The following is a 72,089-nucleotide window of genomic DNA, read 5'->3' as shown; positions in this document are numbered from 1 at the left end:
ACTCGCCAAAGTTACTGAGAGCATTCAAAGCAGACCATATGTATACTGGTGGAATGGTGTTGTCATCAAGAATCACCTGGGGTCAGGAGAAAGGAAAGAATTTTTAGGGGCTGGCTTGGACACCTATTTCCACGGAAAGCAGGTAATTAGGACAATGGTGTGTTTGTGTGTGTGTCTGTGTGTGTGTGTGTGTGTGTGTGTATGTGTGTGTGTGTGTGTGTGTGTGTTTATGTGGGTGGGTGGTCAATGTTTTAAAGGAATTCATTTTTATCTTCATTTGTAATGCCGCATTATCACTGTTTGTGAACATCTTTTGTAAACATGAAAGTCACATGAAATGGTCACTCCATTAATTACATCGTCGTTTAAATCATCGTTTGCTTGCGGCAACAGTTCAGACACATTTGATGCTTTGAAATCGTCTATTTTGTTATTATTTAAACATGCAATGCCTTACTTAGAATTTAGACTTGTACCATATTTAAAGTCACATACATGTTTAATGTCCATTACTTTAAAATTCGCGGTGAAATTTTCCGCCCTCCACTGTGATTGTCAAATTTAACTCTTACAAATTCTCTTGGGCCCGATGCATTTCACCTAGAGCTGCATCCACAACGTCTAATCTTGCATTCTTTTTGTGCGTATATTTTGCTCAGTAAAATGCATATCTTTGTAGAAGCCTTGTTTTTAAATGTATATATGGACTGTTTTACATATTAGACTTGGATCAAAAGAATTTCAAACATGTTAATTATTTAAAAAGGCTTGTTTTTACTATGCACACGATTTTATTTTTTGCAATAGATAAATCCCTTGTATTGTACACAATTTATAAAGGACTTTTGTATATTGAGTTGATTTTTATATCCCATATAAAATTAAATGAAATCAAGCCAAGTATTGGTAGTAGAAGAAATAACCCAGAATATTGAATTTTATGGAAATAATAAGCTCTACTTTTGATTGGTCCATACAGTACCAACGGGTAAAATAATTGGAGAAAATGCATGTATTCTGATTGGCTAACAGTTATAAACGTTTCAATCCTTTCTTGAGAATCAGATGAAAATGTACTAGACCCAATTGTGAAACTTAACATAACCCACTCTCTTTCTCGCTGAAAATCATAATTGTTTTTTTTATCGCGACTGTTTTTTTTATTGAAATTTTTCAATAGAAAATGAACCCGATCTAAAATGGCGGGCCATCTTTCAATATATCGTATGAACGAAAATAATCTCCAAATACGTCTCTGAAATAATCCTAAAAAGTTGCATATAACTCTAAAATAAACGAGTTTTCCGAATGAATTCCAAGTCTTCGAATGTGCTGATATGCTAACAGTCTTGATGTAGCATTGTCCAGAACTCCTTTGAATAAATTCACAATAATCCCAGAATGATATTTTAGTCCAGAGTCAATAAGCACTCTGTAATTCCAGTGAATAATCCAAATAAATGGTTTCCTCTTAGATTATATCTTAACACAATATTAAACACATCTGCAGACTAATAACAAAACAAGAACGCAGAAAATAAGAATGATCACCTCTCGGCCTTATATACACCCTTACGGCTCAACATAGCAATATTTTCCTACTCGATCCATGTCGCTATACTTCCTACGCGACTTATGGTATAATAATCCACGTCCTCAGAGAACGCACCTGTCTCAATAATCCAGTTGGAAATCACCCCCAAACGTATTCACAAATTCACTATTACGATTAATATCAAAACCTGTAAACATGCTATCTACAGACATACACCAAAAGTAAATGACACAACAGAGATATCCACAGCAACAGTGACAACGTCCTCGTCATATATTTCATTAGGTACCTGTTATAGTTTTCTCTTCTGATTCACCTTTTCATAGCTGCACTTTAAACTGAAGATAAAATATACTTCTCTACGACTATATACATGAAATGTAGTTCGCACGCATGCAATTCAGTACCTATATATTGCAGTTTAATATATATTGCAGTTTAATTTATATTTTCTATTGGAGCAAGACTATAATAAATCAATGAAACAATATGTACAAGTAAAGGTAACCAAACCAAAAACAGAACATCTTGTAGAATATGATTGAGGATATTTAGGTACTATGTGAATGCTTGCAAGATCAAGTCCATAATAACTGCATTCGAAACAAAGGATATTGAAGTTCGGCTTATACAAAATCACAGAGGGTTTATTTACAATGTTCTTGGGACAATAAAGCTGACCAATGACGTTGCTCTCCAGAGATAAATTTTGCAAACCCAAATGTTTATATATTTCCATAATAATATATAATAATAACCCATCCATATAAATAAACGTAACCTTTCCTTGGCTTAGTTCCATCAATTTAAATAAAATAAACAGCAATCTCGCAATATATAAAATTGTACCTACATGTGCTGTGCTGTAACTACATGTTTAACTGATATAAACCGATAGCAATTATTAATCCTTGAAAGTATTGTTCAAAATAGTATCATATATACGATTTCGTTCTTTCAGGTAAATATTTGTTCTACCTAGTATTGTTTGCATTTAAAGGGTATAATTAATATAGGTACCCACATAGTGCATATTCTGCTTAGATCTAAAATAATTCGACTCCCACACCTCGAATTTAAATAATAGCAATTGCCTACATTCGGGACATGTGGTTTCAATAAAATAATCAAATCAACATAGCGGAATTCACATACATTAGCTTGCTAAGTTTGCATTTTGCACACTAGTTATCCTAGAACAGACGAATTCAAACAAATCATGCTGGTACCAAGCCAACATGATATTCTACTAAATGCATATGAATATTTGTGGTCGAGATGACACAAGCACATGCTGTTTATGGTTTCCAGAATCTTGGGCATGTTTATAAATTTTGTCTTGAGTGGACATCAACAAATGAGAGCCCTGAAGTATATGTGTCCAAAAGAGAATAATATACTTAAGCTGTTGTGTTATTAAGCAAATTGGTATTGTGGATCAGTAATAACTTTGAAAATAATAAGCAAACAGAAAATTTACATCACAAATAAATATAGACTGACGATATTACTGCAAATATACTGAGTGAACGATATTATGGTTTTAAACTAAGCACACACAAAAATAACAGACGGAAGCACAACCAACAAGTTATGTGAAACTTAGCAAATAATTTAATTAAGTTGTAAAATTAAAATTTAAGAGGAACTTACAGATTTGTGTATTAAATTCAAAATGATCAAAAATATTCTATCACAAGTCCAAAATAATAGTGTTTCGAATTGAATACTCTGATGTGCCAGTAACCTTGAATGGGCTGAGTGACAACAGGCTTGATGATGGACACAAATTAAGCACACAATTTAAAGTGCATAACACGTTGCAACAAAAGTTCTAATATTTAATGCAACTGTAAGACCAAGTCACAGTAAAGTGTATCGAAAATAATTCTGAGTCTGGAAAGCTATTTCGTATAAAAATCATCATACAAAAGCTTATTGTTAAATGCCAAAAATGCAGTACATAAACATTCTTCATGTAAGTAAACATATTTGCAAGGTATGTTTAAATGAACAAATGCAAAAGGAGACAACCACATCCATGAACTTACAATCAAAACACAAAAACCACTATTAAAATAATTCCATATATAGCAGAGAATATAGTGGTACACACATTGGACAATGTTCCTTTAGAAGTTGCATCGGTACATTAGAACACTTATAAAAGTATTTTAGGTGTCCTTGTCAAATTGAACGTTCGATTGTCTCTCATTGAACACATACCGAAATAAAGATAATCCAAATGAGTTACTTAAGACTTACCAAATTCTAACACTTTGACAATAAAGAATAAACATGGGCAACTTGCAGAAACACTAACTAACACTAACATAGATACAAGTGAAAGAATTTACAAGCAAACATATCGTATAAACAGAGAAAGCCTTCCAACTCATATGTTATTCCTTATCAAGAATAAGTATTATACTTCTTTTGGGAGACTTATCTAATTCTCTTTCCTCAATGAATTGGTCAAATCAGATTCAATAACGAGTAAAGCAAACTTAAGAAATCAACCAATCGAAACCCTTACATGTACTACCTAATTAGGATAAAATTTGTTTTACTAGAAATCTGAGAGAGAGAAGGCGGTATTTGAGGTAAACATGTAACCTTAAGCAAAATGTAAAGCATTACACACGATCATATCATTTTCTACACATTCTCATCTTGACATGATATTGTTATAATCATCTACTCTTTTATTGATCATTGTTGCTATTTCTTTAACAACGAAGCACAATTTGATTTACTAAACTTATTATTTCCCAGTCTCTGTATGTACTGGCATGAAGGTTTTATTCTGTGGGCTGAAACAACCAGTGCCATATATATATATATATATATATATATATATATATATATATATATATATATATATATATATATATATATATATATAAAATAGCCAAATATTCATCTTCAATATAAAACTGAGTGAGAGAGTCAGAAGGACTTACAGATAGATCACGATAAATGTGCTAGGTATTTTCAAAGTAACATGCAAATTATCTTACAACCTTGTGTTGCCCTAATTTATAACCTTTGTTAACTGTAATTTATTTCTTTACACTTCAGATGTCTCGTTCAGTATGAATTCTTTCTGTTTAAAATAAAAATAATTTCCAAGCTTTACCGAAAAGGTTATTGAACTTCGTCGTAGTGCAAACTATCAGAAAAATTACTTCATTATTGTGAGATCTTGCAAAGGGTAATTTGTTAAGACTTAGAATCCAGAAGGGTTTACAAATGACATTTTCTGCAGACTGATTTAAGTTTTTGTGTGCATTGCATATGCCATCAAGATCTCATTGCAAGACAGGGGTGAGTGCTAAATGCATGCATGTATAATCATACATGTATACGAACATAATAGGTAAGTCTTCAACACTGATATCAGCAAGACATGACGAATAAGGTCATTTAAGCCACGACATTCAACCCTAAGTCATTTCACAATCTTTCCGACATAGATTATGGTACCTGTCTAAGTTAGGAAGGCATGGTTGCCAGACCCGCCAAGAGCATGATAATGACTCTGCAGATTAATTTATTATTATTTATAACACTTCCCGTTGAGGCATTTATTTTGCAACAGCATAGGACAGAATCAGATGCCATTCAAGTTCTGATTGTTCGCAATGGTGAATGGTTTGGAGCTTGGCAGCGCCCCGAATTTTGTCCCAAAGGGTCGTTTGCAAATGGCTACAGCATGAAGGTAGGACATGCCATTTCCAATATATCCTGTGAACATTGTACGCGACCAACGGAGTATACGTTTCCTTCATATTTTTGCATAAATTTAGAAAACATTTATCCTAATGTACGTCGCGAACTTTCATTAAATAATTAAATAAAATACTTTCTTTCAGCTTAGAGACAGATAACTCAAAGATGGGACGTCATTTTAACTTTGTGCCATAACTTTTCATGTGATTTTCAAGTATTTGTCGGTATTCTAGTACTGACAAACGGTAGATGTAACTACTAACTATGTTAAAGTAAGTGTATGTAAAATGTATTTACTGTTCAGTTTAACTAAGCTCAAAGGTAAACGGTTCCAGTACTTGAATATACTGAAAAATTGAACGTTTGCAGTTTTTGAAGCATTAACTATGCTGTTAGAATCAATGACAATAAACGTTCATTTTTTCTATTGTTTCATTTAGCCATAAATTATATAAACACGTTTGTGATATCGCAAATTTCATCCGCTACGCGTCCATTCAACTGTATTTCTTGACACGCGATTACAGTAATCACCTAAATTCTCACATGCAAATCCTGTAATTGCATAAAGAATTATGATACATTGGCCTGCTTTGAAGTTTAGAAAACATAGTAGATTGACGAAAATACGTTTGAACATGAACGAGGAAAAGGTATTTATCTCTGTACCGGTCTGACATTGACTACTTCTTAGAAAACTTAAACTGCAGTAAGAAAAACCTCTCATGCCCAGCCTTTATCCAATGAGACAATGATTTATTTCTCCGTTTTCTGTGTCATTTCGGCTGATCAGCTATCATTCATAATACGGATTTAGGGTACGTCTGCATAAAAATGGCTGAAATACCTTCCTACATTAATATAGTCAGAGCCCTGACACGGAGCAATGAAAGAATTTTGACCATAAATCGTGATATATTTTGTGTTGACTTGGCGGAGCTAGTTACGTTTTTTTTTTTAAAGAATTTATTAAAATAATTCTCTATCGGATAAGAGTTTTAACAAATCTTGAAGTCTAATGCCTGAGCTTTACGTTTTGCTCTATCACAGATCGAATCAGACCAAAGCAGAGGTGACGATACAGCTCTAAATTCAATAAAACTGAGGTGTATATTTGAGGATGGTTCTTTTGCGGGTGAAGTGGCATCTGGGCAGGGTTCTTGGGGAAATTGGCATCCACTTCACCTTTGTCCATTCATAGACGGAGAACTAAATTTGTTGACTTCCTTTGCTCTGAAAGTGGAACCTGATCAGGTGAGTTGAAACTTTAGTTTTTCGATACGTATTTTGCTTCTGTCTTGTTCTGTTGATTTGTATTAGCCCCGACCCCGATAACAGCATCTTAGGTAAAAGAAGATACATATAAAAACAATTATGAAAACAAAGTGTCAATCTGTATGTATGAAATTTTTCAGACGCAAAATAGAAGAAACTTAAAAGAATAAATCCTTTTCTTTTACTTGCGGGTGTTGCTGGTAGACTTTTACTCGTGGATTGTTGTGGGGTTGTTTGGTGGGAGAGGTTTAACACTTCCAGGATCAAGACCAGGTCGAGATCGTAAAGATAAAGGTCTTTTGCCCTGAACAGGGATTAAAACGTGATAATTCCTTAATAGTAATATCCAATCTGAAAAAGAAATTGGGTACATAAATGAGATACACTTTGATAGCTTTAGTAAGAATACACTCTCTCTTAAAAAGAAATTGGGTACATAAATGAGATACACTTTGATAGCTTTAGTAAGAATACACTCTCTCTTAAAAAGAAATTGGGTACATAAATGAGATACACTTTGATAGCTTTAGTAATGATACACTCTCTCTTAAAAATAAATTGGGTACATAAATGAGATACACTTTGATAGCTTTAGTAAGGATATACTCTCTCTTAAAAAGAAATTGAGTATATAAATGAGATACACTTTGATAGCTTTAGTAAGGATACACTCTCTCTTAAAATAAAATTGGATAAAAGCAATATTACTGATATGGAAGCCATTTTTTATGGAGATTGGTTTACCTACATCTGATATTGTCAGAAATTATATGAATGGCAGCAGAAACTAAAATAATTATTACTCATCATAGATTAAACATGCTAATAGTTTTTTTTATATGTGGAAATTATTGAGTATGTACAATATAATATACATATACCAAGGGAAGCACCAGTTAAATACAATTTTAGATGATAACTAATATCCAAGCATTTTAAATGAATGAATAATACAAAACATGCAAATTTAATTAATATAATTATATAGCAAATTGAATTATATTGTCTATAATGAAAAAATCAACAGATACATAAAGTGATATTATCAGACATACAAAAAAAAATAATAAAAGACTTATAAACGGCATATGCTCCATATATGGAAGAATGCAAGGAAAATTTATATGTCAAAAACAATATATTATAATTATATAAATGCAATCACATGGTCTAAAATGCAAAACTAAAACTGTTACCAATAATTTAGATTTAGATGAAACAAAGTCTCAGAGTATTACGATGCATGTGGAACTATAAAAAACAAAATATTATACATGCAAGTCTTTTATCTGTATTGCAAAAACAACGATCAACTGTGCGTGGTGGTTACTGTTATACTGTTATGATGTCACTAGGAATCCTTAACAAATGGACCACGGCTTAATAATTTCAATACTATATGGGACAAACATGATTATATCTATTATAATAGGACACCGAAATCACAATGTGAGGTGATATTCCTACTGGTAAAACAATATTCGAAAAGCAACAGAAATGAATTAAAGACAAAGGGGTAAGACCATTAATCTACGATCAGCAAAGTGATCACACACAAGTATTTAAAACTTCAAAAGGGCAATTTCGTGTCGATGTCACTGCAAATTAAAATTTCGTATATTCACTCAAGTACAACTGACACAATTGCTCTTGATGACAATGCTATTTTTATTAACGAGGATCGGTATCAGTTATACAATAAAACTGACTATGAATTTTCCTACAGGTTAATAAAGCCAACAACTATGTTTTGTTACAACCGATCAATCAGTGAAATAGAAAAAGAGTTGAATATTAGTCCAGTAGGGGACTACTTTGATCGGCATAATAATAAACCAATTTTTATGGAAGGATTAGCAGCAAAGCGTACACTGCAGACGTTATGAACATCGAATTATACCAAGTTTTGAACTACATTGATGTGTGGATAAAATATGATAATTAGAAGAGACAAAAAACGATTATGATCAATATAACATTAATGATACAGATGAACACACAAAACCAATAATATTTCCGTATAATATAACTAATGGTATGGGTATACAATATACAGAACTTGGTAGCATAAACAAAATATTATGTTATAGAACGCCATCAAATTGAATTATGTATACGTGCATTCAGGCCTGCTCATACACACTGGCATTCACGCACATACACATATATACGTATATAGGTACATAAAACATACGTGTACTTACATATACACATACAGATATACTTGCACACAAACACACACACACACACACACACACACATATATATACACATACATATATACTTGCACACACACACACACACATATATATGTATGTATATATATATATATATATATATATATATATATATATATATATATATATATATATATATATACTTGCTGCTCCAAACTGTGCATATACCACTGACTGACTTGAATGACATTGTGTTAGTTGAAAACAGAACGTTATACTCGAATTGGTATAGTACGAGTCAGTGAATTTGTTAACAAAGCTAAGATCCGATCAAAGTCAATGATGCAAGTTAAACACGATTGGACGCGCGTGCAGATTCGGCTATGAGTAAGAAGTTCACAAAGTTTGCAAAGTGTAGCAATTGTTGAAAATATTTCCCCCGTGTGCTCAAATTACAAATTGGTGATTACAGTCTTAAATTAATTACTGTGAATGAGGAAGATACTGGGGAATCTACTCCGACTTCACATGAAATGGATCACCTCTTTCTTCTTTCCGGAATGAGATATTCCAATCCCTTGTTCAGTAAGAATAAAATCTATTTTTTCTTCTTAGGTTCTCTCAGTTTTTTTATTTGGTTATATATTGTCTTGTTTAAATCTTCAGTAATGAAGGTTACGTTTTCACTGTTTTTCAGTTTCTTTTTCTTCGATAGAATACAAGCTCGTGTACGATATGACACAAACGTCACAGTTATTTCTGTTCTCGGCGACTTCCTATCATTTGTGCCATAATGGGAGAGCTTTCTATTTGGCACATAAACTCCAAGTTTTTCTCTGAAAAACATAGTGACCACAGTATCTGTGTTAAACTCCGTTGGGCCAGCAGAGGGGACTGGAGTATTAATGATACGGAACTTATTCCGCCTCGTATTTTCGTATTTACTTTTCAAGATCGTCTAATGCATAACTACTGGTCTCGAGATCTTTAAACTGCTTCGATACCGTCTGTATTAATATGTTAGTCTCTTGGTATTATTAATGAAAAGCATTAACACTGTGCAATAAAACGTAACAATATACGACTTTATCATAATTGATGAAATATTATCATACAATTTTTACTATTTCTGTTACAAATGTTCATGGATATAAAGGAAAGCAACATACTTTTGTATAAAGGTGATATTGATTAAAGGTAAACAGCTAATCTACGATATCGATAATAGTAATAATATTAATGGATGTCAACTGGTTTTTTTTGGTGGCCAGATATGTGATTAGGAAACCGTACTAAAAGAAAATATAGGGAAAAAAAGCGATGATGATAAATGATACTAGTCAATCTTAAAAATGTTAATTTTGACATAAATAAAATGTTATCGAAACGTCTAAACTATCATTTTAAAATCACTGATTTATAGGTGATGACATTATACAAGGTTAAAAGCGTATTATTAAAATGACTGGTTTCTTCGAATCTCTAGAGATCGTTTGCACACAAAAACAATATTATAAAAATTCAGAGACAAGACTGTACGTACATTAACATAACCTGATTTTACAAAAGTATTTAACCTGCTGAAGACGACAAAATATAGAATAATAATAAAATCGCTATAGAAGAAAACCTTATTCTGAAGTATGATCTGCCACCGTAATGCCAGTATTTAAATATTGGCATATCTTCTACAGCTGAACTTCCGTGACCTCGTATGCAAAATTTCCGCGCCTATTCGGTTACTTTCGGGATGTGACGTCATAGTAGCGACTCCAGCATCCCAACTGGGAATTGTCAGAGTAAAGACAATGCCGTTTTACGTTGCTTACGGGTGTAATAGCACAATAAGAAAAGCCCGTGGACAACATTTTTTTTCTTTTTTAAAAGATAAAGGCATAAAGAAAGCATGGAAGCATTGTTACAAGCGAGTCGATTTCAAAGCAACACGCAACACTCTACTCGTTACATTTCTCAAAAGAATGTTACGAGAGGGATCCTGAAAACATGCCAGCTCTAGCATACGCAAATGCTAGGCCTAGACTAAAAGTTGGCATTGTTTCAGACATACCGTTGGCTATTTTAAATCCTGGGAAAGGTGTTACTCGCGTGTGATACGAAAATAGGTAGAAGGCCGAGTAAGTGACCACAAAATGCAACAATCAATTCACAAATCTTTTATCTACACCAGCAGTGCCAAAATATCTGAGAGCCCGATACCCGGGGCCCCTCTGATTTTAGTTCGGGCCCATCCTGTATTCAAAGTGAGGTGCCCGTCGGGCTTGTAGAAACAAAATTTGTTTGCCTGGTGAAACTTTGATCGCGCTGATGAAATGAGTAATGTATTTTCAAGATGTTGACATACATGCCTTAACACGGCACATTCTAAATCAAATCACCACTGTCCTGGGTGAAATTGAGATCTAGTTTTCTCCAAAAGCTGGTCCAATGAGAAAGTTGCAGTTGAAATTTCGATATCGTATGTCGAGAAAATCCAATATCACGTGTTGGATCAAATTGCATGTCCTTAAAAAGTTCCATTTTCAAGACCGAGATTTAGATTTCATATGTTGAATTATAGAGTGGTGGTTTAAAGTTTTATTTCTTATGTCGACATTTTACAGTGTATGTTTTGAATTTGACAGCGGTTGATGAAATTTCAATGTCATATGTCAAGAATCTATATTTCACACGTTGTATGTAACTGTTTGTGATGAAAGTTCCATTTCATATGGCAAGAAATCAGATTTCATCTGCTGAATTTCACAGCAACGATAAGCCTCCTTGTTTAAAAATAACGCCGTCCGTTCACGAGAGCGACGTCTAGCGAAGAAATTCATAGTAATTCTCGACATGTAAATGGTAACTTTCAAGCTGTAAATGCATGAAATGTAATGGCGTCTCATAATTGAATGCACGAATTATGTTTCTTAATACTTTATATTATTTTGAATTGTAAGTGGACATTGTGTAATGTTAGTTTTAACACTGACACATCATTTCACCATAATAAAAAACAATTCTGACACGCACAATAAAATGTTCAATCACCGCTGGGTAATTCAACAGAGACAATATGAAAACTCAACATACAAAACGTAACTTTCAGCACAATCAAAATGATTCGACATGTTAAACTGAAACTCTCGACATATGACATTAAAATTTCAACAACTGCCTTCCATTCTGATTGGACCATGTTTGTCCACTACGGTGCCACGTACGATGCCCTGTTTTGTTGTAACTTGCGATGCCTAGGATTTCATTTTAACAGTTAAAATCTGCAGTACTGTTTAGTGGTATAAAAAATCTGAAATTACGTGAATAATATTTAATCTTAACATTACATTTACTTAAGAATAAAACTGTCGTGTGATATTAATTATTTCGTCACTTCAGTATTCATAGGTGATAAAATAGAATATGACACCTGTGGATTGCATTCCTTATATCCATTTACGTATGTTTTTTTCTTCTTCTGAGAAATGAAGATTGACAGACATAATGTAATACTCGGGAGTTCTCTGCGAAAAATCGGGAGATATCACGATTAGGTGTGGAAATCCCCACCCCCTCCCCAACCAAAAAAAAAAAAAAAAAAAAAAAAATCGAGAGGTTTTTCTCCCGGCTTGAAAGCTGACAGGCATGAACTGTCCGGGCTTATGGAATTTCAGTCAGGGCTAGTGAATTTATTTAGGTCACCACTTCAGGGCCCGTGCCTGTGCCTAAAAAATGTCTTTCAGCACTGACCAGTAGTACATAAACTATTTATACCAGACATGTATATACTTTCAGATTTGTCAGTACGCCTGCATGTAAAATACACTGTGATTGAATCCTAAGAAGGAAGCTTCTTAATTTGTAATGTATCTGTGGGGAGGCGGGGGTTGTTGTTGTTGTTGTTGTTGTCGTGAAAGACTAGTGCATAAGTTACGACCGATGAAAACCGTTCTCAATGCCTTTTACACCTCTCCGGCAATGGATATTGTTTCAGACACAGGTCGGTCCCCGTGCTAGTCTCTTCGCCCAGAATTCAGTATTATCTCTCAGTGTTTCAGTGTTGGATGTATTTTTTCAAGATGTTAGTCCTTAGCTGGTGTGTGTGTGTGTGTGTGTGTGTGTGTGGGTGTGTGAGGTAGGTAATGAATATGTCATTTACATATAATACGATTGAACTTCATTCTTCTTAAAGGAATTTATTGCATTGTGGTAAATTTTTAATTTCTACATTGGGCACCATCACTTAACCTGTCTGTCTCGCTCGCGATGTTTCTGTTGTATTCGAGGACTGGCTAGTACTGCGTAACAGGACCACGTGATTTGTCGTCTCATCAAAACTCGGAAAAACTCGGCAATTTACGGAATCGTGGTATCTTCCGCGCAATATTATCACTATCCGCCTGCGATATTTAATTAATAAACATTACAATCTAATTAAAATTTGTAAAGAATTACGTACATAAAAGGAAAAGTTGTTTTGTTTCTGGTCTTCTTTAAGAGTTATTTAGCCTCTAATATACCTATGGTTAGAACCGATATGGCCGCTAATTCAATAAAATTTAAATAAACAATATATCAGTTATCAATACAAATGAACAGTTACGAGATGAAAGAGGCAAATGGCCAGATGACGATGTGAATGCTTCTAAAACACCAATGAGAAGCATGGAGCAAATGGGTGTTATAACAGAACATCTCTAGGGTCAGGTATAAAGCCGATAACAGTTTGTGTAAGAATTAGAAAAGATAATTATGCCGAAAAATGAAACTGCAATTTATATATGTCATATAGCAACTAAGGTAAATGTGCATGGGGTGTTTTATGATCGAAGCGTTTCGGCCGAAGTCTGCATTAATAGTTGCAAAGCTTGTTGTTTTGTGCCTGGAGTCGTGGCAGTGACATGGATAACTAAGAAAATGCTAATTGTCTTACTGATGGCATGTGACCAGCTGCTAGATTCAGATCGTACAGAAGAATAACGGTGGCACGTAAGGCTGCCGTTGTTTTGTATAATGTGCTGTTGATGAGGCTGCGGCGTTTATTCTGGAGTAGTAATATATTGCAGAAGTTATAACAACCATCAGCATAGCTGTTTGCGGGCATCCCATATCTTCAATCAAAGGAATTGTACCTGCTGAGGGAAGTTGCTCTATTAACATGTTGCGGTTGCGCCAGGCCTTCAGCGACTGGCGAGGTAGCGAAGGCTGGGCGTATTTTCATTGGGCACTGTCGCGCTGAGTACATGTGTTGTCATAGCTCCTCTTGCATCCCCAATGCGTATATTAAGCTGTACGAAAACTGTTCAAATAAAAATACAAAGCCACACAAAGCAGAAAGTGAAACCGGGCACTCTACATCTTATGGTGTTGGCCCTCTGAGAATGGACCTAATGTCTGATTGTATTTATTAGTATGTACACATGGTTTCTGACCCGACAGTTAACACGAAGTTTCGGCTTTCCCGCGCGATATTCATTTTTCTGCCACCTTGTTTATAACACTGAGCGCATTTTTGTGTTTGACTGAATCTGGTTGTTGCATGCTGTGCATTTGTGGTTCCCGATGAAAATACCTTGAACTTGTCCTCTGATAATCCACTATCTTTCAGAGATTTGACACGTAAATGATGGTATTTAACTTCGCATCTGCAAGAACCAGATATCGTTATGCTTTAAGAATTTTTAATCAACGGTTCAGACCACATCACATACTTTGAGTTCCGTAGCGATGGGAATGCGATGATAGCGGCCAATAAAACAAGCCTGGCCACTCCAATGCAACACACACGGCTTGGTGTCGACTCCGCCAGTAAATTTCGCAGATTGATTTGAAGTGAAAGACGTGTGGATCTCTAACCTCGAATGTTTGGAATTGCGGGAGTGAGTCATTATAATACCTCTCTTAGGAGCGTCATATGAAACTTTAATTGGTTGGGCTTGGGGGTTGCAGACATGCACTTCGAACCTGTCTCTTTGGCGCATAGGCAAGACGGAGATGTGAATCGGTCATTTTGTTTCATCTCTAAGCACCCGGTAATAATACTGTCTGCAACACGTCCTCAAACACGCTCACCAAGAGTAAAATGCATCACGTCTTCTGTCTTCAGCTTTTGCGATTTGCTGTGTGTTTGGCCTACCACTGTGACGAGGTAGAGAGTTCTATCTTTCTCGATGATCCGACGGTTGTGTACACGGGTTATTGTCCAGAATGTATCACAAGTGAAATTACCACCAGCTGACCGTGGCGTTGGCTTGGGGTTATCTGGGTGGACCCTTCGTTCAATGTCTATTCGTTTTCCACTCAAAACGGAACCAATACATCTTTTCAGAAGGATCTCGAGTCGAATGATTTCAGTTTGTATATGTCTGACTGCTCACCAATGGCTTAGTGTTATCTTTGGCTAGAACAAATTGTAGACGGCCAAGATGGTTAGGTGACTGAATGCCCGGACACTTATGCATTTACGTTGAGACCCTCCTGTCGGATGTAGTCTCGAGTGGAAAACTTAGATGCGAAACTAATTGTAAGGTTTGTATGCGATGTGTCAACTTCTGCATGTATACTGCTGCCAGTGTGTGTCCGCAGGAATAAATTGACGCCGATCGAATTTGTCGCCCACGTCTCATAGCTGCATTTTATATGGATGCCGATGAAGTGAAATCTAACATCTGAGGGGGTAATAGTGTCTTGGTTGATGTAGAGGTAAACCCACCAACATTTTGAAAGTTTTGCGGTACACCCCATCAATACTACCCGTAAGGAATACGATATAAGTGGTCTGAACCATCAAATATATCCATTGACATGTCGGATACAAAACTGAAGCCTGTCAGAATAACAGCGCGTAATCCCGGATAACGCAACAAGATCCAATAACACCACAGCATGAAGGTAGCCACAAATTTGCCCATCAGTCTTTTTTGAACCTGGAGCGTGGAGTATGCCTGAAGGTTGCGAGCCCCTGAACTCTGCGTAGGTTCGTAATTAGATCAGGAAGCGGAGCAAGGTCGATGTTGGGATGGAGTCACTCCAAACGCATCCCAGTGCTTTCTGAAGTATTGAGATCGATGATGCCGGCTTCATGTCCTCAACGCCATTGTAGTTACCCGCCAGAAGAGTTGTTTAACGGCTGAGCCATGCACTGAAAGTTAAAGTTGGAGAGAGTCCGAAGCGATTAGAAAAGCTTCGCCCGTTTCTTTTCTTGTCTTCTCACGTTCCGCAAGGTCAGTGCATCCATTTGGAGTGTCAACTATCCCTTCCGAGCAAGATCACTGGCCCTGCCTACCGCGCTGAGCGTTGAGGTTTTTGTGGCTGCTGCATTAGCTGCAATAGCAAGTGCGAGTAAATGCAGAATGCCGTAGTCATTGTGCGTAGTTTTTCAGGGCCGAGGACAAAAGGTCATTGTCAATGCAACGCTTTGACTTGCGAGCGACTTTGAAGAGCTTTCCTTAAGTAATTGGGAGCATGTCTTCGTCGCCACCTTCTATCACTTCGATGGCGTTAACAAGCGTCATATTATACATGAAATCGTATTAAGAGAGCAATGTTACAGTGGTCAATGCCCTGTATTATCAGAAAAGCAATTTGTTATTCAAATCTTTTTCCATACACAAACATCTGTATAGATTACATACAAGTGTTTTAGGCATTACCCGTCTAGGGTAGTGACGTTTTCAACTTATCATTAGTAATGCCTTGTACAATCATGAAGACATCATATCTTCTACAGAATACATTGACGTCTTTAAACCTCATTCTACCCAAATTGTTTACCATTATATAGTTAATACTTCTTTTACATTCGTCTCAAAAGAGATGAAAAAACTACCCACAATAATCATGTTGTTTTAACGTCATTTTGAAATTGCCTCGTATAAAGTTTGTTTGGGTTTAATGTTGCTTGAAGTATATGTGATGTAAAGATGTGTTCGATTGGGCCATTTATCTTCGTGGTTGTGTTATTTTGATATCGCTATTATTTAATATATTGCAAAGCAGAGATTGATTAATGCACAATTACCCGCATAAAGTGTGTGTGTGTGATTTGGATTTTTAACGTAGCTTTAACAAGTTCTGAGTCATATAGCTACGATGTCTTCAGTGTGGCAGTTTATAGTGATGTCAGGCATTGGTACCTCATGCAGCAGACATGTAGCATGATGTCCCACCCAGTAACATTATCCTGACACCAGGCCAACCAGTCCTAACACAAACCTCTTAATGTTGAGCACCAAGCAAGGCAGCTGTTAGTACCATCTTTGTAAGTCTTTGGTATGACTCGGCCGGGGATCGAACCCACAACCTCCCGCATCCTAGGCCACCGGATTGGTCACCTGCAAAAACGCGGAAGAGACTTACACATTAACACCTATCACAAGTGCAATGCATATACATGGAGTGTTAATTTTCATACCCTTTTTAAGGTTGGTAGAAATTATAAAGATTCATCTCGGTTTTTCTCATTTTTTTATTATTATTATATTATCTTGTTTTGGGGGTGAGTTGATGCATTTGGATGAGTGGAAACCTATAGAGCAAAAGTATCCCCTGGTTGCAAATATGTCTGAGCCATCAAACCTCCTCTCGCAATTTGTCATTCATTTAATTCGGAGTATTAGATCTTTTTCGTCGTTTCACTTTGTGATTATTAAATAGTGTGTCGTATTTAACTTTTTTAATCAGGCAAATTATGATCTAACAGTTTAAACATATACTTGCTTGTTATAAATGCTACACTTTTTTATATTACTTCCCCAGTATTCAGTGACGCTGCTTCCGTTTCTACATATTTTGGACGAAGAAATTCTAACATTCTATATCACTTCCTGGGTGAAAAGATTATGTTTTGTCAGCTAATTCAATTGCATATATATATATATATATATATATATATATATATATATATATATATATATATATATATATATATATATATATATATATATATATATTTCTCTTCGAGATAGTATGCATGAGATTCTTTTACAGTGGAAATAAATCGTTTTCTGTGCGTGTTTCAGAAGTACTTGTATATTCTTTTTGTAATATGTGAAAGTAAGCAACGCGTTGGTTGACTTCTTCCGATAAATGTTACAATCAAGATAAAGTCTAAGATTATCGGCTCATTTTGTATTTGGAAATTATATTTATATGAAGCACTTAAAGCGTGTCTGTTTTATTCCACAAACGGGATGGAGGACACTGGACGCCGTGTTCCAGACTTAAAGTGTAATATCCCCTTTCATTTTATAGTATTTAAAATTAATTGCACGATAGAATATTTGCATCTCATTTAAAAATGAAATTTCGGCTCTTAAATCTGTACAAAGTGTAATTCTATCTGGGTACTCCGGATCTGGTACAATGAGAAATTTGTAAAGCAATATACATCCACGTACTTGTTTAGCTTTCCCTATAGACACCTTTATTTTAATATCGTTCTAAGGTTTGAAATAACATATTCTGATACAATTCAGTGTCTGTTCTTTTTTATGCGAATGTAAAGCTTTCTTACATCATCTAAAACTGTATAACGTCATCAAGAAGATTCTTTATGTTTTATGTTGTATTAAGATGTCTCTAAAACACTGAGCTACAATGTTTACTTTCTTTTGCAATATTTTGTAACGTTTTTTCAATCATTTCAAAGTATGAATTATTTGAGATTTATGCATACCTTTGCCATTATTACGGTTTATTATCAAGAACTATTGCACGCGTTGTTTTAAATGTAACTTTATTTTCCATAAATCATGTTTCTGTGTATGAATCGTTGTAAAATGACCATGCCCAGTTGTGGCATCGAAATGAAATTTATCCGAATAAAAAATGTTGTATTGATTCGCATCAAATACGCAATTAATTATTTCGTCATATTGTGCTGTTTTAACTATAATCTTGCTAGAAGTGTTGATAATGTTTATGTCCATGCAATCGTTTTGAAAAGTAACATTTAAACTGACATACTTTATAATATTAAGATATATATTTTTCGTTTCAAATTTGAAATAACATTTACATTGTAATACAACACTATTGTGTTATTAATGCTTGTAAATAAATACATATTATCCGTTGATACTGACATTGTTGATTTCACATACAGTTGTGTCATTTGCTAATTATACTCAATTTGCATGGTCTAGTAGTTTTGATTACTTTTGGCCATAAGGCCAGACAAGTAGTGCTGGTCTAGTGCTTATTTAATATTGATTTTAATATTCTCAGTGTGGTCAGGGAACGATAAAACCAGTTTTAATTGGAATTTATAGTAGCTTAACATTTCCAGTATCTTATGAGTTTGTTCAGATTATATCAAATTTTCTTATTTAACTGTGCTATGCCCACATATAGAAAAGTCCGTGTCCAAATAAGACGGAATGAGCGATCCGGATTAATCCAGCAAGTCAATTGCCATCACATCATTAATGTTAAATTCTTCAAAAACTACACGCCGTATTTTAGGGAGTCCTACCAAGAGCAGGTCATTTTAATTTACCTGTTCGGTTGAACTGTTATTTCATTAATTTGCATTAGTCGTTAGTTCATGTATATAGGCATTCATCAAACTATGTGTATGTACGTGCATATATTAGTGAACAAGGCATAATTTGGAGCAATGACGTTTCCGCTTAAATGAGATATTCTTTGCTAACTACTGGCGCCGAATTACTGTTATGCATTGCAGCTTCCCTCTTACGAATTGCACCAGACACACTGCTCAAGTACACTAAATATTGAAACTATTCATTAATTTATTATTATTATTATTATTACTATTATTATTATTATTATTATTAAAGGGTGGAGGAGATGATACAGGTGTCAACTCTATAAAGTTTGCATGCAGATCGACTCGTACTGGATCTAAGGACAACATTCTTAACAGCGGTGATGAAGGACCGTTCGGTTACTATGGAACGTGGAGTGAGAGCTGTCGACCTGGATCGTTTATTTGCGGACTAAGGACCAAAATAGAAGGCGATCAGGGTAACGGAGATGACACGGCATTAGATGATGTTCAGTTTTATTGCTGCCAAGGTTGGGCAGTTTAATTTAAATGATTACTATTGTACTATTTCAACTTCTCTTTGCTGTATCACTCAAGGCAGATAATCAATACATTCTTAACACTCAAAAAAAAAAAGATTTGTTTTCACCGTTTACAGTATCGCACAATAATTATAGGCAAATGAACGAGGAAGGATTTCTAACAGTCTACATGATCAAAGTATACCTTAAGGACCTATTGTCGTCCTTACTGACTGCCATTCACACCAACAGATAAAAACTCACGTGTAAAGGACTATAAAGTATGGAGTAGAGTTACGAACCAATGTGCGCCTGCGCAAAACCATGTTCTTACAGACACATATACGATGTTAACGGCAAACACATACACATGAGCAAAATAACGTATGACAGAGAGGTGAGTTATCTTATCATGGCTAACACAAATAGATGGAATCTCACACTCAATGTTATCATCCAACACCCACCCTTACAAACGAAAAGGAAGTGCAAAGTGGAGTTATGTGATGGTCACAGACACACACACACACACAATTACAATCCTCTCACCTTAATAAACAAAAAGGACTAGGGAATAATTAATGTTCACAAAAAAATATTTACCATTTAAAAGCACCATTTCAAACAAATCGAACGAGGGAAAGGGTAATGTATGTAATAGTCACTAACAAATGTAATTACAGTCCAACACCAGCCTTTACCATCCAACACCCACAATTACAAAGAAGATTGGAGAGAGGAAAATGATAGTTATGTGATACTAACACACGTGTCTACCGTCCAACACTCACACTTACGAACAAACAGATGAGTGGAAAGTGGATGTGCTATTCTAGAATCACTAACACGCTTACATACAATCCAGTAACCGTACGATTACAAACTAACAGACTGAAGAACAGGAAATAGTTTTTTTTTTCGTTCTAATGGGTGGCTTTGTTTTTCATACAAACACACAAGCACATACACACATACATAGAAACACAGAGGCTGGCAATAATGATAAGTAGTCTCTTTTGAAACGTTGAGGTGGGGATGAAACACTTTTATGTTAAACGGTGCGTGCTAACATGAGCTAGTTAACACACACGTCTTGACTGTTTATTTACGCAAAGCCCTTCTTTATAATAACTTTTCTGGAATATCTTTTTAAAGTGCGGAATGAGTATTTGTTGGTTTGGTTGTAATATCTGTTACTTATTTAAAGTTTTATATTCTTAATTCTTACGTTTGTGACATTGAAACTCAAACGATTAAAAAAGAAACCTTTATTTGAGTTTTATTGTACCTCAACCAATGTTTCATCATTCTACTCCTACCAATGTCGCTTGTGAGCTACACTAATTGCGGATTTCATTTTCTCACATGTGAATACTATTGGTTTGCCAAATCTATGTGCTCTCTCTCTCTCTCTCTCACACACACACACACACACACACACACACACACAAAACAAGAAAATCTTGCGTGTGCAATACGTTGTATTACGTAATATCATCGGTGGGCTTTTACACCTCATCGGCCCAACCGCATGGCATAACTTCAAGAAAACTGGATAGGACTATTTGAATCTGGCAGTTTTCGAACTATATCCCTACATGTAACAGCAAAGCAGTCATACAGACTGTGGACATCCTTCTGGTACCTGCCGTTCCCGTCATGTAATGGCAAGGAAATCCTGTGGTCCGTGGACAAATTTGATATACCCTTTATTCACAATCATATTACATCAAGGACTCTGTACAGACTGTGGAGTATCTTTAGGTACTTGCTATTCCTCATCACGCAAGTTAAAAAGCAACTCCAAGCGCTTTCGACCACCACTGGTTTTAAGGGTAGTTTTTAAGAAAAATAAGAACCTGGGAAGGTCTACAATAACTACATTGTCATGTTTTCTTTAATTTCCACATTGTAAATAAGGTAAAAAAAAATGCAACATGTGAAGCGTATTTTCATACAGACAACTTTATACCGGATCTACTCGCTTAAAGGTCGAGTCCAGTGCATAATGCGCCGGCAGATCTGGGTCTGTGCAGTTTGGTAGGAATAAACAGTAGAACAAACAACACAGACCCTGATCGGCAAGCGCATTATACTCTAGCGGTGTTTAATATGCTGAAAATAACATATCTGTATCAGTAACGGAATCTTCAGAAAAATGAAAATACCAAACGAACATATGTGTAAATATACTCATGCAGTGAGATCAACGGCGTAAATTTAGCACTTTTGCACAGGATATGTTCCTGACACAGATTTATATTAGTTCCAAAATAAAAGCTGTGTACTTGATATATGTGGTTTACATAAGTCAATAAAAACTAATACAAAATGTTAACCAAGATCCATCAATTCACAATAAATGGAAACTATTAACATACATTAATCAAATAACATAAAATAATAGTTCCGTATCAAAATAATTTAATACCCCCACCCCCAATATAAGTAAAGCTCAGTTCTAGATATTGCCCAAAATCCCATAATAGTCCTGACCATACTTTACCTTTAAATTATCCAAAGACGCTATGGAATTTGTGGAGTCAAGAAGATTAACAAAAATGATAATTTCGACATATTGAAACAAAATCTGATCAAACTTACGTCAGTCCAAGAAAGCTCTTAAATAAAACACCATCTTCAACAAGGGAAGACGTAATTCTTAATTTGTCTTCTCAGTTTTATGAACATTTTCACTTTGAGTGGAAAACACGTCTGTTAGGTATTACTGAGTAAATGAGAGTGACACACAACCTAACGACAGAGGATGACGTCTATATATATGACGTCATCTGATATATTGGTTACTTGACTAGTCCCATGTTTCAAAATCTAATTCAAGCTGTTCTTTTCACTGAGGTTTCTATTTCAATCTAAAGCAATATATGTATATTCTGATTGGATCATATGTAATTTAAGAAAATATAACTCCCAACACAATCACAAAACAACAAAAAAATGAACAAAAAATAAATTCATGGGGAAATTAGCAATATATTCATACTCATAGTAAAAAAGAAATGACGATAATAACGATATTATCATTGTTTTCTTATAACGATTTTATCATTTTTACAACAATATTATCATTAGGTATCTATTCTAGTATCAGAACTAGTAACATGCAGATGAAACAATTATCACAAAATTGACAAATACTATTACAGGTCATATGGCTTCATCATCAACATGGTCTTCTAGGTTGTCGGCTATGTCTTCATCTTAACATTATAGTAGTCAATTGATTTCATTTCCAGATGAGAGGTTGATTAAATGTGTGATATCTTCCTTGATACAACTCCCCCACCCCCAATGTTTCTTCTCATACTAATTTTTGTTGCTTGTTGATTGATGACACACAAGAAAATAAGATGCATTGTATGGTCAGTAAATGCCAGAGTTTGCCATTCATATAAATAAATAAATAAATAAATAAATAAATAAATTCAGAAGTAAAGGTTTTGCTGTGAGTACATGAATCTTGAGGTACTTTTGTGATTCATGGCAGATCCTCAAATTATTCATTAGCCTCCTTCCACACATTCCTGCACGTTATTCATTAGCCTCCCTCCATACACCCTTATGCGCTTACGGCTGTGACCTTGAAGTTGTAACTCACAATCGTACATATATTGCCTGTCTACCACCTATGAAAGCATGCACGAGATTTGGTTGAAAAAAGTTAGAGAAATAAAAATTGTGCGCAGTTTCACTGATTTTTTATATTTAAATATTTGACAGCTATGGCCCTCAATATGATACCTGTCTCTGATATGGTCACGAAATGGGCTATCTATTTTACCAAGTTTGGTGAATTTGAATTCGGTAGATTAGGAGAAGTAGTGGTTACTTACAGACGGACAGGGAGACACCCGGAAGGTAAAAACAAATAACCTGCACCAAAACTTGGGGATAAAAGGAGAACAGTAAATTAATTTAGGTACAATTTACACTTAACAGTCAGGAATCATTGTCATAGCAGACTTTTCTACAAGTGCATTTGAGTTGCAGTTTTACAGTCCAGTTTAACACTAACATTGAACCCAAATATCGACCCTATTTGTTGCACCGAAATATCGACCCTGTTTGTTTTTATTTTCATTTCAAAATATTCATTTTCATATAAAAATAGATTGACGTGAAAGAAGAAATTGAAAAGGTTAAAAAAAGAAGGTCCAACCTGAAATAGTTGACTATTAGGACATGATTTTAAAAGCATAGCAGACACTGAATCTTATCAGGGTCATGGCGCTGCCTTGCCAGCTTTGGATGTCATTAACTTTACACTGAAAATCATTTTCTTCTTTAATTATGTGTTTATGTTTTTTATCCCCACGTATATTTTGTTTGGTAAAAATAACATTATGAAAAGAAATTATAAAGTAAAAGTGGAGTAATTATGGGAAATCACAGCACAGGGCTTTTAGCAGCAACTTAAAATTCAGAAACAAGTGAATTATGCTTTTATTGTACCAGACTTTTTTTTCTAGATAATAATTTTAAGTTAACATATACAGCTAAAATTAATTATTTTCTTAGATTTTTATTTGAGAAATAAAAATGTCAATTTCCTTGTAAATACGCATTGTTTTTTCTCTGTCCTAATAATATTGACATAGTGTGTGTGTGTGTGTGTGTGTGTGTGTGTGTGTGTGTGTGTGTATGATTAATGAAAATGTCAAAAAGGCTACATATAAAGGCGTGTCTTGAGGACAATTCTGTGTCCTGATAACATAGACTGTGTGTGTGTGATTAATGAAAATGTTACAAAAACGCTACATATAAAGGAATATCTGACGGTCAAATCTATGTCCGTATAATCAGACTGTGTGTGTGTGTGTGTGTGTGTGTGTGTGTGATTAATGAAAGTGTCACAAAAACGCTACATATAAAGGAATATCTGACGGTCAAATCTATGTCCGTATAATCAGACTCTGTGTGTGTGTGTGTGTGTGTGTGTCTGTGTGTGTGTGTGTGTGTGTGTGATTAATGAAAGTGTCACAAAAATGCTAAATATAAAGGAAGATATGAAGGACAATTCTACTTCCATATAAGATTCTATGTGTGCATCTGTGTGTATGTGTAATAAAACTCTCACGAAATACACAACAAATTTTGAATGGCAATTATCGTAGGTATCATTTATTGTGTGTGGTGCACCTTACCCTCGGTGAAGGTCAAATTATGTTCAACCCTTCAACGCCGGACCATGAAATCCAGGCATGTGACTATTTCTCAACTTTTTTTAAGGTGAAACTTATTTCCGTTCTGTCAATACTTCCTATAAATATTCCGATCCTATCATTTTTCAGGCAATATAAAACTACAATAACTTTTTTCACAGTCGATCAAATATACACTGCGATATATTTATAAAGATGCGTTAGAGAGAGAGAGTTGGGGTCGAGGTTAAACTACTTTTCTGCAGGTTGACAAAAACGATAAATTTCGACATATTCTAACAAACATTTCTTATCAAACTCATGTCAGCTCAAGGAAGTTCTTATCTAAAACACCATCACCAAAAACGAAAGACAGAACTCATCTTTTGTCAACTCACTTGTATTAAAAACATCCATTCTGAGTGAAACATACGTGTGTTAGGTATTGCTGAGAAAATGCAAGCGTATAGCCTAACGACGGAGGGTGACATGTCATATCGGACAACATCTATTACTTAGGTTACTTGACTGGTCCCATGTTTCAAAATATGGTTCAGATTTTATTCTCACTGAGGTTTCTATTTCTGTTGAATCTTGTTCAAACAGTATTAAAAGTAAGTTGAATTTAGCATTCATGGAGACAAATGACTTTATTCTCAAGTTGATTTAAATTAATGGGAGCAAAATTTATGCACACTGCCCCCTGCCAGCCCTCCAAAATGTTTCCTCATGTACCGATTTTTGTTACAGTTTCATTGTATTTTACAGTCAGACAATATCAGTATTTGTCATATCAAAAATTAAGAAAGTTATTTATTATTAGGTTGAAGATAAAATTCAGAAAAAAGTTGCATATTTGCTGAAATGCGGCTTCTTAGGTAACAGGTTTTTTTTAGTCGTTTATTGAAATATAATAATCTATATCAAATGCTGTGTTCATACGGTGCAATGATTCTTTAGTATCAATGGGACAACATATTGTAACTAGGACATGGCCCTCCAAATGTAAATTGAACGATTCTACTGCTCTTGGGGAATGATCTTCATATCAATAAATATGACTGAAATTCTTGTATGAACTTCGTTGCACCATCATGTTTATGTAGGCACTGTTTTAATAACGAGGGATTGTGGAGGAGGATGTGGTATCAAATATAGAAAGGGGTTAGTGGAACCTGGGTCCATATGCATAGCTCACAGAGCAAACAAGATGTCTCCTACAGGTGAAATTACACTGCTGCTGGAGACAAACATGGATTCACAGAAAAAGGGCAGAAAACGGCAACAAATATGTAATATCATTAACAAGGATCGATGAAAACTTTTGTCACATTCTGTGCTATGTTGTGGATCATGAATACCTTGTGGGAATTACCTAAAAAGCTCAGAATATTTAAATCAGAAAGGTTTCGTTTTTGCAACGTACTTCGTCTACTTGAAGATTCCTCAAGGCAATAATTTTCACCGACTGCCATACTAGGCTTCTATTATGTAGCGAAAGTGCTATATTAATCTTGTTAATTCAACTACAAGGGTTGCCTACCTTATATTATCCATACTTTTGTGACGTTCGTCACGCATGATCACAATTTATGCGGAGTTATTATTGTAAAGTATCTGATCAACGTTTAGTGAACATTTACAAGAAAGACAGACAAAAGAGCACTTGAGATTTAGGATATCGTACAAAACTATTTATTGATTGATACAAATGATGTGATACATATCATATCGAAGACAATTTTGACACAACATGCCTGGTGATAACCAAATCTATGTCTGGCTGATTTCATCTATTTTTGAAAATCACAAACGATCACAACCCGTTTAGATCTTGGTCACAAAGTAAGTCACTCTTTGCTTGGCACTCAGCTTCACGATATGTCAAGTGTCTACCTGGTATATTAAAATTCCTGAATCCTTAGAGGTGAGACGATGTGTACATCAATAAAGGCTTTTTCCCAAGGCAGACGATATGTGTGTTCCAAACTTGCGCTATGAAATTCAGCATGTAGAAGAGAATCTTGTGAAATGATCTTCGCTTCACCACCTTTATATTTTGATTGTAGCAAGAAAATTCTGTATTGGACAAAAAATGAACTTAAAAATAAAAATAAATTATTTTAATGACGCACATTGCCTAAAACTGCACGCAGCTAGATTATTTGTAGTCTATTATAAGACCGTTTGCTTCCTGTGTACCTAGAATAATGAAATCATTGTATTTTAGAATGAACGGGTCTATTGTTTATCTTCTAAAAAATCCTGCCATTTGGTTTTTTCTCGCTTTTATATTCTTACCTTTTCTCGGAGCAGCGATAGCTCTTTTGGTAAAAGCGTTAACTCATTTAGCAAAAGCGTTGGACTAGTAATCCAACGGATATGCTGATTTATCCTACTCTCCCTCATAAACAGTCGTATCGCCAACACGATAGCCTTCGTGACTTATCAGAAATCTTGTCAATAGCGTGAAGTGTTCCAGGGCAACCTTTTCTATGCTTCATCGATTCTGTGAAATAATAAATACAACTAAGCGCCATCGCTCTGATACGATTGAATTTTCAAGGGATTTTTATAGCGTGCAAATTATATTGCTATCTTAAATTTTTGTTCTCAATAAAATGAGAAATATTGGGTATTCCTGCTAAACGTCACACAAGGTAAACGACAATTTAGCTCAGGAAAAATCGCATCTCAGCAACTACATTTACATCATACGTGGCAATAATATATTACAATGTTAGAAAATTGAAAATACCAGTAGCTGCATTCACACCATACGTAGGCTGAAAATGTATACAAACAAGAGAGGTCAAAATGTCTGTAGTCATATGGTGAGATATTTATCTAAGTGACTAACCATCCGTGGGAATGAAAGTCGATGTAACAAATTAGTCCTTTCAGGGACACAGATGTGCGCTCCAAAAGACGAATGAATATACGCATCACATAGAGTTCGATTAAGTTTTACGTCATTGGGGTTTCAGAGAGCTCCTCATGCAGGTAAGAACAATAATGGTCCAAAAACTTTATTAAGATCTCAGTTTATTTCATTATGTTTATAGGCCTTATTGGCTTTCTATCGTTTATATAAAGCAATTTTGTTCTGTCTGGAAACATGCTGTAATCTTTCATTCATTAGTTTTGTATTTTCTGATGTTAATTATGAATTATATCCATGAATGGCTTGAATTTACCACGAATTATATGTGTTATAATTGTAGCATGGAATCACTGTTTTAATGATCTGCTGCCAACTTATCGCTCAATAGTAATCGATTTAGTAATACAGTAGAAGCTACAAATATGATATTTCGGCATTTAAGATAAAACATTTAATAGATTGTCCGTTTGACAAAACGAAATATGTATTAGTTAAGATATTTAATACTTTCTATATTGTTAGTATAGTTTGTCTGTCTGTCTTTACTTCATTTAATATTTAGTTATTTACATTAAACTCAAAAGGACAGATTTTTAGAATCGTATGAAGTTTGAAAGGTTTACACTAGATTTACACGAGAAGTACACATGAAACATACATTTACTGTACTTTATACAGTAAATTAATGTTTCGTGTGTACTTCTCATGTGTAAATCTAGTATTTATTGATGTGTAATTCTGCATATTGAGTATTATCTGATCTTGATAATAAAGCAATACGCCATTGCTAAGTACAGACTCTGACCTACCCATGCAGATCAAACCCAGTACCTCTCCGTTCCTCAGCGATGTAACAACACTCATCGCTGGAGTGACACCTCCGCAACTGGAGGCCAGAATGACACCTGTATTTTTCACTCTTTCGATCTGAGAGTGACCATCAATAAATACATTCCAACAATCAACAAGGACATCCAACTTGTAAGCAAATGATATTTCGCGATAAAATACTATTTCATCGAGTTTTGATTTATGATTAGAATGTATCTTTGAGACAAAGTTATATATATATATATATATATATATATATATATATATATATATATATATATATATATATATATATATATATATATATATATATATATATATATATATATCAAACATTCAAATTCGGTCACTTTGAACAGTATGAAAATATTTGTGCTGTGTAAGGCCCATTTGCCACGCTGCAGATATTATATAAGGAGTCTATAACATCTATGAATAAGTAGTGCTCATGCTCGACACGCTGCGTGATATCGACTTTCAATAAAAATAGTGCAATCCATGTCTGTGAAGTTAGCAGTGGGTTTGATATTAGATTTTCGATATTACCATATCGAATCCACTGCTTGTATCTTATGATCAGTATTTGAAATAAAAGAGTAAACAATTTAATGTTTTATTTTTGTGTTTTGCTGCAGTGATATAAATTGTTTATTTTTTTTAATCAAATGACTAAAGATTTAAGAGAGAGAGAATGGTATATTAAATCTATACGTTACTAAATGCAGTTTTCGATAAACACCCAAACCTATTACCATACAGTCTTGATAATCCATTAATTCAAATACGCAACAATAATAATTCTGAGCTTGTCAAGTGGCATCTATTATTGGAAGATGACATTTTATGCTTGCAGCGTTATGTGAGCGGCATATATTGGTAGAATGTCCGTCTGTCGTTCCATCCAACATTTCGTGGCCCATGTACAACGTGTTAGTGGGTTTAGAAATTTAGATAAGACATCAAACATATGTGCATCGCTACCTGATTACGTGTCACGTATGTACCAATATCTTAGGTCAAGGTCATATACGTGGTTCAAATGTCAGTATAGGTATGTTCGTGTCCGATGCATAACATTTCAGCGAAACTTTGTACAAATGTGTCCATTCACTAGATCCACTAAACTCATTGTACAAATGTGTCCATTCACTAGATCCACTAAACTCATTGTACAAATGTGTCCATTCACTAGATCCACTAAACTCATTGTACAAATGTGTCCATTCACTAGATCCACTAAACTCATTGTACAAATGTGTCCATTCACTAGATCCACTAAACTCTTTGTACAAATGTATCCATTCACTAGATCCAACAAACTCATTTCCTGTTTATGTTAGATAGTTATTTGCTGATTGGACAAATTGTTAAGTATTTTTTTAATAAAATAAAATGCTTTTTAAACAAAATGGCTTGGTTATGAATACAAATTCTCCGTAACTACCTAACATTCTAAACTGCTTTTGTTCTGTTTCCTTACATCCGTACACTATTTTGTGTCATTGTCTTATCATGTCTTTTGTACGACGAAATGCAGATTTAATAGAAAATCAATTGACAAACAGCGATACTTTAATGATACAAGCTATGTTTAACTTGAAAGTGCATTTGTAACATATTATGTTTTAGTACCACATTTTAGAAGAAGAGTAATAAAGATAAACAATTTTTAATTGAATTTTTATAACTTAAATATGATAAAGGCCTTTATGGTTTATAGATCCTTTATCCAATGAATCCTAAATTGGGATATTTTTCAATTATTTTGGGAATTTTTGTAAACATCGGTACTACACTAGATAACCTCCATTGGAATATATTCAGACTTAATATCGTATTCTCAAAAACAGTGGATATTCTTCATGATACTTGTCGCAATAATTTATCTGATGAACACGTCCTTCAGCACGTACATAGTAGGATATTCCTTTACGTGAGTGAACTGAATTGCCTGGAAGTCGACATAAATTGTATAGTGTTAGTTGCAATTTTGTATAATGTAACTTTACATAAAATGTGCAACTAATATTTACAACATAGAATCGGAATGATAATTTGTTTTTATAGAAATGTGTTTCCTGTAATATAGGTTTGCTTTTCACTATTTCAATTAGAGCTCATATAAGGCGAAGCAAAGAAATCAATCATGAACCAATTAATAAATCTAGCATTAGTCCGCTGCGTTTATTTTATATAGATATAATTATGACGTTACATATCTCTCTCATATTTTTTATGTAATATTTATTCTAGTTCTCTGCCTTTGACATTTTATCTTATTTTGTATGTATACATTGATTGGTATGTCTTCTAAATGAAAATGAATTATAAGGTTCGTTTTAACACAGGTACTCGTTTTACCCAACGATATAGACTTGATACTTGTTCACAATAGTCATTTAAGACACAATTCGCAATACGTATACATAGCTATTTAATCAAAGTATGTACTATTTCTGCCTGGAATTGTGTTTTCAATGAATCTTTGTCTCACAAATGAGGCCTTTCTAGCTATAAATCATCGACAAATATAAAGCAACTGGTGGGTTCAAATTTCCTGCTTTCTTGGATATGAAAATGTTTTCATGTACAATCTAATTACGGTATAAGTAGTGTAGTTCAACAGAAAAACGCTCTTTAAATTACTATATTCCACATGACGTAGATCCTATGAGAAATTTACGGACTGCGAAAATGTCAAAATGTACAAAACTGAGTTTTGCAACGTTAAACAGGACCCCATTGGACTGCGCCTGATAATGTAGACTCGCACCAAATGTTCATATGCTGTTTTGTCAGTAGGAATATCAAAATAGGAACCAATATTTTCTTATCAACTATAATTATATAATGCAAAAGCCTGAGTTTTTAAATTTATAATAGAAATATAGTAAATACATTTACTAACGAACGGGGGCATTTTCAGACAGTTAGTATTCTATGTAGACTGGTTTTCTGGCTGTAAAATAATGTTGCTTGTCCGATACCTAAAATCATGGTTAACTAATCGGTATCAAACACTCCTTGGGTCCTTAAACGTGACCTTGATTTGATAAACTGAGTGTGGAATCTCACGTGGGTCAACATTGATAAACTGTGTGTGGAATCTAGCAGGGGATAACAGTATAAGACAAGAAAGAACACCAGTAATGGAGCTGGTATATGTATACCTGTTTTGCATAGGACTCGTTGTCGAGGCGTTCCTACTTTTTCCAAACGAAGAACGAAATATCAGAAAAGTGTTAATCGCTGATAATGGCGGCTGGTGGGGAGAGTGGCATCCACCCCAATTTTGTGCTGAAGGGGCCTATGCGACCGGATATACAATGAAGGTAAGAATATCATTATACAAATTATCCAACTGATTATTTGCTAGCATTCGCCAGTGTTTTCTTATTCGTAAAGTACGCTTTGTTGTTTTAGAATTGTCAGATATAAAATACTACGAGACTTATTTCAATATTTTTCATTAAATCAATCAATAGTCAGACATCTTTTGAAATCTCCCAACCAATAAAGCATCAATAGGGTCGTTATGTGTAACAAAACTGCTACAACCAGTTCATTTGAATCTTGAAAGATACTTGTTTCCAATTATTTCTGAGTTTGTTGCATCAGATCACATTTACACAAAACATCTTATTTTCAACAAAGATAGCGACATTTCAAAAGAAATTTCACGCATATTGTTATATATATATATATATATATATATATATATATATATATATATATATATATATATATATATATATATATATATATATATATATATGTTTTTAAATCATCTTTGACAGAGCTAGGTCAGCATTTTTTAAATAGAAATTACCCTATTGACATCATTAATACTGCTTTCCAAAAGGTATCTTCTCTTACACAGCTTGAATCTTTACAATATAAAATCAAAAATAGAAATGAAGATATCATTCCTTTTGTTATTGAATATAATCCAAGTTTGCCTAATATAGGTAAGATTATCAATAAATATTGGGATTTATTAAACTTATCATGTAAAGCAAGTGTTAAATCGCTACACGAAAGCAAACCCACACTTGCTTATAAAAGGACTAAAAATCTTAAAGATTTCCTAACTAATTCCAAATTAGAAAAAACATCAATTAAAATAGGATCATCAGCTAAATGTAATAGACCTAGATGTTCACACTGTTCATTTATTAATGAAGATACTTCTTTCAATAGTAATAATACGAAAGAAACTTTTAATATGCGTTATGACATTAATTGTGCAACATCAAATGTTATTTATTTGATAACGTGCAAAAAATGTGGCATTCAATATGTTGGACAAACCAGTCAACAAATATCTAAACGTATGAACCAACATAGATCAGATATAAAAAATTATATCGATCAATCATTTTCATCTCATGTTGCCGCACATTTTAACAAAAATTCCCATACATTGCAAGATTTCTCCTTCCAACCTATTGTTAAAGCTGATTCTGAAATGGAACGTCTACTAAAGGAAACCTATTGGATTCACCGTCTTAATACGGTATATCCAAAAGGTCTAAATTCAAAAACACTATATGACATTTAGTAATTTTTTATTATTTTTTTTTTTTTTTTTTAATATTTATCATTTATTTTTTTTTCTTCTGAATTATGTCCCCTGTTTTCAATTAGATATGAATATTTCATATTATTTTACTTTGCAGAAAATCTTAATTGGTAAAAGTATAATCTAATAACATAAAAATAAGTTTACTAATTCTTTAAAAATGAAATTGAATTTGTAATTAATTATCAATATAATATGATTAATTATTTATAAAATACTTGATAGTAACCGTAATGCACACCATATTTTTTTTATTATATTTTTATTAAATAAATTGAGTTCTGATAACCAACTTTAAAAGCTATAAAGATTATACTGGTATATATGTTGTATACATTTATCTTTGTAATTTTTTTTTTTTTATATTTTTTTGTAATTATTTTCTTTACTTCTAATAAGCGTGTATTATACATAATACAAATATTACTAGAACTGTTTATCTCTATTTGTTAATAAATTGTATATATATATATTTGTCTTATGATATACTTAAGTGTGACATATAGAGACATATTGGCGAAATAACTAAAATTTTTTTCAGTTCTTCATTCCTATACCTTTCACATGTGATAAAATCATCATATTTTCACACGTGAAAAATATATCCTTATATTTTCACATGTGGAAATATAAGATTTACTATCCATGGCATGCGACGCTTGATATTGTGTGCCTACAAAAATTGTACCTGCAACAACAAAAAAAAGAGTACCTTGTGAGCTAGAACAAATAAAAAGAAACTGCCTTTCATTTCAGACATGGAAATTAATCTTCAATAATGAAATCAGACAAGACGCCGTTTGCTTATCGATGAAGTTAGTTTCTCTTACTTCCTCTTGACAGCAACGACAAAAACCTGTTGTGATGCATTGATGAATCGGACTTGTACTGTTTTCAGATAGGGCCAAATAGTTTACAAAATGACGAAATTGTAATTTAATGTGTCAGATTATGTCAACCAAATCCTATAGCTACTTTTAGTCAGGTGTATTTATATGATCATGCTACGAAAGTGAGGGGAATTTACGAAAATGGGGTGTTGGTGTTGTGAGTTTAATTTTCTAAACTTCGATTCTGGTATTACTTTGGCATAAACTAAAAACAAACTCTTCTTTTCCTAAGTTATCATATTACGTGAGTCTGCTTTGCCCTTTATAGTAAATATTTAGCAAGTTGCCCATTTGGGCTTCTTAGTAAACTAAAGTGATGAGTACATTTTGTGACATGTTTAAGAGCATGAAATGTTTTAAAACTCTTAACATATTGAAATGGCATGTGATGATGATACATACAATACTATGCAATTATTGTTTGATGTCGTAAATATTTCCAATTGCACAACTAAAACACGCCAGATCTGGTCACCTTACAATATGTAAAGAACGGGAATTCCATTAAAACTTGCAAAATGGAAAAAAGTTTACTTTTAGATTCCTTTAGTAGTATGGGTTTGTCTAAAAGGCAAGTATGTCAAATGTCTGTTACTTGATTAGATGTACTACGGTAGTGGGATTGCCAAACGATCGCATACATCTTTGTAAATTAGAACCAGACCGTCTTTGTTCAAGAAAAAGCCAGCCAAGGCTACACTGCATATCGGTCACATTTGAGTATGCCAGCCAAGGCCACCCTGCATCTCGTTCACATTTGAGTAAGCCTGCCAAGACTACCCTGCATATCGGTCACACTTGAATATGCCAGCCAAGGCTACCCTACATCTGGTCACACGGGAGTAATCCAGCCAAGGCTATCATGCATCTCGTTCACATTTGAGTAAGCCTGCCAAGGCTACCTTGCATATCGGTCACATTTGAGTAAACCAGCCAAGGCTGCCCTGCATATAGGTCATATCTGAGTAAGTCTGCCAAGGCTACCCTGCATCACGGTCACATCTGAGTAAACTAGCCAAGGCTACCCTGCATCTCGTTCACATTTGAGTAAGCCAGCCAAGGCTACCTGCATCTCGTTCACATCTGAGTAAGCCTGCCAAGGCTATCCAGCATGTCGGTCACATTTGAGTAAACCAGCCAAGGCTACCCTGCATCTCATTCACATCTGAGTAAACCAGCTAATGCTACCTAGTATATCGGTCACACATGAGTATGCCAACCGAGGCTACCCTGCATCTCGTTCACATTTGAGTAAGCGTGCCAAAGCTACCCTGCATATCGGTCACACTTGAGTATGCCAGCCGAAACTACCTTGCATCTCGTCACACTGGAGTAAGCCAGCCAAGGCTTCCCTGTACCTCGTCACACCGCCTAATCCAGTCAAGGTTACCCTGCATTTCGTAACACGGGAGTTAGCCAGCCAAGGCTGTCCTGCATCTCGTTCACATTTGAGTAAGCCAGCCAAGGCTACCCTGCATATCGGTCACATTTTAGTAAACCAGCTAATGCCACCCTGCATATCGGTCACACTTGAGTGTGCCAGCCGAGGCAATCCTGTATCTAGTTACACTGGTTACCACCAGTTATTATGTACTTTTGAGAGAGCGACGTATGTAAGGTGAAGCTGTTTGCATTTAAAACATGCACAGTGGAGAGAATGGTGGCATACCTCTATGCTACATTAATGTAATGTGGATTATATTTTTATGGCTATTGTACTTTTGGAAACTGTACATGATTTAAACACACTGCTAACTAAAATGAATGCTCCCTTGTACTAAAAAAAAAAATCAGCCTGCATTTGTTTAAAGTACACTATCCATAGCAGCTATTAAAATAGGGAAAATTAATTTTGCCAGACTAGACAATACCAGCTTCTGAAAGGGCAACGAATAAATTACCAAATATATAAAATGTAAAAAAAGTTATCGGCTCTTTTTTTATACAATTTACCTCTGAAGTTCAGGAAGTGAAAATTACCAAGTAGACATGGTACTTTTTTGAAAGGTGCACATCTGGAGTAAGGCCAAGCTGCATACTCTATACCTCATATTACACCCATCAATCATACATCAAAATAAAGGGAATTAAAGGTTCTTTGAATTATACCTAAGATATACAAGGTCTTTTTTTAAATAGCCAGTATAGCCAATGAGGAAAGCCGGGGAAATTCTTTTTCTTTAAAATCCTAACCCATGCAAAATACGAAACTGTAGAGCGCCACCACTGGAATAAGCCAGCCATCGTCACACCGCCTAATCCAGCCAAGGCTACCCTGCATCTCGTCCCACTGGAGTGAGCCAGGCAAGGCTACCCTGCATCTCGTCACACTTGAGTAAGCCAGCCAAGGCTACCCTGCATCTCGTCACACTTGAGTATGTCAGCTAAGGCTACCCTGCATCTCGTCAAACTTGAGTGTGCCAGCCAAGGCTACCCTGCATCTCGTCACACCGAGTAAGCCAGCCAATGCTACCCTACATCTCGTCACACTTGAGTATGCCAGCCAAGGCTATTCTGCATTTCGTCACACTTGAGTATGCCAGCCAAGGTTACCCTGCATCTCGTCACATGGGAGTAAGCCAGCCAAGGCTATCCTGCATCTCGTTACACTTGAGTATGCCAGCCAAGGCTACCCTGCATCTCGTCACACTTGAGTATGCCAGCCAAGGCTACCCTGCATCTCGTCACACTGGAGTAAGTTAGCCAACGCTATCCTGCATCTCGTCACACTGGATTAAGCCAGCCAATGCTACCCTGCATCTAGTCACACTAGAGTACGCCAGCCAAGGCTATTCTGCATCTCGTCACACTTGAGTATGCCAGCCAAGGCTACCCTGCATCTCGTCAAACTTGAGTGTGCGAGCCAAGGCTACCCTACATCTCGTCACACTTGAGTATGCCAGCCAAGGCTACCCTGCATCTCGTCACACTTGAGTATGTCAGCTAAGGCTACCCTGCATCTCGTCAAACTTGAGTGTGCCAGCCAAGGCTACCCTGCATCTAGTCACACCGAGTAAGCCAGCCAATGCTACCCTACATCTCGTCACACTTGAGTATGCCAGCCAAGGCTATTCTGCATCTCGTCACACTTGAGTATGCCAGCCAAGGTTACCCGGCATCTCGTCACATGGGAGTAAGCCAGCCAAGGCTATCCTGCATCTCGTTACACTTGAGTATGCCAGCCAAGACTACCCTGCATCTCGTCACACTTGAGTATGCCAGCCAAGGCTACCCTGCATCTCGTCACACTGGAGTGAGTTAGCCAACGCTATCCTGCATCTCGTCACACTGGATTAAGCCAGCCAATGCTACCCTGCATCTAGTCACACTAGAGTACGCCAGCCAAGGCTATTCTGCATCTCGTCACACTTGAGTATGCCAGCCAAGGCTACCCTGCATCTCGTCAAACTTGAGTGTGCCAGCCAAGGCTACCCTACATCTCGTCACACTTGAGTATGCCAGCCAAGGCTACCCTGCATCTCGTCAAACTGAATGATGCCAGCCATAGCTACCCTACATCTTGTCACGCTTGAGTATGCCAGCCAAGGCTATTCTGCATCTCGTCACACTTGAGTGTGCCGGCCAAGGCTACCTTGCATCTCGTCACACTTGAGTATGACAGCCAAGGCTACCCTGCATCTCTTCACACCGAGTAAGCCAGTCAAGGCTACCCTGCATCTCGTCACACTGGAGTATGCCAACCAAGGCTATCCTACATCTCGGTAACGTTTGAGTAAGCCAGATAAGGTTACCCAGCATCTCGGTCACATCGGAGTTCTGTTAATAATCACTCCCAACCCAACGTGCGGCATTTATATGTTTGGCGTTTGTTTTATAGCTTGAGTCCAAAATGGTTCAACAATATTCCAGTTTGGGTTTTACTTAGTTTTGAAAGAATGTTTAGTTGTTAATTTTGAAACATAAAGGGTAATTTTCCGAATTAGTAATTGTATCAACATGTAAATACCAGCACACCTGTCGCCATCAACCATTTATCGTGTCTAATATCTTGTAATGTGTTTGTTCATTGATGTGCTAGTGGTGTCAGTGTTATGGCCTGGACGTTTTAAAGAGTCTATCGACCGTATATGTTTACATACAACTCGTAACCAGTTCCAACAGCGAAGACCCAGCCGTGCCATCACAGGAGTCATCTACGCTGTTTGACTGAGTCATTTGTACAACGATATACATAGACTATGGATCTATGATCTGTTTATTTATCTTATTACTGGAATTCTGGGGTTGAACTATATGTATTTCAGATGTTTTTATATTGACATGAAATGGCCCCACTTCAGTCTAAGTACGTCATAGATATATCTTTGTTGTAGGACCGATCTTAACTCTAAATATGCATGTTGACATAAAGTTTTCCATGTCTTCCCTTCCTTCATTTATATAACAGATGCTTGCTTACCTCGTAGGGTTCTCTCTTTTTGTCACAGAAGAACACACTTAAGAGGGGAAAATGGGAAATTTTCAGACTCATAGTTATATGCCTCCTCTAGTCACGAAGCAGTTGGAGAACATACTTAAGCTAGAATTTTAAGAATTGATATTTTGAAATAAATATAAATTTAAATTAAGCCATAAAAGAATCATTAAAATTTAAGAAAGAGCGTAGTATGCATACATTTACATATATTAAGAGACCAAGTTGTGTCTGTCTGTCTGTCTGTATATATGTATGTAAATATGTATGTAAATATGTATGTATGCATGTATTGATGTGTGTGTATGTATGTATGTATGTAAATATGTATGTATGTAAATATGTATGTATGCATGTATCGATGTGTGTGTATGGATGTATGTATGTTTGTATGTATGTATGTTTATCTATGTAGGTAGGTAGGTTTAAAGGACGACTATATATATATATATATATATATATATATATATATATATATATATATATATATATATATATAAGACAGCTGAAAGTGAATATGTGTGTGCACGTATGTGTGCATTTGAAATATATTTGGAAATAGAAGGCAACAAAGCAGAAGAAAATGCATGTTGGATGAAAGAAAATTCATGCAAGCACATATTCTCATAATTGAGTACATTTGGCAGACACCGTGAGATTGGAAATATATTTCACGGATATCAAAAATGTGGTTGCTTTTATCTGGTCGATTAAAAAAAAAACGGGAACCATGCTTGTCAGTAGATATCAGTAGATAAAGAAAATCGCTCAGCCGTAACTATTAATTTCAAACTAAACACACTGTAGTAAAATTAGTGCGGCTTGAATATCTGAACTTAGAATGCCAATAAGTTTTGTTACTGTCATATGCTGAACATGCACAGTGTCGGAAAGTTCCATATCACTTTCCATACGAAACTTTCAAGCTCCCCTTCCTGATACTGCGTCAACAACATTTTTGCGTGACATCGGTTTTACATGTCGGTTAAAGGGATTATACAGATAGATGAATATTAAGGGCATTGCTAACGGATTGTCATACTGGCATGTTTTCCATCCATCCAAGAATTTGAGAATAAAAAGCAAAAAGAAAGATATAAACCAAATACTTAGCCAAGATTTTCATATGAACTGAATCCTGCCTAATGGGCATATATAGGTATGATTGCTTGAGTACAAAATGTCTTTTCAACCTAGTTTTGACGATATTCTTGGACATGTATCAAAATTATAATCCCAAAGTTTTGGAACTTATGAGCCGACAGAACGTTTCTGTCTGTTCCAGTGCTAGATATCACTATGAACTGTCACACTGCAGTCATGGTAGCGATATGACTGAAAAATTGTTAAAGCTACGTTGAAATCCAAGTCTCTATCTCTCTCTCTCTCTCACACACACACACTCACACACACACACAAGTTAGTCAATAAGCAGATCGTATTCTAAGAGGATCATTTCCTATTCCCAATCTGCATTTGAGAGTATGCATTACAACGTCAAGCATTTATTCGTATTATTTTATTTGTAAAATATTAAAAAACATCGCCATAACTGGGTTTCTCTTCAGCTGAAGTTTCCACTTCAGAGTACGCCAACGCCCAAGATGATCAGCAATATTCACACGAGTCTTATCTTGAGTTAATGCACGTACTTTGTGCATGTTTTCTGTTCCTACACGCTTAATGTGGACAGACGTTGTCTCTCGATTTCCCTGTCACCAGTGTGTTGTTAGCCATTGGCGGAATTTGTCGAACCTATGACTTCACTGCATTTTCCAGACAAAGTAACGAAATAGGAGCGACTGTGGGGACTGAATTAAGAAGTGGGATCTTTCAATTTTAAACTGAGTTTATGTATATGTTTATGTTTATGCATTTAAACCAAACAGCTTGATTATTTGATATGATCATTATTGTCAGATGCTTTACATTTGGAAACCTTTTCTTTCTTCCAAAGTTTTATTACACAGGAAGAATCCAAATCTTTCCGAAAGATGACGCTGCTGAGGTTTTAAAATAATTGCCCTCACTAGACTCCTACTCCTGTACAATCGGACAATTTCAAACACAAATATACAATCTTTCTTAGTTTCACTACGGAATATATATATTTATTACAATCTTTCCTTTGAAAGAGCATTTTGCAGACACTTTACAAATGGAGGTGTTTGCCTGACTTTGTACGGTGTTTCAATTTCTTTTCAAAATTTATTCAGAATTTTGTGACGTTTTCACAATCTTGATCCATATGATATTTGTTAGCCATCCAGTGAGGTATTATATCACTGTAAATTTTCAAGTTTCCTAAGTAATTTCATAATTTTTATTGCATTCATTAATTTTTGTTACATTTTGTATAAGTTTTATTCTATCTTATCCATACAATATGATCCAAGATATAATTTAGTATACAAAACACTCGTTATTGTCTCAAGATATAATTTGTTTCGACCATTATATTTCCTTACACAATAAGTCTATACATATGTACTCTGCTCACATATTGTTGTTTATAAAAGTGTTTTTTTTAAATTTTTTAACTGGATAAGAAATGAACCCATAAATAAAAACATAACATCCAATAGAAGATCAGCCAATATTTCAAGAAGTGCTCATAGATAAGCAATCCGTAAAGAGGCAGTTGATTAAACGTTTTATTTGATAGCATGAAACAGAACAGAATATAAAAAACGGAATGAAAATAAATAGAATAGAATAGAGTGGACAGGAATGGAACTGCATATGAAGTATTTCTAATATTTTTATTTTTAGATCGAGGATGATCAACACGGTCATGACGATACGTCTCTCAATGCCATTCTCTTGAGGTGTAGATTTCTCCACAAGGGCAGCGATGCTGGAGTAATAGAGTCAGGGGAAGGTCCTTGGGGCACTTGGCTTCAATGGACTGAGTGTAGTCATGGAATGAATCATACCTTTTCTTTTTTGACTTCCTTCGCTCTACAGGCTGAACCATACCAGGTGAATATTTCAATTGTTTCACCTTTGTTAAATTTTCAGCAAGGAAGGAACAGCTGTTAAGAACAAATCTCACATTCTTCTTTTTAGTTTTACAAATTTGGCTAAACAGAATGTGGAGCATGTAAATATTTGGTTAAACACAGAGAGCAATACGATCAACTGACCAGCTTAGTAACCCAGGAAAGTTTCAATATTACTTTGAACACTAAAGTTAAAGATGGTTTAAGGATAAATACCGAATGAGTCGCCTGTTCAAATTATGTTGTTATCTCAATCAAAATACTCTCAGACCTTTCCACCAGTAATTGGAAAAGACATCGAAAATACAAAATTAGTGGACAGTTAGCTTGTTTATCGAACGACACGATGACAGCGTTCATTAAGGGAGAATCGTCTGACACGAGTTATCTATAGATGATATATTCCTTCAATTCTTTTTCAAGCATGAATTCGCTAGAGAAGTTTCTTTTGCTGAACTTGCGGAAATAATTTCATACATAATGGTTTTGATGTGGTTGTATTGTTCCTAGAGGACTTAAGACTGCGACTGAGTTTTCCAAATTTTTTAGGCAATGTAAGATAATGATAATAAAACATGAGGTGGTCTAATTGAATTTATCCTAGTCACTGATAAAGCTATGGCTGCATTATTTAATTCCCGTAAATCGAATGTGACATGGCTGAAGCGATCTAGTTTAAATTGTGTTTTGCATGACATTTCGTCAGCTCTCGTAGAGTACTATCGGAATCATGCATGTAAATTCAATAGTGCAAAGAAGTGGTTTATGAAGCTTTTGTTGGGATATTTGAGAAACCCGATTTTTATGGACACGCCTCTCAATACTGTATGTCATAAATAAAGAACAAAAGAACATGATGTTATATAACGGACGATGAGAAAGGATAAATTGGATATTACACATATCGAAATAAAACAAAAAAGAATGCAAAAACAACAACTACCTTCTTCGAAGTCTTCTTTTCAGTTTTAGTGCATTAAAGCTTTCAAAGAAGCGTGAATATTATGTCATCTTGGCCATCCTTGGGTGTATGAAAGCATGTATAATGTTGATTAACTAAACATATATGGTAGCTGAAAGAAAAATGAGACGCACGACAAGCACAATATTTTGTCCACGTAATAGAACATTGTTTACTAAAGATGCGTACAACTAAATAACTCTTATGTCGTTCTCTAGAATAAAGTTTGAACTTTGATAAAATAATATATACGTTTCTACTCACCGGGATAAAATAGCCTTCAAAGTAAATCAATGTCAGCAATATTGTTTTAGTCAAATTTAGTACATGCAGTACTTTTATTAAAAGGTGCTTCTATTGGAAACCATGGTCATGATATTTATAATGTCATTAACACCAGCATATTAAAATATGTTTTGTTTTTTGCAAATGGTTTGAAGTAATGATTTAAACAGAAGTATCTTTCTACATAAAAGCTAATATTGTTTATGTTCCGAACAAAAATATAATTATTTGAAAAGGCTTTAGTTGATACACTAAAACAGATCTTTGAGAAAGATAAAGATCCAGCCATTATACACATCAGAGTTTCCCTGGTTCTTAAGCACAATACCCACCAAGAAATTCCCAGTTTGTTTTAACTTTGATTACAATAGGCATGTTGTGTATTTCCTCCCAAATGTTATGGCTAGTTTGAGCCATTGATGTAACGGATGGCGGCATACTCTATTTGTACGCATTCTGAACACAATGATATATTACATGGACCACCCATTATGGTATGTCCCGCTTTGAAATTTGAATGTTGTGAATACTAAATGATATTCAGATGTCCAAACCGGTTTTAGAGTTTGATTCCACTCTGGGGTTGGGGCACGTATAGGTGAAGGTACAATGATTAAAGCACCAGTAAGGGCAAGTCCACTTTTCCTTGCGTCGGCGTTACCCAACCCCCACCCCTACATTTGCAGGGGGCGATGATCCCACCGTTGCGTCGACGGTACCACTCACTAATGCTCCTTACAAGGCTGAGTAAAAAAGAAGAACGTAAAATATAAAACCTTATGTGTGTATAAAAGTTTTCTATAGCTTTGTGGCAATATTACGTTCCCAGAGTCCCACTGTTATGCTATCGATCTCTAAAACAAATAATAATGGAATTCCATCGTTTAGTACTTACCTCACTTGTATGACTACACCCATTCGGTTTGACTCAAGGTAAAGGTACTTAAATCGAGTCTAACAAAGTTTGATTCTGTGTGTTTCTCAAGGAGGAATCAAGATTTGTTAGATAGACCTGTCCTTGGTAAAACTAAGTCCCCCACCAATATAAAATAAATTCGTGATATCGCTAAATAAACAATATCAATAAACAACATGAGTTCCTTTTGTATTGGTTTCCGGGAGGGGGTATTTTATTCATTTTGCAATAGCGCGGTTAACATACATGTGTTTTTACTTACCTATATTAAATGGGCGTACTAGCTAAAGTGATAAGATGGTTGTAATCTCAGTATACATTTATTGAATCACGTTCGAGACGAAGAGATTTTTTCTGTTTTAATTAGGTGACAGTCGAGTTAAGCTAGAGTTGCACATGTAAACTGACAACTGTATCGATTGGTAATAATCAAACCACTTACGTACACATAATACCATGAGGAGTTACGGTCTGATGTGGCATCTGAACAGCTTAGAATGTCGTTCGGCACCTAAAGGCTCGTTGGGGTTTGCTACACACACACACATATTGTTGGCGAATTAGGTTTATTCAGTTGTTTTAAATTAACGCCACGATGACCCTCATCAATATTGATGTATTACTTGTGAATTCCGAGGTCATCGCTTGATTGGTTTTGGCTGTTACAATTGCACGTAAAACTATCATTTTAAAAACATTATCAAGTCAAGAGTGAAAGAGTCTTCTTGGATCAATAATATTGTTCGTAACAAATCCATGTGGATGGTGATGCTCGTGTGCAAAAACGCCAGAGCATCAGGTTAAATTTATATTTCACAGCGTTATGGGTATCAAGTCCATTAAAATCGCTGAACAATATCCATAATCTCTGCTCGTTTTCGACAGTTGGGTATATCGTTGTGTAACATATATAATGTCCTTGTTTGTATATGTGCTTCGTGAAATCAATCTTGAGAAGACTTGTTTGTCTATCCGTCATAATATCATCCTAACACACACTTTAAGAGGTGACACTGTTTATTTTGCTGTAATCAGTACAAACACGGAAAGTTTTATCTGGTTGTCGACACTAGAATACACCGCGAACTTCAGTTTCTTTTACTTGATTTGATGAAATCGATCTGCAGCAAATAATGAATTTATTTCTCCTAATTGTCTTATTTGAGAGGATTCATGATATAAGGATGTTGTGTCACAGGTGGAGAAACGACAATTTCAACGTCGTGGCAGATTGTATTCGTTCATATTGGAATATCTGGAAACAAGCGCTTCTTTAATCAGTTCATCTCAGCTTGCAGCAGATGTGAAAGTTTCTGTTCCAGATTGTCCAATATTTTCGAATTACGAAGAGTGGTCACTTCAAAGTCATTCCAATTCAAGTTCACGTCTTCATATAAATCCTCAGTGTGTGGATGAGGTACTATTATATTAACTGAATAATTGACATAACTATCTCAGTCTATATACTGCTATCATATTAACTTATGAACATTACAAAATTATTCCTATTTCGCCACCCATAAGTATTAATGTATATTAAGTCACTTATTTTCCGTCCTAACTTTATGAGGACAAAAAATATATATATATAGAGGGTCTCGAAAAGATTCCCTAAAGGTAAACATCAGCAAATGTACACCTTAGTCCTAAACTTTCCTGTATTTCCCTGAAGACCGAAATTCATGAAAAACATTACCAAAGCTTCTACTAAGATCTTTGGTTTTGCATTCTTCAAAGGAATAGCATCTGGAAATCTAGTGGACACACAAATAATCGTGGTAAAACGTATTGCTTGCCTAACAGGGTCATATGTGAATTGCTAACTCAGGTTTGACCTAAATGGTTCGTCAAATGCAGGAATAGGTTGCATATGAGCCTTTGATATCATTGGATTAGGTTTTCATACCATTTGACAAGCATGCCAAAATCTACAATATTTAGGATCATCACTTTTAATTTTCGGCCAATATAATGATTTAAGATCTTAAAATATGTCTTTCTGACTCCAAAATTACCAGGCAATTGTGTGTTATGGGCTAGACTAAAATTTTACTTTTGAATCAACCTAGGAACAACAATTTGATAACTTACTGACCACTCATCAGCAGATGGCATTCTTAATATGGACCCCATTTTTCAAAACATAACAAGTTTCTACTTTTGTGGCAGCAGTTCCGCTACTAGCTCTTTGAAAAACAGCGAAGTTTGGGTCGTCCTTCTGTGAAACAACTAGTGATTTTTTTCTTATCCCGATTAGAATTAAGAGAACATGTAGCCAAAAGATCATCACTTTGATCTAAACTTCTTGACTGATCCAAACTATTAACAAACGTGACCTCATTAAATGAATGACGTATAAAAGTGTCAGCCAGAGGATTAACATGATGATCAACAACATTCTCGAAAGTATGCTTTGCCATAGCTCTAGTATCTGCACAAGCTGGATGTAAGCCAGGTATTTCAACTTCAATGGGATCAACTCTTTGATCGAAGCAAGGATTGTCAATCACAAGTCATTATCTTAAAACAAATGAACTCCCTAAATAGGCAAAGAAGTAACTGATCCTATATTCGCTGTTTCTGAAACTAAGTCTTATGACGAATTAGCATAATGGAGTGGAACATTAACACATCTGCACTCTACTTTCTGCTTTAGAACACATTTTAGCTAGAAGAAGACTTATTGGTAACAAAAGGCTCTGAGAAGCTCCTGTGTCTCTCAATATCTTAATAAAATGAATTTTTGCAAAATCACCAACAAGTGCCACTGACCCCATTCGGCACGAATCTTTAGTAGTTTTCAATAAATAATAAAATCATACTGCGGTTTGCTAGGCCCATCAGCTGTTTCTCTTTCGATAGATGTCCGTGCCCATGATTACTTAGAAACAACAGCATCTGGAACAGCTCTGTCTTTATTCTGTGTCCTAAATTTCAACTTATTATAAACAGAAATAAAGTACCCTTTCTGCATGCAGTACGTGCATCTGGAAAGAGATAAGGATTTCTGATCCGCCTTATAAGAAATTTGATTCCTGACAGTCATACCAGTTTGAGACTTGCAAGTACTCGCGTGAGACTGAAATGTTTTTTTTTTATATAAGGGGAACTGATGAGAGGAAGAATTATTAACGAATGCTACCTTGTGAGCTAAGGAATCATCAGCTGTAACATCTGCTTTCTGTAAAGGGTTCAGCCCCTTTCTCATAAAAGTCTTTTCTGACATCGCTACTGTTTAAGGTTATTATAATCTTCATCAACCTTCTTGGCTGTACACCACCTATTAAACAATCGTTCTTTTCCCCGTGCAAATTCAGGATGAGTCTGAGTGATATATGTTTTTAATACTATTTCTAAACCTTTGACTATAGTCATCATGTACCATATCATAAGCCTTCCAAACACATTCTTTGATCAGATCATCATTGCCACTTTGATCTAATGAGAGTGTTGTGTAGACTTCACTAGTTTTACCTCTAAATACACTTTGTTTTAAAAATGTCCATTGGTCTCTAGGTAGTAGCAATGTTTGTATACACACATAAGATTGTGTATATTCCGAGCTTTTTTACCCCTCCACCTGCAAGTAGCAGCATTGAGGGGGTACAGGTGGCGGGAGGTACCGCCGGCACGAACATAAACTGGGGTCTTACCTTTACTGCTGATCTTGGGAAAGAATTATGCCGTTTCTTGTTGATATTTTTAGGGTTGACATTATTATGGTAGAACACAAGATGTTTAAAAAACAAGCTTACTACCGAACAATCAAACAGCACCTGCATGAGCCTGGCTTGCGATCGATGTTAGTCCAGTTTCCAAGGACTTCAGAACAACAGTCATTGTCAGCTGAAGATTTCTTAAGCGCATTAACACCACAACACATGTGCTCTTAATCAACTAAGACCTACATAACAAAAAGACCGTAATTTTACACTTGCATGGTGTTTCTTGCTTCGTATTCGTATGACTTGTCAGTATGCTTTTCTAAGCCGTAGATAGGAAATTCATGCCACATACAATAAAACATAACCCTAGAACCAAATACACACAGTTACACCTATCTGGAATGACCGAACAATTATACGCCAGAATATCCATAGAATTCCTTACCTTAAGGAGCTAGGTAGGATCCATATTTCGATAATAATCCATGCTACCATAAAGTTTCGTGAGTTCCATACATTATTACGTCTGCTCCTTGCAATTGTCATGCATCTTGTTTTGAGAACTCTCTTCCCAACATTGACTCCAGATAATCACACGAATTATAATAAAGAACTTAAAAGGAAACGTAAATGCAAATAGCACATACCCTACGTTTGTTGCATTATTATTATTATTATTATTATTATTATTATTATAGGAAGACGGTGATGACACGGCTGCTAATTATGTGAAGTTCAAGTGCAGAAACTTAACAGACGATAACGGTTCCTCTGAGTATGAACTGGCTTTGGGGAATGGTCAAGGCCTGTTCGGCTCCTACGGACACTGGAGTGAAAGTTGTCCATCGAAAACCGCAATATGCGGATTGCGAGTGAAGATCGAAGGTGACCAACATGGCAGAGATGACACAGCGCTCAATGATGTTCAATTTTATTGTTGTGACTAGCGACTTCGATTTTTGAAATAAAGTTGAATACAAGGTCTAACGCGCCAGGAAAGAGAAAGTGTCATTCAGTAAATCTAAGATACGGAACAAAATTCCCAAACTTAAAATGTAACTGAAAATATAAATTTGAAATTGCAAAGAAGCCAATATGATATAAGTAATTCTAATCCCCAAAATAATTTTAAAATGTAAAAGGAAATTATTTACTATTGCTCTCGAGTCTGAATAATAAAAAAATGTACTTATAATAATTTGATCTGATGGGCACGGATACGAGGTAATGTTCTGTCTAGCTATATATTAGGTATGTAGTTTATGCATTGAAGGGTCTGTGTTTATATCCTGAATAACAGAGATCTCCTTCATTTTCAGAATATATTTAAAACTCCTTCTTATTCTTATGATATTTATCTGTAAATTTCTTCATGTGACTTAATATTATATCCATAAACTATTTAATTATATTATAGAATTAAACGATCATGGTTGGGTATTTATCGACGTGTAAAATTTACGTAATCACTTACAAAGTAAATAAAGTCTGAAGGACTTAATATTAACTTTGCGAGTAATTAGGTAAAATTTACACATCGATAAATACCCAGCCATGATCATTTAATCCTTATAATTCCCATTTCGTCCTTTCTTTCGTCAAATCAACTTATTCCATTAAAAATGCATTCCACTTTAAGTAGCGCGTACTTTCATTTCATTCGCCGCTTCACATCGCCCCGTATGACTGTTACACGCACAGGGGTATTTACTTGACCGAGCGGTTGTCAAACCCTGGCGCGATTCTCGCTAGAAGTCATACGTTTACCCCAATTTTCCAAAGACTTCCATACAACTTCCGTTGTAAATTAGAAAGCCCGACGTGTCTATTCCATACCTAAATTTTATTCTAATTAATGTAAGACCACAGATAAAACAACCTGCCAAATATATGTCAACCGCACATCTGCATGGTTTATCTTCATCATGTTTCCGTACCGCCAACCGTTCACGCCTTAGAAAATATACGAGTATCCCCTAACACTGGGAACTTTTTTAACTCCGCCATCTTAGGCCAGTCAATGTATGCTTTCCAGGCACATTTCGTCAATAAAAATTGCACCAGATTTTCCCCCACGGCGACATAAACGGTATCTGCCAAGTCCCTTCTTATTTATTCACTAGTGCAATTTACCAGTTTCCTACCGTAAATACTGCCACTGCAGCCAAACCACCAATGTACACCATTAGATTTTAATATGGACTATCTTACGACAGGGACATTCATTCGGTTTTGGCCTGAATTCACTACTAGTGAACCATGGCATCATAGAAACTCACTAACACTTAACTCCGTGACGTTTGCGCCTAATAATTTCGGGCTAGGAATATTTCCGTTGCGTCGAATTCCAATAATCACACAAGTAATCACACAAATCTAAGAATTATTTAAAACGGGGCGCTATAACGAAATGCGCATACTCCATATTTATTACAATAAATAACCTGTACAGAATCACATGAACATATTTATTACTGTCACAGTTACGTTTATTCAGAAACTTCTTACTTTACATCTTAGGCAATGGCTACCGGTGGTTTCAACACATACAGTTTCTTTACAACAGTCTTGTTCAATTTTAGTCAGTCCTATCTGCTACATCACATGACCATGACCGTATATAATAAGAGCTGAAAATGAACGAACAAGTGTGCTAGATTAAGTTTCCAATCAAACATTGTATCATAATAGATTTTATCAATGAACAACTTGGAAATATGAGCAAGATGATGCTATCCCTTACTAACATAAAGGTAACAATTAAATAAATTGAATACAGGAATAACATTCTATATCATTCTCAACAGCGTTAATACTTGTGAAGACTCGTTCAGTGATCTAATGTCAAATGAAATGTAACTACTGTCACAGTTACGCTTATTCGGCAACTTCATACTTTATATCTTAGGCAATGGCTACCCGTGGTATCAGCACATTTCTTTTCATATAAAAAAATAACATTATTTTTTTATTATAGTATGTCCTATACAGGAATATTTTATATCTTTTTCATCAGCGTTAATACTTAACAAGACCCTTTCAGTTATCTAATGTGAATTTAAATGTGCATTTGTTAAATGTAGAGTTGCTTGCAAAACCAGCCACATGTTTTGTTTGGTTGCATAGTTGAGTGCTGGAAGGAATTAATGACTACAGATCCAAAATAATTTACATTAGCAAAACAATCACCCTCATGATTTTATACACACACACACACACACACACACACACACACACACACACACGTATATATATATATATATATATATATATATATATATATATATATATATATATATATATATATATATATATATATATAATGGTGTTAAGTCACATTGGTGGAGATGGTAGTTTTACCATTTAAAATTTGTATTCAGCTTTTGAATAATGGTCTCATAAATAAGTTTTTTGTGTAAGTGGTCATATTTACACCATGACACCAACACCCACACACGTTTTTAATATAAGCAAACAAAATTAAAATAATAAAAGCAATTACCATTGAAAATGCCAACGCCCTATTTTCTGTTTCGTTTAGTAGCCTCCGAATTTATTTCAGTAGCTTTTAAGTTCTCCTCAGATAATTTCTTGAACATTGGTTTATATCTCCCAGCGGCCTCAACATTTGCTGGCACAGTTCACACGCTATTATTATTGTAATGAGGCGCCGTAGCGGACAAAAGCTGGTTAAATAAGAAAGTTACAGTTGAAAGTTTGATGTCGTACATCGAGAAATCGAGTATCACGTGTTGGATCAAATTGCATGTCCTTAAATTTACATTTTTATTTCCTCATTGTTACAAACATGAGAATGACAAGGACAAGACGTAGAACAATTACACACACACAAACGCACACACACACACACACACACACACACACACACACTAATAATAATAATAATAATAATCGTAATAATGAGGACTTTGTATAGCGCCTAATCTTTAGAAGCTCTAAGCGCTTTACAACATTAGACAACACTTATAAGATAAAAAAAAAAACATATAATAATATTATTACAAAAACAAACCCCATGAAATTAGAAAAACATTAGAAAATAAAAAACATGCTGAGAATATTTCAGGTAGGAAACATTATTAGGTCTTTAAGTTTGTTATTGCAGTCGTAATAAGCGGGTTTGTAGAGCCCTCTTGAATATGATCACTGTGTCTTGTCTTTGTGGCTAAGTTCAGTGGGCAATTCATTCCACGTTGCTGGGCCCTGGTTTTCATAGTGGGAATAATGAGTATACGACTGTCAGAAGAGGAGCGTATCTTGCTGGTGTGTACACATGGATGAGGTCGGATAGGTATGTTGGACTAGAGTCCTACAGTGAAACGTAGCACAGAAAACAAATTTTGTGTTTGATTCTGGATCGAATAGATAGCCAGTGTAGGGTACAGAGCAGCGGCGAGGTGTGCTCTGATCGTGCTACTCTAAGTATGATCCGAGCAACTGTGTTTTGAACCTTTGAAGTTTCTGTAGCAGATATTGAGATGAACTAGACAGAATTGAGTTACAATAGTCCAGTCTTGAAAGTACTAATGAACACACAAGTGTTTTAGTGGCATCAACTGAAAGATATTTGCGAATGGAGCTGATGCGTCTCAGCTCAAGATATGCAGCCTTGCATATGTTCATGACATGTTGGTGCAATGTGAGAGTACTGTCCAGAGTAACACCTACGTTTCGTACTGATTGTGTGAATTTAATGTTGGTGTTGCTGATATTTCTTGTTTGAGGTAAAGGATGTGAATGAGAAAGTCTTTGTGTTGTGATCAGAATGGCCTCAATTTTATCATCATTCACCTGCAGCTTGTTACATGTCATTCATGATTTCACATTAGAAATGCACCTCTCTACACCTTGGATGGCAGCATCAACGTCAGTTGGGTGGCTAGATTTGTATATTTGGGTGTCATCATGATATGGTCACGAAATGGGCTATCTATTTTACCAAGTTTGGTGAATTTGAATTCGGTAGTTTAGGAGAAGTAGTGATTACTCATAGACGGACATGGAGACACCCGGAAGGTAAAAACAAATAACCTGCCCCAAAACATGGGGATACAAGGAGAACAGTAAATTGATTTCGATACAATTTACGCATAACAGTCAGGAATCATTGTCATAGCAGACTTTTCTACAAATGCATTTGAGTTGCAGTTTTACAGTCCAGTTGAACACTAACATTGAACCCAAATATTTACCCTATTTGTTGCACCAAAATATTGACCCATTTTGTTTTTATTTTCATTTCAAAATATTCATTTTCATATAAAAATAGATTGGCGTGAAAGAAGAAATAAAAAAAGGTTTTAAAAAATGTCCAACCTGAAATAGTTGACTATTAGGACATGATTTTAAAAGCATAGCAGACATTGAATCTGATCAGGGTCATGGCGCTGCCTTGCCAGCTTTGGATGTCATTAACTTTACACTGAAAATCATTTTCTTCTTTAATTATGTGTTTATGTTTTATATCCCCACGTATATTTTGTTTGGTAAAAATAACATTATGAAAAGAAATTATAAAGTAAAAGTGGTGTAATTATGAGAAATCAGAGCACAGGGTTTTTGTAAGTACGTTAAAATGCAGAAACAAGTGAACTATGCTTTTATTTCACCAGACTAGATATTCTAGATAATAGTTCTGTGTTAACTTAAAATATACAGCTGGAATTAATTATTTTCTTAGATTTTTATTTGAAAATTTAAAATGTTAAATTTGCTTGTAGATGTGTATTGTTGTTTAATATGTCCTAATAATACAGACAGTGTGTGTGTGTGTGTGTGTGTGTGTGATTAATGAAAATGTCCAAAAAGCTACAAATAAAGGAATATCTGACGGTCAAATCTATGTCCGTATAATCAGACTCTGTGTGTGTGTGTGTGTGTGTGTGTGTGTGTGATTAATGAAAGTGTCACAAAAATGCTAAATATAAAGGAATATCTGAAGAACAATTCTACTTCCAAATAAGATTCTATGCGTGCATCTGTATGGAGGGGGATTACCGCGATAATTATATGCGTGTATTTCCTAATCTTCCTAAATACATTATTGTAAATGGCTGCTTGCAAGTGCTACTTTTATAATTATATCAATGTATATTGTATTTTCTTTGATGCAAATTGGACGTGGCAGTTTGCAAGTGCTACTTTCCTTCTGCATTATTGTAAATGACTGCCTGCAAGTGCTACATTAATAATTCTAGTCATGAATGTTCTAGTTTTCATTGACCCAAGCTGTTTGCAAGTTTTTCGATCTACTTTCCTTCTGCGTCATTGTATCTCGCGATTTGCCAACTACTGAATTAATTCTGTTTTAAGTTTCGTATATTCTTTTAATAAACTTTACAATTACATCATTCCAACTGCTGTTTTCATACAGATTTGGTCTTGCAACAATGTCAATACTAAGTTTTATCAGTATCATCTTTGTTGTCCAACTAATGACGCCATCTGTTGTCATAATGGCATACTAGAGATTAGCATGGCATTATGACAACAGACGACGCTCTAAATTTCTAACGTTTTTCCTTTACCATGAATAATGAACGCTCCCCACGGAGCTTATCGACATTCGTTTTGTGTCGATAACTCTTTCAGTCCCTTTTATAAGGTGTACGTTAGCAACAAAACTGTAATCGTCTCTAAAATCATATGCTTTCTCGAAGATTTAAGTGATTTATAGCACCTTACAAAAAAAAACAAAAAAAAAAAAAACACGCATACAGTACATCAGGTTGGTCCATCTTTTTCAACCCTAGTTTTGACGCAGTTAAGTATTTACCTTCACCGTTTAAGAAATCTACTTCTTAGTGATATCTCTCATTACTTTGGAAACATTAGTTATTTTAGTAAGGATCAGAAATGACAATGATACATTCCCTTGTACACTTCTTAACGAGCTTTCATCAGACGAACCCTGGTTGTAAGGATTGTATTGTACGTCACCCATTTTGACGCACCGCAAATACGTCTATCTTTTCCTGTGATACTCTTGTACGTAAGCTCCCGCGAAAATAAAATATTTCAAAGCAACATCAATAGCACATAAAAAGGTTTATAGATAAAATGACATTAAAAAAATTCTAGGTAAAATGACATTAAAAAAATTAAGCATTCCTTAAATGTGTTCTTATTCTTATCACGATCTTCATTTTGTAACATTTTGCCGCCAAAAACGAAATAATCAAACTGTGTAACATCATGATCGTATCATCATCAAAATGTCTGCTTGAGATTGGAAAGATTAGATTTAGTGTAAAATTGTTTTCCAATACTTAATTTGCATTGTTAATGTACAGAACCTCAACCTTTGAATGTATTTATATAATAAACAAACACCAAGAAAAACCCCAGCTTTAAAACTGGTTTGCATACTTTAAAACTTTTGTCTCTAAAAGTGGAATTAATCAGAGACAAACGATGTTACAGGAGACTCTACTTTTATTTATTGACATTTTTACCATTATCAAACCAATTAAAATTGATAATTTGGTTCAAGAATTTTAAAAATATAAATATATCCCCGTTAGGTTCTAATTATTCAGCTGCTCTTTGTCACATTAAAGATTTAAAAAATGCTTCAAAGAAGTTTGGAAATATGAATGTAGTGACGCATGATTCTGACTTTTTAATTGTGCTGCTCTTTGCAATATGAAAGTAGTTTAGTGAATTATCTATGATCAAATAAAGAGAGAAAGAAAGAGAAAATGCACCAAATATGCATATTTCATTAAGTCATTGTAATTGTATACATGTATCCTCGGTTGATGAGTGTGTTTTGGGACTGTCTTCAGCAGGTATCAACAAAAGAATAAACTCTGCTGATCTTACTCGATAATTATACAGGCTAGAACTTTACAGATCACTGTCGTTTAATTCTGTTTAATTGCCTACATGTATCCTGGGTAGTTGAGGGTGTTTTGGGACAGTCTTTTGTTGTTTTAGGGTAGTAATGGAGTATTTCATTTGGTGATAAATGCCAATATGGGGGAAACACTATCCTGATCTTACTCGATAATTATACAATGCAGGATTTTACTGATCACTGTCCTTTTTAAGGTTTGATTCATTATAATGGTATACATGTATCCTGGGTAGGTGAGAGTGTTTTCGGACAGTCTTGATCTTACCCCATTACGTTCAGGGTGACAGATATAAAAATTAAACTGTTGGATGTCTAATTCATGCATAAGTTGTTGGAAATAATCAAACATAAAATTTGCTGGACAGATTTGGGGAGGGAAAAAAATGTTAAAAACATTGCCTAAACTTTTAGAACAGTTTTTGCTTTAATATTCAAAGGAATATACTATGGAAATCTTGAGGACGCACATATTATGGTCAACAAGTATTAGTTGCTTGACTTGGTATTAGGTATAGAACCGACAGTCTCCCATTTTTTGTTAATTGGCTTGTCAAATGGTCAAATGCAGGAATAGGTTGCATATGTCCCATATATATCTTCTAATTGGGATTTCCTAACATTTGACAAGTGTGACAAGATCTATGGTACTTATAAACATCACTTTAATTTTCGGCAAAAAAAAAATGATTCAGGATCTGGTGATAAGTACTACTGACACCAAAATGATCAGCTTATATTGTATGGGTTAGACTATGCATTTCCTGTCTATATGACTTAGGATCAACAATTTGATTGCTCACTGACCACTCATCACCAGCAGGTACATCAGATGTCTCCATTTTCTCGTAATTACCCCATTTTCAAAAAGTAACAAACAGTCTTGTGTCTTCTCTGAGGCCCTGGGGGCCTGTAACTCACATTAAAATGACTTGGATGCTTATAAAGTAGCTGTTATTTTCTGCTCAGATATCTTACAACTGCAGTCAGAAATTGGCTAGTGGTTTCTATTATTCTGTGAAGAAACTAACTTATGAATCTCTCTCTCTCTCTCTCTCTGCTGAGTGATTAAGACATATAAATTATGGAATTTAGCTTATCCATTGTTCCAAGGCACATACATTAGGGATAAGAGGCTAAATTAAAAATTTCATCTCAGGTTCATAAATATAATAGTTTTGTGAAGGTCAAAGTATAAAAAATTACAAAATAGCAAATAAAATATAATCCTTTTCATGGCTTTTGCTCATAAACAACTTGTTTTTATTGCCCACAAAATAAATTCATCAAAAAGTGAGCATTTTTATACAGTATATATATATATATATATATATATATATATATATATATATATATATATATATATATATATATATATATATATGATTGATTGATTGATTTTTTTAACGGCGCATCAGCACTGTTAGGCTATTTAGCGCCAAACAAAATGTAATTTGTATATTATTTTAAAAATTATAAAGGTCCTATATCGACCAGCGATATAAAAGAAGAATTGGTTGAAATTAAAAACGGTAAGATGGTAACGGTGAAAAATAAAGCTTCCCGATCAACGGGGGATGTAAATGTTGTATGTTGGTGAAAAATGATGAAAAGGTATTACAAAGGGACGGTATATATATTGCATAAAACTGCACAAGTTAATAGCATAAAAGTCAGAGTTTAGAGTAAATATTTACGGCTTTCAGAAACTCTATAATACGAGTGATGTTTATAGTATCCAAAAGTTCTTTCATGTCATGTACAATGTAATAACTATATATATATATATATATATATATATATATATATATATATATATATATATATATATATATATATATATATACAGATCCAGTGATGGAATGTTTTTGGGGAATAATTCTTTGGGGATTAATTCTTGAAAAAGACACTAGCAAATATAACCTGACTGTTCTTGAGTCATAATTTACAAATGTATGTGGTACACATAAGATAATGTGTCTTGGCCAGTCCAGAATTTACAGTTAAATTTGCAATGATGAGTGAATATCCAATCCAAAAGCAAGATTGTGTGAAAATGTTGTCTTCATTCATGGTTTATTCATGTGAAAGTGAAAAACAAAAGGGATTGGCAAATAAATCTATAAGAACAATGTTACAAGACAGTCCAGGTAATTGTTCCTTATAATTGCCTACCTGTATGATAATGTTTGTTTCAGACTAATTCATCTAACAATATTGTTTTTATGAATGCCGGTTTAAATCAAACTTTTTTCTCTTATATTTCATATGAAAAGTTAAACATAGGACTGTATATTGTTTTAATTTATTTATTTTGCTTTAGTGCATAGTTGTATTATGCTGATATTTTTTTGTCATGACAATATTAACTTATATTTTAAACAGGATAAAATAATGATAAAACCACAGACAAATGAAGCTGTTTATGTGGGGTGGTGGGGGTGGTGGATGCTACAACAGCCTGAGCTGTGACTAGCATTTAAAACTTTACCAGTTTTTGAGAAAATTATGTGGGGGGTGTCTTATTCTTCGAACAGAAAACAATCCCATCTGTAGAAGATACATGTAAAAGTTCTTGTGTTAATCTTTTTAACTACTACATTAATTTCATATCCAAATGTATCAAGCACTTTTAGTACTGTACGTGTGTGTAGCAGCAATAATACAAACAAACTGAGCTCGTTACTGGTAGCGGTAGCAATGTTATTTATATTCAATATATTATATTTTTATAATTGCTACCAAAAGGAGACTCATGTTTTATCAGTGAGGTACCATACAATCAGTGATCTTATCTGTACTATAACTATCGCTTCATATATGGATGAATATGGTTTTAAATAATAAAAATATGTAGTTTCCAGTTTGATATCTGTCGAAATAAAGCATCTCATAATTGTATGGAAGTGTTCTTTATGTTTGCATATGGAAAATATATTTCATACTCTTAGAATTTCTTTTCTTATATAATGAAATAAGTTCATAATTTTGTAGCATATATTTTTTTGTATGTGATGTCCTTGTTTCAAGTCATTTGCCTCTTACTGTTGTACTGGAAGTGGAGATTTAAAATAAAATTGGAGATATGACATACTTGTCACAGACAACTAGTGACAATACTTCCTAGCTATTGCATAATCATCCATGCCATACATATATAAGAATTCTGTATAATTTGACTATTTACCTTACTTCTTGTGACATATATATATATATATATATATATATATATATATATATATATATATATATATATATATATATATATATATATATATTGCTGCTACTGTAAACTGCATATTAACATTACAATTTAATTACATAGGGTATAGAAAATAAACAGAATCCTCATCTTTGCAATGTATACTCTCTCTCTCTCTCTTGTGAATAAAGAAGAAATGAAAGAATGGCCTCGAGGTGCAATTATCTGCACTTTGCTCAAATCTTATGTGGTCTTTCCCGCTACAAAAAGCAGAATTTAAACTGCACTCTAAAATAATAAATATGCTCTAAACTGATAACATTGTGAATGAGAATATATAAATAAATTAGGGCCTTACATCTTGCTTGCAAGCGGCTACCCTATTCTGCCACCGTGCGGCAGCAGTAAATTAAACAGACTAAACGACCTGAATGAAGGGCTTTTATGAGTGGGAATGGGCCTAACAGGAAGGGTTAGCGGAAATATAGCGTTGTGTAAATACATCTAATTGTATACAATTTGATACATTTAATTTGTTTTGTGCTACCTGCAGGCCACCTTTGTTCCGAATGTTAATACTCTTAGCAGCAGGGGGGGGGGGGGGCGAATCGGACATTTTGTCCAATCGTTATTTTGCTTAATTATTACTTTCTGCACTCAACGATCTAGTGTCGTCAGCGCCTGGTAAAAAAAAAACGACGTCGGTCCATCTTACACGATGGTGACGTCATTTGGTTTAATTAACACCTTCTGCGCGCCGATCCCCAGCGTCGTCAGCGTCCGGTAAGCATATCGACGACCGCGTCGATGTCATCGCCCCCCCCCCCCCTGCTGCTAAGTGGCTATTTACAATGAAAATTATTTACAACTAACCGAATATTTGGTCAAGTCCGATACGATATCGTGTCCGAGGATCATGTAAATTTATCGTTACGAATCCATGTGGGGTCGACTGAGCATGACTAAAAAAGTTTCGAAAACCATTAAAGTCCATGTCACCGCCGCACCATGTCTGCCAAATATTTCGTAGCGTGTGTGTATCAACGCCGTTGAATACAGCAAGAATATTACAGTTGTCTCTGATTACTTTTGGAATCTGAGTGTATCGTTGAGTGACATATATCACGTCGGTGTTTTTATGCCTGCCTCTGGAAAATATCCTAGCTGGGTTTTTTTGATTGTCTAACATAACATCATCGTACACGACTAGATTGTTAACGTCGCCATCAATATCATCGATACCTGGTGCATCATTGATATCTGTAATAAACTCAATAACATTTTTTTTAGCGATCGCTGATGCATTCTCGTTGAAATCTTTTAACACCTCGTAGCATCGTTGATCATCTACGCTAGGAGCAACCAAATACAACTTATCCCACTTCATCCATCTCATTATTAAATTGAGTAACAATTGCGTCTTGCCGGATCCAGATGGTCCGATGATAATCATCCGGATCGAGTTTGGTAACGCTGCAACATGCTTAACTGGTTCTCTTGTTTTAGTCGCCGAAAAATCAATTATATTCATATCTCTATACATAAATTATGGATCTATATTGTGTGAAGTGTAGAGTACGTACTGGCACAAATGATATGACAACCGCTACAACAAGAAATAACAGATCGGCCCTTACTGGTAAGTGTACACAATGCGGTACAAAGAAATTTAGATTTATTTCTATTAAACCCGGGGATGTTTTAAAAAAAAGCGAGGAGGTGATATTGCAGCCAGGTTATCAAAACTCCCCGGAACACCGTGGGCAAAGTATCCAGGAGAAAAGCACCTCCCAGGATATAGCTACTGTGGCCCCGGAACACGATTAGATATCAGACTCGATGATCAAAATCAGCCAAAACCCGGTGAGTATCCAATAAACGCTATCGATAAGGCGTGTCATGCTCATGATGTTGCTTACAAAAGTAGCGATCTGCAACAGCGTCATATCGCGGACGTAAAATTAATTCACGCGTTAAATGCTATTCCCGATAAATCCGTCAAAGAAAAATTGGCCTCATGGTTGGTAAAATCGGCTATGAAAGGTAAATTAATGATTGGAAGCGGAGCTTCTCGCGCTGGTAATTGAAAACGCTAGCGTTTATAATAACAACATGGAATCCATCTATTATTCTCCGAGAGGATACTGGAAGGGGAAGGCCGCAATTGGTAAGCTTGCAAGCGCTGCAAAGGTAACAAAGGCCACTGCGGCTAATTGGTTATCCAAACAGGCTATATGGCAAATTTATCTACCACCGCCTAAACAAATCAACTTCTCGCGCTTTGATGTCAGCGTACCTAATGAAGTTCATCAGGCTGATATACTATTTTTGCCGCATGACAATGGTTACAAATACGCACTAACCGTAGTTGATGTTGCGAGTCGATACAAACAAGCGGAGCCGTTAAAAACAAAGTCAGCAACTGAAGTAGCCGCTGCGTTTGAAAGAATTTATCAAAGAGGTCCTCTGCGCTGGCCAAATCTATTACAAGTTGATCCCGGTAGTGAATTTCGCGGCGCTGTTTTATCAACGCTGAAACATCATAGCGTCGCGATACGACGAGGTCATACTGCGCTACATCGTGATCAGGCAATTGTTGAACGATTTCAATCGGACTCTTGCTGAACGGTTATTTGGATATCAATACGCGAAGGAATTCATCCAAGAAAAACGATCTCGTGAATGGGTTAAAAGGTTGCCAGGCGTAATTGCAGCGTTAAATAACGAGATTACCCGAGCAATCAACATGAAGCCCAGCGACGCGATTAAATACGAGTATATACCCGGAAAATCAAAAATAAATAGCGTTTCCAAGCCGATTCTCGGCGATGTCACTGTTAGATATCTATATGAACCAGGAGAGCTTGAAGGCGGTAAAAAAAGAGCTACTGATCCTATTTGGAGTGTTACCACACATAACATATCAACGATAACACGATCAACTGGTAGACCACCGATCTACAGACTGGATTCAACTGCTCCTCAGCGCGGATTTACACGCGAGCAACTACAAGTGATACCTGACGATACTCAATTACCCCCGCGTGGTCTTAACTAGCGCCGTTGCGTCTATTGCACTCAAGACATGTCAACCTCACATTGTTTTTAACATGACCGAGACTGTTATCGATTCTGTCCACGGTAAATTGGCGAGCGTCTTTATCCGAATAACGCCAGCGCATTACACAATTACAACTCGCGCAGTGATTATTCTGTTGTTGTCGTAACGCAATTATTAATTCGGCATCAATATCAAAACGCCGCTGTTTTTTTTTTATCCTGTTGGCGGTAACCCGAGAGTTTTCTATCAATGACGCTTGCATCGATAATGTCGTTGTCGTTGGTGACTCCGTCACTGACTTCGTCAATAACAATTCTTCGAAGCTGATTTATTCTCCGTACTCGGGACACTGCAAGATAGACTAGATTCGACCATTCGATGCGATTATCAACCATCCAAACAATTGTGTCCGTGATGGTTAGTCCCTGCGAGGAATGTATTGTTGTTGCGTATCCTAGCGTCCACGGGGATTTATCAGCACGTAGCGCGTCCTCGACGACGCTGATATCAACGAGCACGATATCATTCAGCACGAGAATTTGTTTTTTTGTCCCCGACGCTGTCGGGGCTGGAATTTCAACTTCAATGTTCTGCCGCCGTGTGTCCGCGGGTCTATAACATAACGGCACTGGACGCGTTGGAAACTTTTCCTTATGCAACGTAAACAACTTCCGCTGAAGTGTGTCTCTGACTATCTTTCTGCTCGCTACAATCAAATCGTTTGGTCTCCATGTTTCCCAGAATTCATTTAACGGCGTTTCCGGAATCACCTCGCGGATTATTTCACATTAAATTCTATCCGGCTGTAATCTGATTAATTTCGTAACCTCGCGCAGTTGTTCATCAAGTGCTCGGTAATCAGTATCGGTTTCTTCATAATAGTCCACAAAACCCCTTAACCAATCATGTGGACCCTCGCCGACAAATGGTGGTGGTTGGCCATGGTCGCCACACATGATTACCGCTGTATTCGCGCGCAACAACCACTCAAGAAACATTTGTAAAGTATCTAACGAAACAGTACATATCTCATCCCAGATGATAATGTCGGGAATAAATTTTTCACCCATTCGATCAGGAGTCCACTCACCGCCGCTGTATCGAAAAAAGCTGTGATAAGTAACGGCGTCAACATTTCGTTGTTTTATCTCTCGCGCTAGTCTATGGGTCGGTGTAAGCACGATTATACTTGCCCGCGTTCGAAATAATTCAATTGCCCGAGTCGTCTTTCCTGACCCGCCACAGCCGCTTAAATAAACCGTCTTGTGTCTACAAATTGGATCAGAACACGATGGTGCATTAGACCATTCTGACAATTTATCACCGCGTAAGTAGTTGTTCTCAACGGTGACATCTGCTGACGGGGAATAATCGCGTCGTATTTCATTTTTAATTCTCCATGTACCCCAACTCTCGTCCGGACTAGTAAACTCGGCTATGTTTCCCTTATACTTTACGTCTATATAAAACGAATCAACGGCTACTCTAACCGCGGTATCGGGGAATCTATTTATCATCGAGAATAAATTGATAGCGGCATAACCCAGCATAGACGCCCTCAAATGTGGATACGCCGGGCTGTCTCCATCGCTGTAGGTAACAACTGTACCCAACCTTGTTCCATTGGACAAGAAAGCTGTTTTGCAGTTCACGTATCTATTTTTTGCCACTGCGTCCTTGATTACGAAATCATATTCTGCGTCATCTATAATCAGCCGTGAGCAATATCGTTTGTAGTCGTGGTTTTTTCCACCTTGTGTGAACTTACCAATTATTCTTCTACCGAGATCTTTTGCCTCTCTGTTTCGTTGGTTAAATATCCTCCTGGACCATTCGATGATATATTCCTCGTCGGCATCAATGTTTTTTCTGGACTCGTCAATTATGCTATCTAGACGCTCTGGTTCTGGTAACCAGACTTCAGTCTGCGCCCGATATGATATAATCGCGTCACTGACAATCAACGATACAAGCATGCTACAATCAATCATATACCGTAGCAGCGCTATTGGCAGCCACTTCTTTTCAGCCATGTGTCTACCGATCCAAATATAACAACAGCGATGAAGTCCTGCCGCGAATTCAAATGATACTATGCGAGCGAATCCGGTTAAATCAAAATCAGGCAGTGGTCCATTAATAGCAACACGAGTCATTTCATGTCTGGGGTGTCCAAATCGTTTGAAATACTCAGCGGCGGATCCATACCCCAGAAAACTCGCTGGATAACAGGCAACCATATCAACGGAAATCATAGCGTCGCGGTTGTATTCAGTGTTCCATAGTCCACCGTGATAGTATTCCAAACAACTGGATTGTACATCCGGTAGAAATTCCTTGCGCGTTGGTCTCCACGCATTTTTCCTTGCTGCAACATGAGCCGCAACCGATGGAATCGTAAAACAATTTGTTAGCAGTTGTTCATCATGCTCTTCAAATTCCATGGCGGTTTTTTTCATCCTGTTGTGAAACGCTTCAGTGCGATATAATTCACCGTTTGGTCTTACAAACTGATCAAAGGTATCCGCATCGTTTTCAGCGCTGCGAAGTAACCACACTGATACAGGGTCGTTTTTACACAAGTAGGCAATAGCATCAAATAGTTTCCTCTCCGCGAGAAAACCATCCCTGGAGAATTGTTCTCCCAGGAATTCTTCGGGTATATACTTTACTGTTCTATCCCGTGGAAATATTGTGATCGCGGGCGTCCATGCGTGCTCGTTATGATCAATAATTTTGATTGGGGCTCCCTTCGATTTATACTTCGATTCGTATAATACTTCACCGGTTATCGTTGTAACGGTTATTGGAAATCTCAACGACGTTTCTAATCTCGCTATGTCGCTGATGGTTGCTCCACGCTCTTTTACGGTTAGTTCCCACTGGTTGATTTTGCTACGTCGTAAATCAGTCAATTTGTTTCCTCGACATGCATTTGTAAAATGCTCTATTATTCGTTCTGCTACACAATTTATCCCCGTTGACTGTTTCATCGGTTTCAGTTTTCCGATATCAGGTTTCTTATTTAACGGGTATATTCCATAAACAACTGCTGTTTCAGGATACGCTCGTTCATAGTATGGTCTGTCAATTCCGGTTAACAACCCCGGCTTGGAGTCGCGGCTGACAGTGACTGTTTTCTTGTCGCTGAAAACTGGTTCAAATTTATCACGTATGATCCAATCGCCTGATTCCACCCGGACAATGAATTTTACTCTGAAGAAATACCTTTTACCGTCAAGTTGTGATATTATCATTGCTGCGCGGTTGTCGTTCATGGTAGCATCAACAACACCATCAATTCGAAATGTTGACCAACTATGAGATGCACCATCACGTTTGAATTCATTGATACAATCGCGTATTTTATTCAACAGGGTTTTATCGTTTATTAACGCTTTTGGTGTGTCCTTGAGGACTCTATCGAGATTGAACTTAATATTTTTCCAGGGCTTAATTACTGCTAATCTCTCAAACTCATCCATATAATTAAAACAAGTATTTAAATAAAAGAATATAGTATAATGAATAAATGCAAATGGTTGATGATTGGGTCGACAACCCCGTGCAATAAATCATGTAGAGGTGAATTCTGCGGGTATCATTTACAAAGCGTTCGTAATGGTTCTCTTGGCCCCCTACCGTGCTTGGTTTGCCACGTCGGTGTAAGAGGAAAATCGCAGTTGTGTATCAATTGTGGCGGAAAGCGATACAGGGAACTAAAACGCTATTATGACAAGCGAATTAAAAACGCCGTCATTGACCCCACCGCCGACTTCGTCATCAAAACCCCCCAAGACTACGTTGAAAGATTCATAATTAAACCAAATAATAAATTAGACAAGTAGTATTATTATACAAATGGACCAAGAATTTCAGCCGCACCCCCTGCTCGTCAATTACGAGGCATCTCGCGACGGTATTGTTAGAAACCGCAGACTGAAGAAGCCGGTTGGATGGAAAAACAATCACGGGTATTTAATGTTTACTGCTGGAGGGAAAAAATATCTCTGTCACAGAATCATCTACGAATGTTTCCACGGATTGATCAAAGATAGTCTCGTTATTGATCACATTGATTCTAATTATCAAAATAACAGACTGTGTAATCTGCAAGCCATCTCTCAGAGTGAAAATAGTAAAAAAGGCCAAACTGGTAAATACTCAAAGAAAGCAAAACCCGTAAAGTCATTTGATACAACAACTCACGAGGAAAAAATATTTCAGTCGATGAATGAGGCAGGAAAATATTTTGACATTTGTATCGCCTCAATACAATTTGTTGCAGAACGAATATATCAAACAGCGATCTCAAAAAAGACGGGTCATAGAATTCGATTTTCATATATAACATCAAAGGGAGATAACTCGTTTTGTGATAGCGTCGCATGACAAGAGTTATGTCCCTTGAAGTCCAATTAATGTTGCGATTAATTAATCATTTTACGATGAAAACTAATGAAATACACGCTATTATCTAACAGCTGTATTCTTTTTTTTAATGTTTTATTTGAGTATTTGGTTTCATTTAAATGCCGTGAAACACCATTAATAAGTATTTAAGGGTTTAACGATTCAAGGGAATTCAAATTAACACACACCTTGTGACTGACGCCGCTATATTAGTCACTTTATATACAAGATGACTCGTTATAAGCCTGGGGCTTTCGAAAGCCAATTCAACTAATCAAAACTAACCCACGCTCTTGACCCGGGCGTGTGGTTGTCTTTTGTTCACAATCATGCAACCGGGTTAATTTAATTGGGTTGCTTTTGATTGGTTGAATTGGCCGTAGAGTTCCGCCCCGCCGTTTTATGTTTGTGCTGTCTTGTGCCGTCCCATCATCCATCAATCATTTCATTGTAAATATATTCATCCTTAATTAAGTACATGTAGTGATGTCCCTAAGCATATCTTCTGGGAGGTCTACGATGACGTTTGTCACCCTAGGCCTCCCTCCCGGAGATGTATGTTTAGGGTTCCAAGATGTGAATGTCCTTAATTAAGTATATGTGTATGCCTGTAATCTGCCACAACATTCGAGTGGAGATTTACGGCATTGTACTGTCCATACAAAAAACGGGGTCAAAAATGACCCCAATAATTTTATTAAATTTTAACTTAAATTTTATTAAAATTTTTGATATTAGAAATAAGATGTTTTATAAGAATAATGAATATCGAAGACATCAATAATATATTAGCCGAGATTTCAAAATTAAAAAATCAAGGAATTGAATTATCTGATGGTCTCGACAGTGAAAAAATATTATCCGATTATGAGATTATTAACGAACAGTCGAAACGGGGGCGTTTTACCCTGGCCCGCGAGTACTTTTTTATAAAACGATTACAACATACGATCAATGAAAACTTGTACCACAATGACGCAAATGCGATCACTGGACAATTTACTGCCGTTGAAATAATACGAAAAAAACTCGGACGTGTTTATGAACGACGCCGGGAGATTTCTAGCAAGATCAAAAACATTAGAAGGATTATAGACGAAAACTCCGTGGAGCCCCCGATGGTACACTCGGCGGAAAATTAGAAAATTGCGGATCAATTTACAATAATGGTAGGTGAATCACTTACTACTCGGCTAGCCAGAGAGCGGCTAGCAGCGCTTAAAAGGTTTATACCGTTACGAGACAGAGTAAGAGAGAAACTTCAAACGCGACAACAAATGCAAACCGATTTTGCTGTTGGAAGTGAACAGTTATTTGCCCCGGTAACTAAAGCGACTAAGGATGTTACGGCGGCAACTGTACCCGTTCTTGGTGCGCTTGAAAAGATAGCGGCAGAGACAAAACAAACAAAAAGGTCTTTAGAAACACTCCCTGCAAAAATAGCGGCTGCTACAACACGGAGGCCACCACCACTCGCTATAACCGAACCACAAGAACCCTATGTTACAATGGCCGATGAAGAAGAACTAGGCGCCACCGCAAGAGAACCAGAAGAAGAAATACCGGAAGAAACACCCGAAGAAACATCGAAAGAAAAAAAGAAAGAGGGAAATATACCCCGTAATGTTCTTAAAAAGTCCGCAATAGATCAAATTAGAGACATCGACGACGATGAAGAATTAGTTAATTTTGTTGCTACAACATCAACTAAGAGCATTCGAGATGAGTATATCAATGAAGGTTACAAGAAAAAAATAACCTCGACGGAGAACTGGGCAAGAATAGTGTATTTAGCGAGTAAACATAGAGAAGCATTACCACATCGTGGTGATCCCGATTACGATAAATTCCTCGAGAAAGTTAAGAGTAGAACGCCAAAAAAAGGAAAAGGATACCCTGTTGGTAAAGAATCCTACGGCGTTACATGCCCTAATAGTGTTCTCAGTGATATATCACGGCTGGAAGTACTAATCGGAGGAAAACGAGCCGGAAATAACTCTACGGAAATAATCAATGAGGCCGCTGATATTTGCAAGCGGTTATTTGCAGGCGGTATTATGGACATTAATGCATATCGAACGCTCATAGACGAGCTCGTGGATGATTAATTGGAAAACTGGTGTTTTTAATAAGGATGATCATACACTACAACCATGATAAACCAGTACTCGTCTACGTGGTAAACTCGCGATTGCCTGTTTACCGCGCGTACTATGGAGATGGTCTCGGTAGCACCATTGCGGGGTTATTTACAAGAATGGCTCCAAAAGTAGCGCCGTTAGCCAAACAATTAGGAATGAAGGCTATTGATGTTATTCGTGATAAGGGTATTAGTGCCATTGGAGATGTTGCCGGAAAGGCGCTTTCAGCCGCGCGGGACAAACTAATGTCATTGGTGAAATCTAAGAGATTCTCAAAAAGAAAACAGAAACCACCGGTAATGCCATCAACGACAGTGATGCCTGCAAATGTCAGTAAAGTAATAAATAACGCCGTGGAAGAAAAATTAGAGTCATTGGCGACGACTCAGTCGTTGGCGACGACTCCGTCGTTGGCGACTTCGCCATCCGCCGATGCGGCAACCAACGCGCTCATGAACGCGATAGCGGGGAGTGGTTTAAATTCAAAGAATTTACGACGAAAAAATCGCAATTGAAAACATCAACATGATAAATAATAGAATGTTTGCGCGTACCGCTGATCCCGCGTTTGATATGGATGCCCCAGTGCGCAGGGATGATTCTGTCCGTGATTATCAATATTATTCTTATTATGCAGCGCAACCCGACCTACGATCGCGAATTGAACTTCAAGTCCAAGATACCAGTAAATATTTTTTGCCGTGTGAAGCGTTTATCGAAATCGAGGGAGAACTCGTGACAAATGCTGCCGATAATGCACCATACGCAGATGACCCTCGTGTTCGAGTTGGTTTCGTCAACAACGGTATCATGGCGTTATTTGAGAGCGCCAGATATCTTATTGACGGGCGAGAAATTGAATCAATAGAACGCGAGGTTGATGTTGCAACGACGATAATTGGGTTAGCGAGGTATTCAGATGATTATACAAGATCGGCGGGCCCATCTATAATGTTCGCAAAGGACTCCACCGATAACGCTGACCATCTTCAGTACATCAACGTGCTAGTGGAAAGAGATACCGCAGTTGACCCACAAGCTGAAGCAGCCAATCCAGACCGCAGGGTAAGACCGGGCGCTGAGTTCAATATCATAAAAAGTACTAACGATAATTTTAATCTAGGATTTGCAACACGAGTAGGAATGTTGCAAAGACCACGCCGAAAGTTTTCATGCGCGATTCCACTCCATCACATATTTGGATTCTGCAGAAATGTCAGGAAGGTTATCTATGGGGCTAAGCATACAATCGCGCTGACGCGAAGGGGCGATGATAACAATGCAATATGGCGTGCTGCTGGCGTCGCTGCCGGTAAAGTCGTTTTAACTAAAATGGCATTGTGGATGCCGGTGCTGACTCCATCAGTTACCACGGAAGCACGATTGTTAGCATTTATGGAACAGGGAGGGAAATCGCTGTTGAGTTGGCTAGCGGTAACAACTGATGCTAAAGAGGATAACGTCGCCGATACGTTTACATGGCACTTGGCGTCAAAACAGGGTGTTTCAGCCCCGCGTCATATATTCATAGCGCTACAGAATAGGGAACGATTGGGTAGTCAAGAACGCAGCCATATGATATTTGATCAATTAGGAGTCAGGGATGTTTCGCTGAGAATAAACGGACAACAGGAACCATCCGAGGATATACAGCTTAATTACGGCGACAACCATATCGCACGTGTGTATCATCGATTGCTGTCGTATATGGGTCGTGATCAAAACGTCGACACTGGTTTGCAAATATCACAACTTGATTTTAAAAACCTGTATCCGATTTATTATTTTTCGCTGGAACATCTTGATTTAACGAGACAATCCGTCGTTGATATACACTTCCGAGCTCGTATAGCCCCCCCGGGTGGTGTTAATTACAGAGCGGTTGCTGTCATTCTCAGCGATAAATCAATGCTGCTAGAAGGTGTTGGTGGACGAATGAGAATCGTTGATGCGCCAGTGGAAAACATGTAATTGAAAACACAAACGCGTTTACAATAAAATGTCGTATAGTGTCGTCAGTGTAGAGTTGACTGATGGTCAAGTCAAGAAATTACGATCAAAGTCGGCTAAACAATGTGGAACCACAATAACGCTGAAGCCGTCACAGATGGCAGGTGGTAATCATAAGATATCGTTGACGGCGCGTCAAATAAAACATTTCAATAATGCGATGAAGAATAAAAAGGGTGTTCAAATAGATTTTTCAGCCGCAGCAATTAAAAACATGGAAAAGACCGGTGGGATATTTCCGCTGTTAGCTGCGATTCCAGCGTTGATTGCCGCGGCCGCACCAGCAGTGGCTAAGGCGGCGGCGTTAGGAGCCGTTGGTACCGCGGCGGGAATGGCATTAAAGAAGGCAACCGGGAAAGGCTACAAAAAAAAACGACCCGTGGCCGGAAAGGGTCTAAGACTACCGGGAACCCCGTATTCATGGTATTCGGGAAAGGGTCTAAGACTACCGGGAACCGTTTATTAACTCAAGAGTCAATGACTCTTGAGTCAATGACTCCAATGTCTAATTTTGATTTAATAGACGCCGCAAACGCGCTAGCGATAAAAAACTTCAGAGGTGTTTTTATGAGGGATCAATTACCGGCGGCACCAAGGAATATTGAAACCGGCATAATTAACCTCGATGGATCCTCCGGAGCGGGAACTCATTGGGTTGCATACGCGATTGATCCGCGTGCAATCGTCTATTTTGATTCATACGGGTTAGCCCCGCCGAAAGAGTTCATGCGGTATATCCGGGCGTGTTCATCCCGGGCGTGTTCAGCCCGGGTTTTTTATTCCACGCTGCCAACACAGCAATTGAGTGACCCGCCGATATGTGGCCGTGAGGTATTGAACGTACTCGCGGCGATTTCATCATCGCGAAAACCACCTCATATGGTTGTAAACGAATATACTAGTGGGGTCGTAGAGGCCCGGCGGGTTAATTAGAAACGCTGGTTTTTTTTACAATAACGATGATTGATATTTGGGGACGACCGGTTTCGGCGCTGAAAGAATCCACGGAAACGGCCGCCGCCGACATAAAAAAACTAATTGAGGATGAAATCGCTGATACGTTGAATTTAACCAGTGTTGACCCGGGCGAAATAGTTGTATTTCAAGACCGCCAGGGTAAATTGAAATCCGGTAATGTGTCACTGAATGACGTTTTATTACGACAGCGTGATGCCGCCGAAGACACTATCGCGTTGTATACCGATGACGGACGACTCAAACCGGGTGAATCCATCTTGACGATAAATGGAAAAATAAGTACACTTGGCGACAATTATATAACCATGTCAAATTCGTTAAATGGTTTACGTGGTGAATTTAACTTGCATGGAGAACAGTTCAGGTCGATGATAACGCACGTCGGCAAAATGCGAGACATTGTCTATAGATTTTTTCAGGGGGTGGAAGACGAACCAGATCTTGCAGCAATAATAAAGGATATTTCGGATCTTATGATAATGTTGGGCCAATTTTACACGTTACGAAAAAATGTTAACAGGATCGATGACAACTTTGATAAATTCCTTGGTAAAAAAAATACCAAGCCGGATGAAATCACAATAACTATAAATGATATCACTGCGTATGGACAGGAAATAAAAACAATCAAAACTGATGTTGCAACGAACAAAAAGAGTGTAGACGTGCATGAACGGGAAATAGAAATAATCGGCGCTAATGTTGCAACGATCATAAATAATGTAGACTCGCATGGACGGAAAATAGAAACAATCAAAACTGATGTTACAACGATCATAAATAATATAGACGCGCATACACAGGAAATAGGAATAATCAAAACTGATATTGAAGCGAACAAAAAGAGTGTGGACGCGCATACACAGGAAATAGGAACAATCAAAACTGATGTTGAAGCGAACAAAAAAAATGTAGACGCGTATTGGCGGGGAATAGGATTAATCAAAACCGATGTTGCAGCGAACAAAAAAGGTATAGACGTGCATACATATGAAATAGGAACAATCAAACTTGATGTTGCAGCGAAC

The 72,089-nt window shown here is 36.2% G+C and overlaps 2 protein-coding genes across 2 annotated transcripts; both read left to right on the top strand.

Annotated features, from left to right (window-relative positions):
• Nucleotides 1-5,068: 5,068 nt before the first annotated feature.
• LOC149797130 (vitelline membrane outer layer protein 1-like) lies at nt 5,069-21,038 on the top strand. The gene is made up of 3 exons (XM_089960348.1): nt 5,069-5,276; nt 6,338-6,541; nt 19,539-21,038. The coding sequence occupies exons 1-3, from the start codon at nt 5,085-5,087 to the stop codon at nt 19,788-19,790; spliced, it is 648 nt and encodes a 215-aa protein (XP_089816474.1). The 5' UTR covers nt 5,069-5,084; the 3' UTR covers nt 19,791-21,038.
• A 10,688-nt stretch (nt 21,039-31,726) lies between these two features.
• Nucleotides 31,727-48,703, top strand: LOC149797129 (vitelline membrane outer layer protein 1-like). The gene is made up of 3 exons (XM_089960347.1): nt 31,727-31,976; nt 41,324-41,533; nt 48,079-48,703. Exons 1-3 carry the CDS (start codon nt 31,794-31,796, stop codon nt 48,325-48,327), a joined length of 642 nt encoding a protein of 213 aa, XP_089816473.1. The 5' UTR covers nt 31,727-31,793; the 3' UTR covers nt 48,328-48,703.
• The last annotated feature ends 23,386 nt before the right edge of the window (nt 48,704-72,089 follow it).

Source organism: Sinohyriopsis cumingii, chromosome 6 (assembly GCF_028554795.1).
Source record: "Sinohyriopsis cumingii isolate HCF-2022 chromosome 6, ASM2855479v2, whole genome shotgun sequence".
In the NCBI taxonomy this organism is placed as follows: Eukaryota; Metazoa; Mollusca; class Bivalvia; order Unionida; family Unionidae; genus Sinohyriopsis; species Sinohyriopsis cumingii.
This window is presented reverse-complemented; position numbering and strand designations above follow the sequence as displayed.

Coding starts and splice junctions, on each gene's coding strand:
- LOC149797130 (XM_089960348.1), top strand. CDS start 5,085: ATGATAATGACTCTGCAGATTAATTTATTATTATTTATAACACTTCCC. Junction 5,277..6,337: donor CAAATGGCTACAGCATGAAG/GTAGGACATGCC, acceptor GCTCTATCACAG/ATCGAATCAGACCAAAGCAG. Junction 6,542..19,538: donor TGAAAGTGGAACCTGATCAG/GTGAGTTGAAAC, acceptor TTATTATTAAAG/GGTGGAGGAGATGATACAGG.
- LOC149797129 (XM_089960347.1), top strand. CDS start 31,794: ATGGAGCTGGTATATGTATACCTGTTTTGCATAGGACTCGTTGTCGAG. Junction 31,977..41,323: donor CGACCGGATATACAATGAAG/GTAAGAATATCA, acceptor TTTTATTTTTAG/ATCGAGGATGATCAACACGG. Junction 41,534..48,078: donor TACAGGCTGAACCATACCAG/GTGAATATTTCA, acceptor TTATTATTATAG/GAAGACGGTGATGACACGGC.